Here is a 72,089-nt window from a genome sequence, read left to right as displayed (position 1 = left end):
GAGGATGATGTTAACTGTGGGCTTTTCATAAATGGCTTTTATGATCTTTAAGTATGTTCCTTTTATCCCGACTTTCTCAGGGGTTTTTATTAAGAAAGAGTGCTGGATTTTGTCAAAGGCCTTTTCTGCATCGATTGACAGGATCATATGGTTCTTCTCTTTTTTTTTGTTAATGTGATGTATCACGTTGATTGATTTGCGAATGTTGAACCAGCCCTGCATCCCAGGAATGAATCCCACTTGATCATGGTGAATAATTCTTTTTATATGCTGTTGAATTCGATTTGCTAGTATCTTATTGAGAATTTTTGCATCCATATTCATCAGAGATATTGGCCTGTAGTTCTCTTTTTTTACTGGGTCTCTGTCTGGTTTAGGAATCAAAGTAATACTGGCTTCATAGAATGAGTCTGGAAGTTTTCCTTCCCTTTCTATTTTTTGGAATAGCTTGAGAAGGATAGGTATTACCTCTGCCTCTTCAATCCGAGCTGTCGTCATTTCCATTTTGTTTTGCATTTCGTTTAAAGCGCTTTTCAGCTCCTCGTGACTGTTCCTTAGTCCCTTGATCTCTGTGGCAAGAGATTCTCTGCTGTCCTCTATACTGTTTTCAAGCCCAGCGATTAATTTTATGACTATTATTCTAAATTCACTTTCTGTTATATTATTTAAATCCTTTTTGATCAGTTCATTAGCTGTTGTTATTTCCTGGAGAGTCTTCTGAGGGGAATTCTTCTGTTTGGTCATTTTGGATAGTCCCTGGAGTGGTGAGGACCTGCAGGGCACTTACTCTGTGCTGTGGTGTATAACTGGAGTTGGTGGGCAGGGCTGCAGTCCGACCTGATGTCTGCCCCCAGCCCACCGCTGGGGCCACAGTCAGACTGGTGTGTGCCTTCTCTTCCCCTCTCCTAGGGGCGGGATTCACTGTGGGGTGGCATGGCCCATCTGGGCTACTTGCACACTGCCAGGCTTGTGGTGCTGGGGATCTGGCGTATTAGCTGGGGTGGGTAGGCAAGGTGCACGGGGGCAGGAGGGGCAGGCTTAGCTCGCTTCTCCTTAGGTGACCCACTTCAGGAGGGGCCCTGTGGCAGCGGGAGGGAGTCAGATCCGCTGCCGGAGGTTTGGCTCCGCAGAAGCACAGAGTTGGGTGTTTGCGCGGAGCGAGCAAGTTCCCTGGCATGAACCGGTTCTCTTTGGGATTTTGGCTGGGGGATGGGCGGGGGAGATGGCGCTGGCGAGCGCCTTTGTTCCCCACCAAACTGAGCTCTGTCGTCCGGGGGCTCAGCAGCTCTCCCTCCCTTTGTCCTCCAGCCTTCCCGCTTTCTGAGCAGAGCTGTTAACTTCTGACCTCCCAGACGCTATGTCGCGCTTGCTGTCAGAACACAGTCCGTCAGGCCCCTCCGCTTTTGCCAGCCAGACTCGGGGGTTCTGCATGACCGGCGAGCTGCCCCTCCGCCCCGGCTCCCTCCCGCCAGTCCGTGGAGCGCGCACCGCCTCGCCGCCCTTCCTACCCTCTTCCGTGGGCCTCTCGTCTGCACTTGGCTCCGAAGACTCCATTCTGCTAATCCTCTGGCGGTTTTCTGGGTTCTTTAGGCAGGTGTAGGTGGAATCTAAGTGATCAGCAGGACGCCTGGTGATCCCAGCGTCCTCCTACGCCGCCATCTTCCCTCCAACCATTATACTACATCTTCTTTATCCATTCATCCATCGTTGGACATTTGGGATCTTTCCATACTTTGGCTATTGTTTATAAGGCTTCTATAAACATTGGGGTGCATGTGTCCCTTTGAAACAGTATGCCTATATCCCTTGGATAAATACCTAGTAGTGCAATTGCTGGGTCGTAGGGTAGTTCTATTTTTAATTTTTTTGAGGAACCCCCATACTGCAGCCAGAGTGGCTGCACCAGCTTACATTCCCACCAGCAGCGCAAAAGAGATCCTCTGTCTCCACATCCTCGCCAACATCTGTTGTTGCCTGACCAACACTTGTTATCTCCTCTTCTTCGTGATAGCCATTCTAGTAGGTGTTAGGTGTTTTGATTTGCATTTACCTAATGATTAGTGATGTTGAGCATCCTTTCATGTACATATTGTCCATTTGTATGTCTTCTTTGGACAAATGTTTATTTAGGTTATCTGCCCATTTTAAAATCAGGTTGTTTTGTTTTTCTTTTTGGTTATTGAGTGGTAGGAATTCTTTACACAGTTTGGTTATTAGCCTCTTATCCAGTATATGGTTTGCAAAAATGTTCTCTCATTCTGTAGGTTGCCTTTTCACCTCATTGATGGTTTCTTTGCTGGGCAAAGGCTTTTAGATTTTAATGTAGTCCTACTTGTTGATTTTTGTACTTTCGGTGTCACATCTAAAAAATCATTGCCCAGATTAATGTCAAGGAGCTTCTTCCCTATGTTTACTTCTAGAAGTTTTACAGTAGCAGGTCTTATGTGTAAATCTTTGATCCATTTTGAGTTAATTTTTGTGAGTGGTATAAGATAGGGGTCCAGTCTTGTTTTTCTGCTTATAGGTATCTGGTTTCCCAGCACCATTTGTTGAAGAGGCTATCTTTCCCCCATTTGGTGTTCTTCGTTCTCTTGTCAAATATCAGTTGACAGTATATGCAGAAGGTTAATTTTGGGCTTTCTGTTTTGTTCTATTGGCATACATGTTTATTTTTATGCCAACACCATACTGTTCGATTATTATAACTTTGTAGTAAAGTTGAAATCAGCAAATGTGATGCCTCTGGCTTTGTTATTCTGTTTCAGGATTTTTTGGCTCTTTGGGGTCTTTTGTGGTTCAATACAGATTTTAGGATTCCTTATTCTATTTCTGTGAAAAATGCTTTTATTTAGGTAAATGCCCAACACCAGTGAAATCACTGGATCATATCAGAAAACTATTTTTAATTTTTTGAAGGACCTCCACAGTTTTCCACAGTGGCTGCACCACTTTGCATTCCCATTAATTGTGCATAAGGCTTTCTTCTTCTCTACAACCTCGCCAACACTTGTTTCTTGTGCTGAGTTTAGCCATTCTCACAGGTGTGAGGTGACATCTCATTGTGGTTTTGCTTTGCATGTCCCTGATGATGAGTGATGTTGAACATCCTTTCATGTGTCTGTTGGCTATCTGTATGTTTTCTTTGGGAAAATGTCTGTTAATGTCTTCTGTCCATTTTTTAAAAAAATATTTATTTATTTTTGAGAGAGAAAGAGACAGAGCATGAGCAGGGGAGGGTCAGAGAGAGAGGGAGACACAGAATCCTAGGCAGGCTCCAGGCTTCAAGCTGTCAGCACAGAGCCTGACACAGGGCTTGAACCCACAAACCCCAAGATCATGATCTGAACGGAAGTCAGATGTTTAACCAGCTAAGCTACCCAGGCACCCCTTCTGTCCATTTCAATTAGATTCTTATTTTGTGTGTGTGTGGAGTTGTCTAAGTTCTTTGTATATTTTGGATATTAACACTTTATTGGATATATAGAAATCAGAGTGAAAAGTAGGATATCAATACATATAGACATGGAAAAGATAATAAAGTGAATATTATGAGCCACTTTAATTGCTAACAAATCTGAGAATTTATGTGACTGGGCCAATTTCTCTAAAAACACATTTTTTTCCAAGTCTGGCAGAAGAAGCAGAGGTCTGAATCATTTAATAGGTATTAAATAACTTGAATTCATTATTTAAAAAAAGCTCTTAGAAAGAAAACCCCAATCATATCAGTTTAATAGTGAATTCTTATGAATATATGAAGAAGTAACAACCAATATTACACAATTCTTCCACAGAATAGAAAAGAGAGGATGCATCTTAATTCTTTTTATGAGTCTATTAAATCTTGATAATAAAACCGATGTGAAGTTTTACCTTTAATGTTTACTTATTTTTGAGAGAGACAGAGCACAAATGGGAGAGGAGCAAACAGAAAGGGAGACACAGAATCCAAAGCAGGCTCCAGGCTCTGAGCTGCCAACACAGAGCCTGATGTGGGGTTTGAACTCACAAACCATGAGATCACAACCTGAGCTGAAGTCGGACACTTCACCAACTGAGCCACCCAGGTGCCCCGTGAAATTTTATGTTTAAAAATCAACTAATAGAATTGACATTTCTAACTAATACAATTAGAAAATCTAGATGATAGCTCAATAGATACAGAAACGCCATTTGATAAAACTTGACATAATTTATGCATAAAACACTTAGCAAACTACAAAAAGGAAAGAAAACTTTCTTAATCTGAAAAAGTTGATCTACGGAAAAAACCCCTTAAAATTAAGGAATGAATTTAACAAGTTCACTGATACATAAAAATAAATTATATTTTTCCATACCAATAAAATCACACATAGAATAACATTTAAAAACAATACCGCTTAAATAGAGTTAAAAAACATTAAATGCCCAATAATACATTTCACAAAAGGTACAAAAACCCTCTATAATAAAAGCTATAATATATTTCTGAGAGAAATTATAAAGACCTAATTAAATGGAAAGTTATAACTTGGTTAATTGGGTGACTCAATATTGTGAGGATGCCAGCCCTTTTCAACTTGATCTATAGATTCAGACACAATCAAAATCCTGGACGTTTTTGCTGTTGATAAGCTGATTCTAAAAAATTGTCTGAAAATACAAAGAACCAAGCACATCCTGAAGAATTGTGTTACAAGGAACCCTTCTACTTCCAAACTTTGAAGGCTGTTATAATGATATAATAGTAAACATAGTTTGTTATTGGTACAAAAGCAGACAAACTAATCATGGAACAAAATGGAAGAAGATTCAGAAACAGACCCACACATATATATGATTTATGATAAAAGCAATATTACAGTGCAGTGGGAACATAAATGGTGATGGGTAAATGCATTTCCATTTGGAAAAAATGAATCTTGACCTTTATCACACATTATGCACAGAAAGCAATTCCAGGTGAATTATAATAAAGCACTAAAGCTTAAAAAAAACAGAATATTTTCATAAACTAAGAGTAAGGAAAAAAATTTTAACACAGCACAAAAATAGCAAGTATATTATAAAGGAAAAATGATTACTTGGGGTTTATTACAACTAAGAATTTCTCTTCATCAGAACAACATTAAGAGAATGAAAGTCAATCCACAGGGCAGCAGAGGAAAGGGTGCTTAGCTTTATTAGCCATCAGAGAAATGCAAAGTACAGCCTTAAATGTAATCACAACTCACCCACTAGAATTATGAAATGAAAAACATAAAAATACCATGTGTATTTTATGGAGCAACTGGAATTCTCATAAACTACTATGGGAATATACAATTTTACAACCACGAAGGGAAAGTTCTTGGAAGTATGATGTATACCCTATTATCAAACAAAGCCATCTCTAGGTGTATACTAAAACAAAGCAAAACAAAAGTATCTATGCTCATTAAGGGATGTGTACAAGAATACTGACAGCTATACTATTCATAATAGCCATAAACCAAAACTACACAAATATCTTTCAACAGTAAAATGGGTGAATAAATTATACGTTCACACAGTGGAAAATAATGCAACACTGAGAATAAACAATGAACAAATACATTATACCTGAAGAGTTAGCTCTCTAAGTGCAATATTGAGTAAATTAAATCAGGCACAAAAGAAAAAGAAATAGATGGTATGATTCCACTTCTATGAAGAACAAAAGAAGACAAAAGTAATATATGGTATTGTATTACTTGTGAGGGCGGGATCGTGTTGCAAAGGGGGACTTGATTTGGTTGCCAGCTTTTTGGTCATATTCTCTTTGAGAAAATTTATTGTGTTGTATACTTATATTCTGTATGTCATATTTTGGTAAAAATAGGTCAAAAATGATTCATGTTTATATATTATTGAGACTGCTCCATAATTTGTTCAATTACGATCTCTATGTATAGAAAAAAATTAGAATAAGATATACTGAGTCTGGCTGTTAAATTATATACTAAGGCATCTGTCAGCATTTAACAAGATAGGCATTCAGCCAATTTTACTTAACATCAATTCAACAGATATCTGCATGCATGCAGTTCTAGCCTAACACCTAATCATCTCCATCCAGTTTGCTACCTGTACTATTGCAAAAACTTTCCCAAGGTTCTTCTCAGTGCATTTTTAACCTCCTTGTTTTTCAGGCTGTAGATGAGGGGATTCACTAGGGGAGTGACCACACCATACTGTATGGAGAAGATGAGCTCCAGAGGTGAGCCTGAGGTTGGCATGAGATAACGGAGGAAAGCTGAGCCATAGAAGAAGCTCAATGCAGTGAGGTGAGAGGAGCAGGTGGAGAAGGCCTTGCTTCTGCCTGAGGTGGAGCCGATGCTCAGGATGGTGGAGACTATGCGCACATAGGAGAAGAAAATCAGGAAGAATGTACCACCGCCATGCAGGAGTGTAGAACAGACCAGGACAGTGAGGCTGGTAGAGACATCAGAGCAGGACAAAGGGAAGAGGGAGGGCAACTCACAGCTATAGTGATGGATGATTTTCGCTTCACAGAAATCCAAGTTCATTGTCAGGGGGGTGTTAATGAGTGCATCTAGAAACCCCAGGCTCCATGAGCTCCATACAAGCTGCATATACAGCTGATTATTCATTACCCGGCCATAGAGGAGTGGGTGACAGATAGCAGCATAACGGTCATAGGCCATTGCTGAGAGTAAGCAGACTTCTGTTCCTCCAATGTCAAACACAAAGAAGGCTTGAGCCAGGCAGCCCCCCACTGAGATGGTTTTGCTCTGAGACAAGAGGTTCTCCAGCAGCTTGGGCACTATGGCAGTAGATAAACAAAAGTCCATGAAAGAGAGGTGGCTCAGGAAGAAGTACATAGGTGTGTGGAGATGGGGATCTTCCCTGATGACCAACAGCATTGATAGATTTCCCATTATAGTAAAGAGGTAAATCCCAAGGAAAAGCACAAAGAGCAGAACCTGGACGTGGGAGTCAACAGACAGGCCAAGGAGGATGAACTCTGTGATGGTGCTGTGGTTCCTCAAAGCCATTTAGAGGGAATATTCCCTAGAAGTAAACATAGGCAAAAACTTAAACCTCTGATGACCACATTCAATTACCAGAGGAGGGGGGTTTGAACCCAACTAACTTATATTTAATATTTGCCCTCATTGAATCTTTGGATCCTCTCTTCCCATACAGATATTCTGCTTCATCTGAATGGGTCAATCTCAGTATGATATTATCCTATAGTTGATATTCTATCTCAGAGATTGCTGAAGAAATTCACAAATTTTTAAAAAAATGTTTATTTATTTTGTGTGTGTGAGAGAGAGAGTGGGAGAGGGGCAGAGGGAGGGAGGGAGAGAATCCTACGCAGGCTCAGTGCTCAAACCCACAAACAGTGAGATCATAATCCAAGCTGAAATCAAGAGTCAGTTTCTCAACCAACTGAGCTACACAGGTGCCTCGGAATTCACAAATTTGTCCAGACCAGGACCATGACTAATTTAGTCAATTCCTTTCATTGAAACTTGTTAGCAGTGCCTGTCATTTGTATATTTTAGTGAACTGTCTATAATGGATGTTGCAAAACTTGTCATTTCTCTTCTGTCACTGAGTTTCTTACTCCCATTTAAAACCTTGCTAGGTTGCATAATTGCTCAATGACATTATTTTGTCTTTCTTTAGTTTTTTTACAATCACTTTCATCTTTGCAGCAAGACTGAAATGTAATCATGAATGTAATGCATCATGAATCATGAATGTAATTCATGTAATCATGAATCTTAGTGCATGTGTGCCTGTGTGTGTGTGCATGTGTCTTTCTTTGCCTTTGTATGTTGGAGAACGGAGTAGCATGAATAAGGGCAGAGCTTGCTGGATCCATTTTACAGAAGAGAAAATGGAGTATCAGAGGTTATATTACTTGTCTAAATTGCCAATTTCAACAGTCAGCATTTGGTTGCACAGCATTTGGTTGCGCTCCAAGACAAGAGGTATCTCGTAGATATATCCTACCATGTCTTCCCACCAAAGCTTGGCAGTGAATGTCCTCCATCACCTGGTATCTATGTACCTATAGAATTGTCCATATACTTCCCTCTAGAAAGCCCCAATTCTGAGGGCAAACGAGTGTTGTTTTCCTCCGAGTACTTCATGGACATTCTTTCTTTCCGCCTTTGCTCAGCCTAGGCTCTATCTGGAATGCCCTCTCTTTATATCCAAATCTTATTTGTTTTTTGACATTCACCTTAATTTCAACTTTTTCCCCTGAGATCTTCATTGATCATTATCTTTCTGAATTCACCATAATATGTAATAATAGGAGAACTACTTATTATTGAGTGCCACATAAGTCCTGGGTACTTCTACTAAACTCCAGATGCAAGTTGAAGTAAATCATTATGTAAATATTTTTTAAATAAGGAAACAAAAGTATTTGAGTATCATCTCAAATGATTAATACCATGATTCCAACTCTGAACTCTTTGATCATGAAGCCTGAATCTTTTCTATACTGAGTCTCTACCTCTTTTCTGAAGAGTTTCTTAAGAATTCTTGTTTCTCCATAATATGATCTAGCTCATCAGCTCATAATAAGTAACTCTCTTCCTTGTAGACTACCACATGAATCCCTGTTTTTCTGTCATAGTTAATGTTAGTACACATGTATAGTGTATTAATGTTTTCCATTTCGTGATACTGTAACTTCATGGAGGCAGTGATTGTGTTCTATAATGTTTGGCATCCAGAACCCTTGGCCTAGTGAAGGGATGTGCACAGAATGGAACCCCAATGAATATTTGTGGAATAAAGAAAGAAATGATGAAATGAAGAGTATAGACTGTACAAGTAACATTCTTGGGAAAGATTCCAGGCCCATAAGCTTGATAAAGATTCAACATTAAAGATAAGTGAAAGAGAAAGTAATTCTGTGTGTGTGTGTGTGTGTGTGTGTGTGTGTGTGTGTGTGTATAGGAGGAATCAGTGTCAGAATTGGAGTCAGATTGCTGTAGCTGGAGAGGGTCTGGGAGTAGACTTTACCTGTTCCATTCACAATCCTTTTCTCCATTTGTTTATACTTCTATCATATTTCTATAAGCCCATTTATTCAGACATCAGATATTCACAGGTGGACCCCTATAAGCCAGGCTATGATAGGCACTAAGAAGAAGACAACCTTGTATATACAGCTGTTTAACTATTTTATAGGTACTCAGTTTTTTCTCTTTGTTTCACTCTTGTCTAGCATTCAGGGATTTATTCTCTTAGCTTTTCTTCTTGTGCCCAGTTTGAAACACTGTCTGGGGCTACATACTTAGGTTGTGCCTCTTGAAATCTGCCTGGCTTTGTAATGCCACACAAACTCTAGTCTGTCCCCTTGTGCTCAAAATCTGCTCTGTATTCTTGAGCCTTGTCCTGATACCACAGAGTTTGACCTTGATGTTGCCCAAAGGGATCACAATGAGTTCAATCCTGTAGAGTGGTCATCTTCCCAGTGCTTGTCCTTTCTGATTATTTCCCCACTATTAATATTGAATATTTACATACTTTCTCAAACTATAGGACTTTCTTAAATCCAGTTTACATCTCAGTTCTGACTATTGTCTTATATGCAGAATAGATGGCTGAAATAAACTTAAATTTAGCAGGTAAGGAGAACAAACTATTGAAAAAATAAATTGCAAGGACGCCTCTTATCTCTGCTTTTGTCAAGTCCTGTTAGAAGAAAACATTTTTCTGTTCTCTACACTAGTAAGTAAAACAAAATTAAAAAGTAAATTGAGGACACTCTCCTCAAGAATGTGAACACTTCTTTGTTTGGAATTTTCTGTATGAATTAAGCATATATTAACTTCAATTCTGTCACATTTACTCTGTCTGCCTTGTGTGTACTTACTCGTCTGGAAGGATCACAGTGCTCCAATTCACAGTGAAGTTTGTGAGATATAGCCTAGATTCAGAGTGAGTGGAGAAGAGATGCCCCAGATCTTTAAAGAGAGAAGAGAGGTCAATGCAGAAGACAGTTTAGAAATAAGCTGGGTTTTCTAATTTGCATTGGTGAGTCACATATGAACACTTTGTCAAACATGTCTGCAACCTTCAATTCTGTCTGATCTGCTTTACAGATCAAAATGATGTTGATTTGGGGGGCTTAAAAAAGTCATCCTATTTTATCATTGCATATTTATTCCACTGGAATGACTGTGTTTAAACACTTCAAATCAGTTACACTATTAACCCCTGTAGATGTAATGAATCAGGGTAGTGAGGATGGTGATGATATTGAAAGGATAATGCTTGATTCCAAGCACTTTGTATATATTAACCTACTTCTTTCATGCAAAAGTCCCATGATGTGGGTGTTTTATCTTCTTATCCCTTTTCTTTTTTTTAAACAGATGAGGGCCTGAGGCAGACAGCATTTAAGAACCATGCCCAAGGTCAAATAGACACCAAGTGGAGGAGCTGGAATTTGAGCTCAGGAAGTTCGGTAATGTATCTTTATCACATCCTTTCCAAGTTGTTGGGACAAGTTGTTGGGAAACCTCCCTTGACAAAGAGAACAAACATACGTTTCTTAACACTTTATCAATCTCAAATGTATTTAGTTTAAAAATGTTAATTTCACAAATGTTGGGATAGATGGATTAATAAGAAAGACAAGAGAGAGAGTTTCAGTATTTCCTCTATTTACTGACCCAAAGTGGGAAAATTTATATACTCAGAAGCAGTATAAATTCCATGGGAATCTGGAAGGCCCCTGAGCTGGGAGAAGAGGTGAAAGTAGGAGGGTATGGAAAAAGAACATCAGCAAAAGATTTTTTTTAAATATTCCTTGACTTTTGCCCCTCCTCCTGTGTGCTTCAGCACCTGCATCAGTTTGAACCATTTGGGAGATTGAAGGAGTTACTAATAGAAAAAAAAGTTAACTTTTTGTGGCAAATGTGAGTGGATCCTAGAAAAGGAAAAATATATATACCATCGACTCTGATGATGTACTCTGCCCAATCCTCCTCTGACTGCTATGCTCCCAGTTGCATACTCTGCTTTCATTATATTCTTAGGGCCTAGACTAATGCAGAGTTTGTACCCAGAATGCATGAAGTCCTCATTCTCATTGCTTAATGTTAGTCATGAAGGCCAGAGAGTTTTTCCCAAGTAGCTGCTCAGAGTAGGTGAACACATAGACTTTAATGCATGGAGAAGATGAGTCTGCCTAGATTTGGGGGCTCAGTCTCCAGCAAATAAAAAGTCTATAAGAAGACTCAGGGTAAAAAAAAAAAAAACCCACATCTCAGAGACCCAGAAAGAGAAGGTATATGAAGAGACGAAAACAATTTATCAGGGGAAAAGAGAGAGAGAGAGAGAGAGAGACTTCAGAGCAGTCACAGAGAGGACATTACCGAGCTCTGGGCTTTTTGTGTCTCAGAAGACTTCTTGCCACTCTGATCTTTTCTTCAGGCCATGAGGTCTCTATGTTCATAAAGATCAATTGCAAGAACTTCATATTATTAAATTTTTTCTGGGCCATGAAGATCAATTACCTGGGTGCTAGATACTCTCAAGGTCCGAAGCTTTGAGACATGTATCCTCTGAGCTCTAGTTTGGCCAGGGCCTTTTCTCCTACTGGCTATTGAAGACTCTCCAATCCTCCACAAAAGGTATGGAGAGCTTCTTTCTGATAGTCTTAAGTCTAACCCCTTGAGCATCCCTTTTTTCAGTTTTCTTTCTCACTGTAAGTACTGTTGTACTAGGAGAATCCATGAAGTGAGTGATTCCCAGATATAACCCTTCAGAGGGGCAGATGTAGATTAGGATTAGGCAGTCAGTAATTGGCCAGCTCAGCCTGGCACCCCAGGAGACCAAGAAACCAGTGTCCTTTATTCTCTGGAGTCACAGCTTGAAACCCAAATTTAGACTCACAAAACAAACAGAAATTTTTGAAAACTCAAGGGATTCTATTTTGAAACTTCTGTGTTGAGGCTTTGACTTTGATGAAAAACTCGAGTTGAGTGAGTTTGAAAGGAGGCAAGGTGGTAAAGACTGAGAATAAACTGAAGGTTGCTGGAGGGGAGGTGGGTGGGGAATGGGCTAAATGGGTGATGGGCATTAAGAAGGGCATTTGTTGGGATGAGCACTGACTGTTAAATGTAAGTGATGAGTCTCTGGGTTCTGCTCCAGAAACCAATACCACAATGTATGTAAACTAACTTGAATTTAAATAAATTAAAAGAAAAAAAGGAGGCAAGGTGGGTGGCAATATCCTTTGTGTGCTTAGTCTCAGTATGTCATACTGGGAAAGCAAAGGGAAGCTGTGTTTTGATCTTTAACCTCAGGTTATTTTCCTTTGCCCTTCTGATTTGAATTCATAAATATCTCTCAGATGAATATTTTAGTGATCAGCTAGTTGTGTCAACAATCAGAGAGGTTTTTAGGGAAATAGTTGAATGCAGGTCATGAAAGCCAAAGATGGTGAAGGACTGAGCAATCAACAGTGACAAATGCAGCCGTTTGATTCTGAATGACTAGAAATACAAAATACCCATTGGATTTTAGACGTATGGTCTATTGTCTATAAGGAACAGTGGGATTAATGCTATAACCTGGTGTGTTTTCAAAGTTTTGGAAGAGAATGAGACCAAAGCAAACATAACGATCAATGTTTATTAAATTACTTACCGAATTCCAGGTTTTGTCCCACACACTTTAGGCATAATAAGTATTCCTCCACAACTCTAGGAGCTGGAACCTTTTATTACCCTCATTTACCCCAGATGAGGGAACTGAGGCACAGTTGAATATCTGGTCTAAGTTTATAAAGCTATTAAGTGGTGGAGTCAGGATTAAAATTTCTATCATAAGACTTCAAACACTGCTTTTTGCAACTATGTTAAATAGCCTCAAATGGGGAAATTGAGTTTAAGGTTTGATCTATATATGCTTGTAGACAGAAAAAGAGCTGTTGGTACAAAACAAAAAGAGAGGAGGCTCAGAAAGCCAAGTCTAGTACTCTGCTGGAGGACAGTGCCCTGCTCTGGAGAATGACATCAGGTTGGCAGGCAGGGCACATTCCACATCAAGAACCCATTCCTGAATTCAAATGATAATAAACAGCTAAATAGGTGTTTCTTTTTTCTTTTTTTGGTATATAGATAACCTGGATTTGGACATACCTGGGATTCATATAAGTAGTCACTAAAAACAATGGAATGATTTTCAAAGATATTTAAAAGTAACATTAAAGTTGCAAGCATTGCTTATTTTTGATAACAAAATCAGACAATAACAAAAAATGAAAGGACGTTTATGTAATACCCCAATTTTGAATCCGAGAGACCACCAAGGAGCCGATACCGATGCAAACGCACGAGGATTTATTTGCAAGCTCGAGCTTGGGCCCAAGTATACCCGACACAGCGGAGCAGGGATTTGGACCCCTAGGTTAAGAGGTGTAGCAGTGGCCAATGAGATTGTTACACACACAGAAAGTTGCATAGTCATGTCAGTCCACACGCAGGTGGCCAATTGAATTACAATTTACCCTACAGTAACTGTTTGAATTAGCCTATCACTCTGGTCAGAATTGGCGTGCAAGTTTGGCGGGCAAAAGGCGGGGTTTACATTCTTTGGTGGTTAGGGGTTCCGCATTCCTATGTGAGCCGATTTCCAGTAAGGGTGTGCTCAACGGCTTGACTAGGGTGGGGGAGTGTCTTAAGCAATAAGTAGGTCATGTGGGGGTTATATATGAGATGGTGGGTATAACACAAAATGGAGTTAGTCTTGCTCTGCTTGTCCAGGGGTAGGGGATTTTTGTTAAATTCCTTGGGTCCCACAGTTTATAAACTTATAAGGGAAGTTCACAAGCACAAAATTTAGGGGTGCCTAGGTGGCTCAGTTGGTTGAGCATCTGACTTTGGCTCAGGTAATGATCTCATGGTTCACGGGTTTGAGTCCTGCATCCAGCTCTATGCTGACAGCTCAGAGCCTGGAGGCTGCTTTGGATTCTGTTTCTCCCTCTCTTTCTGCCCTTTCCCTGCTCATGCTCTGTCTCTCTTGCTCCCAAAAATAAATAAACATCAAAAAATTTTTATTGAAAAAAAAAAAAACCCCACAAAATTTAAGGTGATATATTGATATGCCCCGATTCGAGAGACCCCCCCGAAAACAAACCACCAGAGTCCAGAGTCAAAGCCAAGCGGCAAGGGTCGTTTATTGCAGGTTCGAACCTGGTCCTCCGCGCACTCGTTCCCGGTGACGCTAAGAGGCCCCGAGCAAGGATCTTACAGCTTCTTTTATAGACAGGCACAAACAAGTTAGGGATTTTTTTTGTGGTTACAGAGCTGTTATTGGTTGACATTTAAATTTGAACACTCAGCAGAACTTGATTGGTTCCCGCCTTTTTTTCAAACCACTCAGCAGAACTTGATTGGTTCCCGCCTTTAGGTCAGACCACAACTGGGCACGCCCTGGCTGGTTCCGGGAATGGCGGCGGGGGGGGGGGGGGGGGGGGGGGGGGGGGGGGGGAGGGGGGAGGTCTTTTCTTTGCAGTTGTGAGTACACCTGGCAATTTTTCTCGTAGTCTCTCAATATAACTTCTCAAATGATAGTGATGAGATTTTTGGGGTGATAGTGGGACTTGTGGGGTCTGGAGCTGACAGCTGAGAAAGAATTCTTAAAGATGTCTTTGGTGCCAAAAGGTGATTTTATTGGAGCATGGGGACAGGATCCGTGGGCAGGAAGAGCTACCCTGGGACCATGAGGAGAGGCTGGTTATAAACTATGGAGTTGGGGGAGATAAAGTCCAGGGGAAGTTTCCAGTGAGATTTTCATACACTAAAGAAGACTCCCAGGATAGTGGAGGCCTAGCTATATGTCAGTCTAAGGTTGTTTTCCCCCAGCAAAGCATTAACATTAAGACAGCAGGGAGTTCCTGAGCAAACCTTTTACTCTGCCAGCCTCAAGTATTTGTCAATGGGCTGCAGGTTATAAGGAAATTTAGTTCTATCTGCCATTTCCTTCTGTCTTTGTTTCCCACATCACTATGGAGGGGTGTTGGGGACTTAGGTCCTGCACGACTATGATCTCTATCAGTTAACCATTTGTTTTTCTCCTTTCCTTTGTTCTTGGGCAGCCAGGAGTTCCAGAGGAGTAGCACACATATCCCACCTGGGGGTGGGGGGTGGTGGTGTTTGTGGCCTGTCAGCTTGCCTTATGCTCCCTCATCAATCAGAGAAGGGAAGAAATCAAAGGTAAATTTAATTATGAATAATTTTAGTTTTAGGTTAGGAGGTGGGGTCACGCTTCATAATACCTTTATAAACAAATGAACAACCGTTTGATATTTGTTTTTCTCTGCTTGACTTACTTCACTTTGCATAATACATTCTAGCTCCATCCATGTCATTGCAAATGGCAAGATTTCTTTCTTTTTTTTTTTTTTTTGATGGCTGAGTAATATTCAAATATATGATTTCACTCATATGTGGAATTTAAGAAACGAAACGGATGAACATATGGGAAGGGGGAGAGGGGAAGAGAAGAAAGGGAAACAGCACAAGAAACTCTTAATGATAGAAAACTAATTGAGGGTTGATGGAGGGAGGTGGGTGGGAGATGGGCTAGATGGGTGATGGGTACTAAGGAGGGCATTTGTGATGAGCACTGAGTATTGTATGCAGGTGATTAACCCTGAATTCTACTTCTGAAACCAATATTGTACCGTATGTTAAGTAATATGTAAAAAAATAAATAAAAAGAAAAAGAAAAAAGAAAACACACACATACACAAACAAAAAAAAAACAATGAACAACCTAACAAAAAGAGATGAAATAAAGTAGTATATATGATAGTACATTATGAATAGGAATTAGGAATAATTCAATCATATGCTTCTGATTTCCTAAGCCAGAAAAAATTAAAAAGGCAAGAAAGTAAGAAAGGGAGGAGGAAGGAAGGAAAGGAAGGAAGGAAGGAAGGAACGAAGGAAGGAACGAAGGAAGAAAGGAGAAACAGATGGCAAAAGGGAGAGAGGAAGAGGGGACAACTCCTTGGAACAATTTCTAGATAAACGAAATGTTCAGTGGTAGGGGAATTGTTAAACTATGTCCTATTTTGTTCTTTATATAATATTATAGAGACTAAAATATTTTTGGAAATAGAAGATGCTTACTTTATGAGAAGTAAAATTACAGAAATAAAATTGCTTATAAATTATAATCATGGCTATATATAACAATGTACCCTAGAAGTACCTGGGTGACTCAGTTAGTTGAGCATCTGACTCCTGATTTTGGCTCAGGTCATGATCTCATGGTTTGTGAGTTTGAGCCCTGCATTTGGCTCTGTGTGGACAGTGGAGAGCCTGCCTAGGATTCTGTCTTCTGCCTTTCTCTCTGCCGCTCCCCTGCTCTCTCTTTCTCTCAAAATACATAAATATGAAAAAACCTAAAATACAAAAGAATGTACCCTAAATAAAGTTCTCATAGAAAAATTGGGCTGGGATATACCTAAATGTTAATAGTGGTTTTCACCGTATAGTAGAACCATTTCACTGTATTTTAATAATTCCTAATTTAAAAATATTTGAAGAAAAATGTTAGTATTTTACATGAAGTAATAATACTTTATGATTTCAACACAGTAAAAAATAAAGTGAAAAATAATCTAAACTGCACAGCAGTGTTCATGGAATATTTTCAGTCTTGTTGTCTATAACATGAAGAAAAATAAAGAGATATTGACTTGCTTCATAAATCCATGTATTGCAAAAATATGTGCAAATATGAGACAAATATCTAAAAACATGGAGTCCTCATAAATTGTAAATTTAATTAATCAAATACTAAGAATTTAATATTTGATAAATGCAGCTTTTAAAATGCCATTCAATGAGAAAGGCAAGTTGACTGAAAACTTTTGAAATTTCCAAAGTAGAAAACAGATCTAAAATAGGACAAAATGTTGGAAAAGCTGCAACAGGTCTATCTTACATGACATTCTGAAATTAGAGAACAAGAGACATTCAGTAGATGTTTGGTTAGTGGAGGTGATTATTAGGCAAAATTGCTTTAGCCAAATTTCCTTTAGGAAACAAACAAAAAGTAAAGAACAAAATCTTAGGTGGATTTGCTGGATCAGTGGAAGACCCAGGGGAGGCCTGCAGAGGGCACTACTGCGTGGGAAAAGAGGCACTGTAAAGTGCGTATGAGGGGTACAAAAAGTAAGAGGGAGGCTTAAACAGCCTCTTTCTGAAGGCTGCCTAGTATTTTCCAGTTACCAGAGTTTGGAGAAAAACTCACAAGCTTCTTGGAACCCCAAGTTATAATATTTGCCTTGGAGTAGCGTTACAGAAATCACATTTGTTCTTTGCCTACATTTCTATGCATTCACGGGTGGGTGGGGGGGCAGTGAATGCCTGAGATCCATCCTTTAAGCTAAGCAAGAGTTGCTCTGCAGGGCAGGCACAGACCTAGGTACCTGAAGAGTATGAATAAGAATAAAAAGGAGAAGGAGAAAAAGAGGAAGCAGAGGAGTCAGTGGTGGGGGCACCACAGCCACGTTCTGATTCTGGCAGGAGCAGTGCGGCGATTTTCAGCGGTCCTGGCATCACTGTGATCCCTCTTCTCAGTGGTCCTGGCCCTGGTGCCCCACTCCCCCCCCCCCCCAAGAACACAGCAGCTAATGTAGAACTATCAGCTTCAGTGTAAGGTTGGAATGACTTCTTCATTCTTTTTTGCTTCTCTAAGACCCCCTCCATCCTTTCCCTTTTGGCCATCCTGTCAGTCCAACAACTTATAATTAAATCCACTTTCATTTAAGGTATTTTAGAGTAAATTACAGTGTCTGTGTGGCTTAATATTTGGATTTCTAAGATTTCTACGATGCTTTGGCAAATGGTTTTGTGTAGATGTCTAGGATGCTTTGGTTTTATGCAGTTTTTCCGATTAGTCTTCTCCATGACCGTCCTTTTCCCCCACCCCCTCAGGATATTCCTACCCAGGTTTCTCTCTCTGCACTTCTTTTCTAAACCTCATCATTTTCTCCAGAACAAGATCTACCATACTTAAGCCTTCTGAGCCACCCGTAAAACCTAGAAGGGGAAACTCGCAGGGCTGCTATAGGACCCTACAATGAATGAAATTCTCTGGCATTTGCTATAATGCTTCATAGGACTTGTGGAAGGTGTCTGCGGGCCTGGAGTTTAGCCCCGCAAACTGACTTCCTTTCTCAGACATCTTCAGCTGCATCTGCCTTGCCTTTAAGACCCTCTTCAATCAGAGTTTATCCTAAACCCACCTGCCACTCACACTTCCACAATCTCAAGCCTGTATCTTTCTTCCTTTAAAGACTTTGTAGCAAAACTTTACCCCCAGGTTCATACCCACAGGAATCCATGTAAGACTTCAACACAAACAATTTCCCCAGTGCTACGCATTTTGTTAATGTCTTGCAAACAAAAGGAATAATATATATCTATGGCTGTAACCAAATTACTTTAATTGAAATAATTACCTGACGCATGTTTTCTGCCTCTAAGAAAGAAAAATATTAACCAAAGCAAGAAAATACTTGCTGCTATTTTTTTGGTGCAATTCCAAACAGAGGCAGCTTTAAAAGATATTTTGTCATATCTGACTTTATGAGCAAACAAAAATTTTCCTTAATGCTTATTATTCAGGTATCTTGCTATAATTCTGTCCTGCTTCCCAATCATCTGCTGCTTGTCATCTGCTACCTGAGATGTTGTAAACTTTTCTGCAACATGTTTTTCAGAGATGCTTTTACTTCCTTGTTCTTTAGGCTATAAACAAGGGGATTCACTAGGGGAGTGACCACACTGTACTGAATGGAAAAAACCAACTCCCATGGGGAACCTGAGGTTGGCATGAGATAGCGAAGAAAACCTGAGCCGTAAAATAAGCTCACTGCGGTGAGGTGGGAGGAGCAGGTGGAGAAGGCCTTGCTTCTGCCTGAGGTGGAGGTGATGCTCAGGATGGTGGAGACAATACGGGCGTAAGAGAAGAAGACCAAAATGAAGGTCCCAAAGGCATGCAGGAGGGCAGAGCCGAGCAGAACTGCAAAGTTATCAGAGCTATTGGAACAGGATAGAGGGAACAGAGAAGGAATCTCACAAATGAAGTTGGAGATGACTTGCGTCTCACAGAAGTCCAAATTCCAGGCTAGGAGGGTATTGATGAAAGCATCCAAAAAGGCCAGACCCCAAGATCCCCACGCCAGTCCCACACACAGCTCATTGCTCATCATCTGACCATAGAGTAGAGGGTAGCAAATGGCAGCATAGCGGTCATAGGCCATGACTGCAAGGAGGCAGAGCTCTGTTCCCCCAAAGGCAAGCACAAAGAAGGCCTGGCTCAAACAGTCTTCCACTGAGATGGCTTTCTTCTCAGACAGGAGGTTCTCTAGCATCTTGGGCACAGTGACCGAAGAATAACAGAGATCCAGGAAGGAGAGGTGATTCAAGAAGAAGTACATGGGTGTGTGAAGGTGAGAATTGGTCCTGATAACCAGGATTATCAACAGGTTCCCTGACAGAGTCAGGAGGTAAACTACCAGGAAAAGCACAAAGACTAGAGCCTGGGTATGATGATCTTCCGGGACTCCAAGAAGGAGAAACTCAATGATGGTGCTGTGATTTACCAAGGCCATTTAAAGATGATAATACTTTGGAAGAAAACACAAAGAGAAATAATATATCAACCATCTCCTCTGTCAACCCAAAGCTTCTACTTATTCTATGTACATACACTTTTTTTTCTTCATCTGCTCATTATTGCCATACTTGTTTAATATCTCTCATGCAGTCCCTTGAAGCATGCATGGCCTTCCCTTTTCTGATTTCCTGGTGTATCAGCCCTGAATATTCTGTGCTTTTTCCATTTGTTGCTCTTTTCTTACAAATAGCTCTAGAGAAATTCACATAATTTTTCAGATCTGACCCTTGAATAATTTTTATCTCTTTAAACTGGGCCATTGATCTGGTTCTATAATGTTCTGCTCAAGAACTCATTTTCTGTAGAAGATGCTGTAATCCTGTTTTCCTCAGTCAGTCTTTCGCCTTACATTCAAGACTTTGTAATAGTTTGTTACTAATTAATTATGTACATTTGTGTTATCTTTTTTCTCTTTATTATTTTGCATATATTTGGAACATTTGATCTTAGAGATAATTTTGAAAGCTGTGTGTGTGTGTGTGTGTGTGTGTGTTAGGGAGTTGAGATAAGGGAGGAAACTACCAAACATTTTATAAAGTTACAAAATATAGCCAAGAAATAATAAAGGTAAAACAGAACTGAGTTGTTCATCAAAAGAAACCACTAAAAAAAGAGAGAAGTCCTAGCCATATCAATCAGACAACAAATCACTGTAGTAATCAAATTGTCAATTGGTGAGGAAGAAGTAAAACTTTCACTATTTGCAGATGACATGATATTCTATATAGAAAACCCTAAAGACTCCACCAAAAAAACAGCTAGAACTGATAAACAAATTTAATAAACTTGCAGGATACAAAATCAATGTACAGCAACTTGTTGCATTTCTATACACCAATAATGACACAGCAGAAAGAGAAATTAAGAAAACAATTCCAATTTCAATTGCACCTAAAATAATGATACCTTAATAAATCTAGCTAAAGAGGTAAAAGAATTATACTCTGAAAACTATAAAACACTGATGAAAGAAATTGAAGATGACACAAAGAAATAGATAGACATTCCATGCTCATGGATTGGAAGAACAAATATTGTTAAAATATCTAACTGTCGAAAAGAATCCATAGATGTAGTGCAATCCCTATCAAAATACCAACAGCATTTCTCACAGAACTAGAACAAACAATCCTAAAATTTGTTTGAAACCACAAAAGACTCTGACTAGCCAAAGCAATCTGGAAAGAGAAAAGCAAAGCTGGAGGCATTACAATTCTGGACTTCAAGTTACATTACAAAGCTGTAGTAATCAAACCAGTAGGGTACTGGCACAAAAATAGACACCTAGATCAATAGGACAGAATAGAAAACCCAGAAATGAACCCACAACAATATGGTCAGTTAATATGGTCTTCCCTGCTTTCCTCACTCATGCTAGATAGTATTTAGGCATCTCTCTATATTCCAAGCCCTCCTGAAAGATCAGATACAGGTTACCTATCAGTTGTGTCCAGTGGGTAATGTGTGGTTTAGGGTGGCACACCAAGTTGACTCAGACTCGGCAGTGAAAAAGAAAAATCAAATGGAAAAGTCAATTTTAATGTGTCTTTCTCATCTCTGTGCTTGCAAAATTCTCTTGAATAAACATCCTCTCTGACTTCTACATTAGTTAATTAAATATATTCAATTTAATTGAAAAAAATTTAAGTACTTTCAATTTGCTGCCTCACTTTGAGCTGATAGTTGCTTCATTCTACCACATTTACATTCAGCATAGATCAGGGCCACACGGCCTGTCAGCAAGGTAGGTAGAACCCTATATTGTGAGATTCCAGATTTTCTCACCCCTGTCCCCAAGATCCTTTGGTGACAGAGTGAGGCCAAAGCTTATTTTAACTGTATAGTGAAGATAAACACAGATTACAAATTCTGCTCACTTACCTTTGAAGAGCGAACACAGTGGATTCAATTCGCATTGAAGTCTGAATGACTAGTTTTGAATTTCAGCAAAGGGGAAGAAGACTGGTTTCTTTGCTTACAGGGAGGAGAGTGGTAGCTCCAGCTGGAGCCCAGGGCTTTCCTCTGAATATGATACTTGTTTTGCCAGCTTGCCAGGGATAGCTTGAGTACTTCTCAGATGGCCACTTATTGGTATCTTGTCTACATTTTTTCACAATCTATCTTAAAGAGAGGTGTGGCAGGAGGTTACTTGGATTAAATCATTTTAAGAAAAACATTCATTTTATGAAAAAAAACCCAGGTGGTTTATATGGCTGGAATTTCACTATTGGGAATTCACATCTCCCGGTATTTTCCCAATATTTCTTAAAATAATCTGTGTCTACATTTAAAATTCAATCAGCTGTGGGAGACATAGCACATTATTTTATTTATAAATTATTAAAATATTTAGGTCTAATAATTTTATCCTATTATTTCCAAAGATATAGGTAGCTGAGGATTACTCTACATCTAACACTTCATCTGCCCAGTGTAATCACATGGAAAATGTTGAGAATTGGAAAAAATGTCTGGCAAGGTGTAGTAATGAGGATAGGAGGAAAAACAGTTACTGCTGGAAGAGAGAACTTGTCTGCCCCTGGTTGGGAGGTATCTGGAATGGGGAGAAGCAGTGTGCATAGAAGTTACATTTCAGTGACCTTAGTATTTCCCCCTGAAATCTTTTTTTCCTTTTCCTTTTACCGTCTACATTACTGGAGACTAGAACTGATAGGGAGGAAAAAAAATTAACTCTCTTTTCTAGCATATGCGATTAGGCTTTTATAATATATAACATTTATAATATATAACATATTCTATAAATTCTAGCCATCCAGGAACTCCCTGTCTATTCTGTTGTGTTTCCTCTATATGTCTTCAGAATAGGAACCTCTCACCTGCTTGTTTCAGTCTCCCTTAAACCTGAAATTTCTAGATTAGTGAAAAATTTGTAGAAAGAATGAAAGAAATCAACAAAACCCATTTTCAACAATACTCTGGAAGCACAGACAAGCATTATTGAGAAGATAGTAAGAATGACTGATGACAAAACCCTTGGTGGAGGACAAATCTTTAAAGCCTTGTTTGATGTAACTAACTGGCGGTTAGAGTTCTGAGCTAGGCTCCAGCACAGGGAAATAGTGATGTTTGGGTACGGATGAGAAGAGTGGCCTCAAAGAGACAGGAGTAGAAGGTCAGATGAGGAGAGACAAATATAACCTGGAAGTCTCTAGTGGGGGTGGGGATGGGGTGAAGACCATTACAGATACCATGGAGGACATTACCCAGCTCATGACACTTCCTGGCACAGAAGACATCTGTTTGCTCTGGTTTTTCCATAGGGTAAGGAGTCATCCGCAATCAGGTGCTCTTTTTGCAAGAATCAGTACTTCTAGACTCCAATTATTGAACTAGTAGATAATTTTTTTCTTAGTTAGAAGTCTCAGTGATGGCAGGAAAATAGACTGTCTCTGATAAACGTGTTTTAAATAACATGTTTCGGTCTTTCTTACTAACCACGGTAGAAAAATACTGATTCCTATAAGAGGTATCTGAGAAACCTGTCTCATGTGATCCAGATGAAATCACATGGGCATCTGTTCCTTTAGCTGCCTTTGTGATTCTAAATACTGGGCTAAAGTATCAGTGAAGAAGCAATTTCCGGACATAATCCATTAGAAAGGCAATCAGTAAATTGGCCAGCTGAGTTTGGGGACTCAGGAGACAGATGAATTTCTAAATTCCCTGAAGTCACAGCCAAATGCCAGACTTTAATTAACCAGAAGAGTTGAAACTTGTAAGAATCATAGGGCATTCTCTCTCTGTGTGTTCAGACCATTTGGGTCAAAGCAAACGTCTTGATCCTTTGGTGGATGTCTCGTGGGTTTTGAAAGTCGGAAGGCTGGGTAGCAGTTTCCAGTGGACCTGTAAGGAGCTGGATGGTTCATTTAGGAAATCACAGGGATTTATTTTCCTCCATCCATATGAATGGGGAAGTACACAAATTGTGATGATCAAAGGAGTTAATCAACAGAAAATGTATTTTTATATGTCTAATCAATTTTTCCCATCCTAGATTGATAAAGCTTTATGATTCAGCCCACTTATGGTATGGTAGACTCAGGCCAACAAAAATTACAACATTCCCACCATCATTGGCATAGGATTTTCATAATTTCATAGTCTCAACAACACTTTATAGTTTTAATCTTTAAAATTTTTGCCAATATGTGAATACATATAAGGTTTTTAACTATAATTCTCACTTCCCTGATTACTAAAGGTTGAGCATGCTTTTATAGTTTTTAACATTTTATTTTATCATGGTAAGAACACTTAACATGAGATCTTCCCTCTTAACAAATTTCAAGTGTGCAACACATTATTTATAGTGGGTACAATGCTGTTCAACAGATCTCTAGAGCGTATTCATCTTGCTGAACTGAAACTTTATGCCTATTGATTAGTAACTACTTATTTCCACTTCTCCCCATTCCCTAGAAATCACTATTCAACTCTTAGATCCTATGAATTTTGCTATTTTAGATAACTCATGTAAATGGACTCATGCGGTATTTTTCTTTCTGTGACTGGCTTATTTCACTTGGCATAATGCCTTCCAGAGTCTTCCACGTTGTTGCATATTGAAGCATTTCCTTTTTCTTTTTTTAAATAATTTCCTTCTTTTTAAATGCTGAAGAGTATTCCATTATGTATCAATATTGCATTTCTTTATCTGTTTGTCCTCTGATAAACATTTAAGTTACCTCCACATGTTGGCTATTGGAAAGAGTGCTGCAATGAGCATGGGAGAGCTAATATTCTTTGCGATACTGATATCGACACTCTTGGATAAGTACCCAAATGTGTGATTGCTGGACAGTATCATAGCTCTATTTTTATTTTTTTTTGGACTCTCCATACTGTTAGCTATAGTGGTTGCACCATTTTGCTTTCCCATCAACAGAGTGCAGGGGCTCAAATTTCTCTACATTGTCACCAACACATGTCATGTTTTCTTATAGTAGCCACTCTGACAGGTGTGAGGTGATATCACCTTGTGGTTTTGATTTGCATTTCCCAATGTGTAGCTGTAAATACCTACATGGAAGGAAAAGACACATCTCAAATGAAGAAAATAATTTTTCACCTTAAGGAACAAAATACAGAAGAGCAAACCAAACCCAAGAAGAAAGGAAATAAATATTAGAGTGGAGCTAAATGAAATAGAAAATAGAAAAACAGGGGTGCCTGGGTGGCTCAGTCGGTTAAATGTTGGACTTTGGCTCAGGTCATGATCTCACAGTTCTTGTGGGTTTGAGCCCCGCATTGGGCTCTGTGCTGACAGCTCGGAGCCTGGAGCCTGCTTCGGATTCTGTGTCTCCTTCTCTCTCTCTACTCCTCCCCCGCTCATGCTCTGTCTCTCTCTCTCTGTCAAAAATAAATAAACATTAAAAAAAAATTTAAAAAGAAATAGGCATTTGACTTCAATGTATATTGAAGCAGCAGTATGTCCTCTTGCAAGTTAAGAGAGCAGAATTTGAAATCAGTGATTGTCTTTAATTGCAAGGTTTAAATGATGCCTCTCTCTTCCTTGTCTCTAGTCAGAGACATCCCTCTGCCGGGGGCAGGGCTCGCAGATCATGGAAGCTCACATTGTGCAGGGTTAGCATGGGAAAGAGGTTTTCAAATATTGAATCTCTAACTCACAGCTTCTTGAACATTCTTTGGATATGCCGGGGTTTACTGAAGCTGAGTGTTCTGGAACAAAAATGGAATAACATTCAGGTTTATACTGAAAGTTAAATATGGAAAAACTGGGGCAAATATCTAGCCCAAACTAGACAGTATCAGACCTGTAAACACAGAGAACACACTGATGGTTGTCAGAGGGTAGGGGGGTAGGGGAATGGGCAATATGGGTGAAGGGGCATGGGAGATACAGCATTCCAGTTATGGAATGAATGAATCATGGGAATAAAAGGCACAGCATAAGGAATATAGTCAATGATTCTGCAGTAGTGATGTGTTGGGACAGATGGTAGTAACTACACTTATGGTGAACATTGCGTAATGTACAAACTTGTTGGATCACTATCTTGTACACCTAAAATGAATGTAACATTGTCAATGACAGTAGGAAAAAATTAGCTGAAGCTTTATGTTTAACATTAAAAAAACCCCGAGGCTTAGATTGATAAATCTTGTTTGGGTCTCCAATTTGAACAGCTAGAATTTATATCAACTCTACCTGACTCTGTGTCCAGAGCTTATTCTATTATTGTACAGTGCTGTTTCCAAGTTCCTCCTGAACAAAGTAAAACTTCTGTGCTCAACATTTAAGGATTAACCAATCTTTGTAGTAACACCTACACGTGCAGATACCGTGTTTCACTTGGTCTTGTTTGGGTCCATGGTGCTGGGTAGTTTAAAAGTTCCCTGGATGGTTCTAGCATGCCTCCAGGCTGCAGAATTCAGGGAACACATTTGTCTGACCTGACTTCTCCAGATGCCCTCATTACTCTTCTTCTCCCTGCCTTGACTTTAGCTGATACTTGGCTAAAATTTTTAGCCTTCAAATTCTGACCCAAATGCTACTTACTTTTCAACCTTCACCTTAATTTCTACTTCTTCCATTATATCCATCTTGATTATTTCCTTCTATGCCTGCTTGGGTTATGGAAATAAATGATATCATGGTTCTTGCTTTTCCACAGTTTTCCTTTCTTTGGTTTCAGTTCCTATGGTCAACCATGGTGCAGAAGCAGATGCTTCTCCTTCTGACCTATTGTCAGAGGATCCACAGGCGTTCATTTTGTAGTGGTTGTGAAGGGCTGGCAGGAGGCTTCTCCTCTGCCACACTCACTGGCACCTAAATATTCCTCTCTCTTCCCTAGCAGGTGTGAGCCAGTAGCACATTTCTGTCCTCATGTGGAGGGTTGCTTAAATCTATTCATCTACACGCATATTCATCTCAGTTAGATAATTTATCAGTTTGTCCACTTAATTAGTCACATATTCTTTCATTTACTCATTCATTCATCTGTCCTACCTGTGAACTCATTCATCAATTCCCCTATGTCTCCATTTGTTCTGCTGGGTGAATACACTTCTATGTCCTGGTTTTCCAAGCATATTTCCCAACATCCAGAACTAAATTCCCTTGCTAGTTTTTTTTCAAACCCAGCTTGAAACCTGACCATCGCTGAACACTCAGACTCTACTCCTCCATAAGCCTTCCTGCTTGGCAGGAAGCCTTCCTACTTGGCAACTGCTTACAGTAATCATGACCTATCCAGCGAACTCTTAATCTACCCCATCTCCCCCAGAGTTTACCTGATGTCATGGTCTGATGACAGTATTGCCAACAGAATTCACCACAACAGATTCTACTCTTGTAGGGCCCATGTATGTCTTGGCTCCTGCTCTTCCAGGGTTTCCCCTCCTTCCCTTTTAAGTATTTAGACAGGTTTCCATACTCCAAGTTCTTCTCAGAACCTAAATTCAAATGATCTCTTAGTTTTGTCTGGTGTAATCCTCAACCTAGGGTGGTGGCTCCAATTAATTCATATTCTGCAGTGATGGATAAGCAGATGAGGTCTTTTTTTTTTCTTATATGTAAGTTTGTTTGTAAAGTTTCGTTGAAATAAACAGTTTATTGTGTTCTTCAGTAGCAAAGACTTTTCTCTGCATTTGGAATTTACTGTGTTAAAAATTTTTTTTAATTTGAGTATAGCTGATGCACAGTGTTATATTAGTTTCAGGTGTACAACATAATGATTCAACAAGTTTATACATTATGCTATGTTCACCACAAGTATAGCCACCCCTTGTCCTGATACATTTCTATTGCAATATCGTCTACTATATTCCTTATGCTGTGCCTTTTATTCCTGTGACTTGTTTATTTCATGACTTGAATCCTGTATCTCCCTCTCCCCTTCACCAATTTTATCCAACCATCCTCTGGCATAGTTTTAGGAATTTTAATCTCCTTTTTTATCCCTGTTCCTCAACATACATAATCACTTGCACACTTGTGCACAACGCCACCCCCCGGCTACCTACATTGCACATTTCAACTGGTTTATTGAATCAAATAATTAAATATATCAGGGACATGTGATATGCAGAATAAAATAAATATAGTTTTTTGTTTTTTGTTTCTCATTTAAAATTTAAGTATGTGTTTGTTTGTTTATTTATTTATTTATTCCATTTTATTTTTTAAAATTTACATCCAAATTAGTTAGCATATAGTGCAACAATGATTTCAGGAGTAGATTCCTTAGTGCCCCTTACTCATTTAGCCCATCCCCCCTCCCACAACCCCTCCACTAACCCTCAGGTTGTTCTCCATATTTATGAATCTCTTCTGTTTTGTCCCCTTCCCTGTTTTTTTTTTTAATTTTTTTTTCAACGTTTTTAATTTATTTTTGGGACAGAGGGAGACAGAGCATGAACGGGGGAGGGGCAGAGAGAGAGGGAGACACAGAATCGGAAACAGGCTCCAGGCTCCGAGCCATCAGCCCAGAGCCTGACGCGGGGCTCGAACTCACGGACCACGAGATCGTGACCTGGCTGAAGTCGGACGCTTAACCGACTGTGCCACCCAGGCGCCCCTCCCCTTCCCTGTTTTTATATTATTTTTGTTTCCCTTCCCTTATGTTCATCTGTTTTGTCTCTTAAAGTCCTCATATGAGTGAAGTCATATGATTTTTATCTTTCTCTGACTGACTAATTTCACTTAGCATAATACCATCCAGTTCCATCCACATAGTTGCAAATGGCAAGATTTCATTCTTTTTGATTGCCGAGTAATATTCCATTGTATATATATACCACATCTTCTTTATCCATTCATCCATTGATGGACATTTGGGCGCTTTGCATACTTTGGCTATCATTGATAGTGCTGCTATAAACATTGGGATGCATGTGCCCCTTCAAAACAACATACCCCTTGGATAAATACCTAGTAGTGCAATTGCTGGGTTGTAGGGTAGTTCTATTTTTAGTTTTTTGAGGAACCTCCATACTGTTTTCCAGAGTGGCTGCACCAGCTTGCATTCCTATCAACAATGCAAAAGAGATCCTCTTTCTCCACATCCTTGCCAACATCTCTTGTTGCCTGAGTTGTTAATATTAGCCATTCTGACAGGTGTCAGGTGGTATTTCATTGTGGTTTTGATTTGTATTTCCCTGATGATGAGTGATGTTGAGCTTTTTTTCATGTGTTGGTTGGCCATCTAGATGTCTTCTTTGGAGAAGTGTCTATTCATGTCTTTTGCCCATTTCTTCACTGGATTATTTGTTTTTTGGGTGTTGAGTTTGATAAGTTCTTTATAGATTTTGGATACTAACCCTTTATCTGATATGTCATTTGCAAATATCTTCTCCCATTCTGTCGGTTGCCTTTGAGTTTTGCTGATTGTTTCCTTTGCTGTGCGGAAGCTTTTTATTTTGATGAGGTCCCAGTAGTTCATTTTTGCTTTGGTTTCCCTTGCCTCCGGATATGTGTTGAGTAAGAAGTTGCTGAGGCCAAGATCAAAGAGGTTGTTGCCTGCTTTCTCCTCAAGGATTTTGATGGCTTTCTGTCTTACATTTAGGTCTTTCATCCATTTTGAGTTAATTTTTGTGTATGGTGTAAGAAAGTGGTTCAGGTTCATTTTTCTGCATGTCGCTGTCCAGTTTTCCCAGCACCACTTCTGAAGAGACTGTGTTTATTCCATTGGATATTCTTTCTTGCTTTGTCAAAGATTAGTTGGCCATACACTTGTGGGTCTATTTCTGGGTTCTCTATTCTGTTCCATTGATCTGAGCGTCTGTTCTTGTGCCAGTACCATACTGTCTTGATGGTTACAGCTTTGTAGTATAGCTTGAAGTCTGGGATTGTGATGCCTCCTGCTTTGGTCTTCTTTTTGAAGATCGTTTTGGCTATTCGGGGTCTTTTCTGGTTCCGTACAAATTTTAGGATTGTTTGTTCTAGCTCTGTGAAGAATGCTAGTGTTATTTTGATAGGGATTGCATTGAATATGTAGGTTGCTTTGGGTAGAATCGACATTTTAACAATATTTGTTCTTCCTATCCAGGAGCATGGAATCTTTCCCCATTTTTTTGTGTCTTCTTCAATTTCTTTCATAAGCTTTCTACAGTTTTCAGCGTATAGATTTTTCATCAGTTATAACACTTTAAATTTCATTCTATTTTTTACTTCTTTTTATCTCTGCAGAAAGGGATTCTAATCTATTTTCAACTCCAGCTAGTATTCTTATTATCGTGATTCTAAATTCTGGTTCAGATATCTTGCTTGTATCTGTGTTGGTTAAATCCCTGGCTGTCATTTCATTGTGCTCTTTCTGTTGGGGTGAATTCCTTCATTTTGTCATTTTGAAGGGAGAAAAGGAATTAATGAGGTAGAAAAATTAAAATTAAAAAATTAAAATTAAAAAATTAAACACACACACACACACACACACAAATCTAATAAATGATGCTAGATCCTAGGTGTGTTTTGGTCTGGGTGTTGAAAGTGGTCTGACAGATTAGAGGGAAAAAAAGGGCAGGGGAAAAAACGGAAATTGAGAATTTGAAAAAATGAATACATTGAAGTAGACTAAAATGAGACGATGGGAGTAAAATAGAATTTGAAAGAATTTACACAAAAGTAAAGAATATAGTAGAAACAAAGAAAAATATTTTTAATAAAAATTGAAAGTAAAAATGAAGTTTTTCTCTTTCTGCATTAAAGAAAAAGAAAAGAAATGAAAAAGAGAAAAAAGAAAAAAGGAAAGAAAATTGAATGGATGCACCTGCTAACAGATGGAAATAGGACTGAAATTACTTCCTTTTCCCCTAGAAGTCAGACTATGTAGCGCTTTATAGTCCATAAACTAAGTAGGCGGTGAGACTTGTGTTCTTGAAGAGTGAGGTTGGCCCAGTTGGGCGGGGCTCGGTGTAATGGCTCCATTCTCCACTAGATGGCGCTGCTAGCTTATTGGGGTGGATTGTTGTGGTGCTCGTAGGTGCATGTGCGCATGTGTGGGAGCGGTGAAAATGGTGTCACCCAGCTATCCAGTCTCTAGTATCGGAACTCTGTTCTCCCTATCAGCAATCGTTCACCCGTCCTCTGTCTTCAACTTTCATCCACTCCCCGCTTCTTCACTGTCTGTGAAGCCCCAGGCAGTACCTCTCTCCTGAGTTTTGTCTCGGATGCGGCTATTTTCCCCAGCCCCTTACTTCTGAAGGACTGCAGCTTTGACCTGGTCTGCCCCTCTGTGGGAGGGTCTCACCCAGCAATGGCTGAACAATGGCCAAATGTTGGCTGCACCCAGGAACGCTTGCTGGAACCTGCTGCTGCCGGAGCCCCAAGACTGCAGCCAGGTGCCAGCCTGCCCCAGAAAAAGTTCGCAAGAGAGTGTAGCAGCAGCTTTTCAGGGATTATGGAAAATCACAACACACATCTGGCACCAGACTTTAGCCTTAATGACCTTGTTCCAGCACCAGCAAATGTGGCCATTTTCTGGGATCTGCTGGGACCAGGTGGCTTCAACAGTATCTACCAAATGTCCTTCCAGCAATGGAACCTCTTTTCTCCGTGTGGCCTGAGAACCTCCTGGACCTCACTCTGTTCCTGGGGATTCGCCCTTCCCACCAGAGCACCTCCAGGTATTGAGCTGCAGAGTTGCAGACTTTGTGCTTCCCTTGTTTACAGTCTTAATGAAATTTAAACCCTCTCCTTTCTCCTTTCTCCCTTTTTAGTTTAGTCCCTGTGGCTGTTTCCAATTTTCCACTTTCTCTCCAGCTGCTTTTGGGGAGGGGTGCTTTTCCAGTATCCTCCCCCCATCCCCCCACCCCCCATCTCCATCCTCTCTCTGCCTGCAAAAGCGGCTCCCTGTCCACCACCGACTTCTCTCACCCCAACTTCACCTCTCCGTGCCATGTACCTGCTGAATTCTGTGGTTCAGGTTATGAAGATTGTTGTGTTAATCCTCCAGTCAGTTTTCTAGGTGTGTAGGATGGTTTAGTGTTGGTCTGGCTGTATGTCATGGATGCAAGACACACAAAAAACTTCCATGCTGTTCCACCATCTTGGCTCTTTTGAGAAAGAACCAATTTCTCACATGATCCAGGCTTCAAAACAAATGGCAATTAAAGGAGTAAGAAAATTTATATGGGCTAGTAAGAAAAATTATATGAATTTCTCCAGAGCCATTGGGTCAGAAGAGTCACATATGGAAAGAACATAGATGTGGTGATTCAGGGTTCAGAAGTTGTTCATGAGGCACTGGATGATGGAAAGGTTCTAGGGAGGGGAGGGTGAGTAGATAAGAAATCTCTGAAAAAGACAAGCAGGCTGAGGGGAGAGAGAGAGACATATACAGAAGATGAGATACAAACTCTGAAGAAGAGATGGCACAAAGGGTAGGTGAATATGTCATGCTTCTGTGTTTATTCTGTGGGAGTATCTTCTATCACGGCTGTAGGAAACCACACCCCGCCACTGAGCCCATCCTCTTGGGACTGTCTGCTGAACCCCATATCCAGGTGCTGCTGTTTGTGAATTTCTTGGTGATTTACCTTCTGACTTACATGGGGACCCTGGTGATGCTCCTGGTGATCCTCCCCTCCCTGCCCCCAGGAAAGAAAGTACTTCTTTTTCAGTCACCTCTCTTCCCTAGATCTTTGTATCTCCTTTGTCACCATGCCCAAAATGCTGGAGAATCTCCTGTTTCAGAGGAAACCAATCTCAGTAGAGCTGACTCAGGGTGTGTGTGTGTGTGTGTGTGTGTGTGTGTGTGTGTGTGTTTTGCACTCAGGGATCAAAGCCTTTCTGCTCTTTGTGATGACCTATGACCACTATGCTGCCTGCCATCTGCCACCCACTGTTCTCTGGTCAGCTGATAAGTAAAAATTGTGTGGGGGTCTGGTATGGGTCTTATGGAGACTGAGATTTGGGATGCTCATGTTATGCCTTACTTGAGCTGCGAGCTGCCTTCTTTATTCCCTCTGTCTTGCTCTCATATCTCTGCCAACTTTGCAGTCCTGGTATGTTCTGCCATCATTCATACCCTTTTGACCATCCTCCTGATCCTCTTCTCTTACTCCTGCATTATTGACACCATCCAGAGCATCAGCTCGACCTCAGGCAGAAGCAAGGCCTTCTCCACCTGCTCCTCCCACCTTACCTCAACGATCTTCTCTTATGGTTTAGGTTTTGCTTACTGTCTTGTGCTAACCTCTGGTTGCCCACTGGAGGTGGTTTTCTCTATGCAGTACAGTGTGGTCACTCCCCTAGTGAATTCCTTTCTTTACAGCCTAAAGAACAAGGAAGCAAAAGCAGCTCTGAAAAGAATGTTTCAAAAAGGTTTGTAACAGCTCACAGAACAGAGAAGAGTCAGAAGATGACTGGGAAATAGGGCAGAATTGCATCTAGATGGCTGGATAACAAGCATTAAGAAAATTTTTCTTTCCTAATGTCAGCCATAACAAAATATCTTGAACAAGCCTCTTTGCTTTAGGAGGCTTAAGAAAAGGCCAAGAGCTATTTGCTTACTTTAGCTCATATTTAATTTGTTCATGGACAGCACAATGGATCAGATAATTATTTCAATCAAGAAAATTGGTACATACTTGTTCTTTCTTCATCTGTGGAACATTCTCAGTAGATTTACTACTGATAAAAATGTCTATGACCTGAATTCTTATTTAAATCCACAGTGGTTTGAGATGTAGGGGCAAGCTTTGCTAGAAATAAAAGACCCAGTACTTCTGGTAGTGACATAAAATTGAAACTCAGGAGTTGGGAGTCTGTTTGGGGATGAGCATGGACTGGAGAGGCTCCTAGAATGACTGGGAGAGGGAGCATCCAATTAGGATGAAGTCAGATGCAGACATTTTCCATACTCTGTACATCTCCCAACACCTTTACCTGGTGGCAACGGGGAGAGAATCCACTCTCTCTGGGGTGGCCATCAGCCCTGCTGTGTCACTGGGGCACCATTGTTGGGATGCTGAGGAGGTGCTGAGGCCAGGTGGCAGGTCATCACCAAAATGCTGGGATACTGCCTTGCCTCCCCCAGAATCAGATTAGCTGCTTCTTTTAGTTTACATTTATACTTCCGGTTGGCTGAGCCTAATCAGAAGCCACCAGCCTGGAAATCTGGGAAATGGCTCTGCAAGCATCTAGTCAAAGTAATACAAAACCAAGTACATAGGACAAAAATGGGGTTGAGCGTCATCTGAAAATAAATTGGTGAAATAGATAAACTTGTAAACGTGACCCTCCTCAAGCAAGAAACAGAAACTAGTATGGATACAATCAGGAGTGAGAAGAGAGGATGGAAGGGAAAATGGGAATAAGAAGGAGAATTTAAGGAAGGCTTCAATATGGGTCAGAAGAAAGAGGGAAGGGGGAACTACCCTTGGGAAAACAGTAAATAGAAAACTCAGGTCTATAGATGTACTGGCGCCCTCAGGTGGCCTGAGAGATTTACTACACCAGTGAACACAGGAGTTTAAGGGGAGGTAGGATCCTCTTACTCTGTGCTGATACAAGATATGATGTGGGGGCCGTGGCTTCTTCCCCAATATCTGGAATCCTCAGAAATTTCGAAGGAACTTCAAGGAACAGTCTTCATTTGGTGGACTTTTCTTCCCTTTTTATACCCATCCCATCTCATGGTGTCTCTGTTCCCACTTGTGCACTGCCCTCTACAGACCTCTTCCAGAACTAGGATATGCTCCAAATTCATCTAGATTCTTTTTTCTAAAGGAGGTTGACTTAAAATAATTTTATATAATAATCAAGTGAGACATTAATTGAAAATAGACACTCATCTAATTTTAGAATTACATAGAAGACTTGTTTCAGGTCTTTCCACAGTTTGCCTTATTGCTTATCCGTTTTCCTATTTTATCTACTTTGGGAATCTCATGCATTTTTAGCCAATATCCTTTTTCCCTTCAGTGGCGTTATTGTCTTCAAAAGAGCAACAGTTAATTTCTCCAACTGCAAAAATGGAAGCCAAAGGGCGGTGGAACAATATCTTCAATGTGCTCTAAGAAAATGATTATCATCCTAAAATTTTACACTCAATAAAATAGCTGTGCTATGCAAGGCAGATTTAAAGGCATTTCAAACAAAAAATAAGAACATCTGCCACCAGAACTTCATCAAAGGAAATCTTTAAAAGTGTTCTACAGGCAGTAAGGTTAAAATCGAAGATGTAATTTTCCAAATGCAGAAAGGAATGAAGATAAAAGACATTGTACACATGTGGGTAAATCTAAAAGAATATTGACACTAAAACAACAATAATATCTTATAGGGCCTTATATGTTTGTACAGGAATGTAATTAAAATTAGTAGAAAAAATAACATTTACATTGGGAGGTATTGAATTAAAAGTGGTCTAAGATAGTTTAATTGACAAAATGAAAGTAAAATTATCAATTAATATTAGGTTTTGATAATCCAATGAACTGTAATTTCTAGGGTGGCCACCAAAATTAGAGAAAAAGACTGTAAAACTTCTAAACAAATGATTGGAAAAGAATGGAATGATAACAAATCATCCACAGAAAGGAAGAAATAAAATGTTAAATAACTTAATTGACAGAATAGAAAAAAATAGTAATGATATAGAAAATTGAAACATGATTAGCAAATTTGCCTAATGAACATATTACCCTACTGCACTGTGCTACACAGAAGCAAAATACTATATGTTTTCTTAAATTTTATTTTAATTTTAGTGTAGTTAATATGCAGTGTTATATTAGGTTCATGTGTACAACATAGTGATTCAACAGTTCCATATATTACTCAGTGGTCATCATGATAAGTGTACTCTTAACCCCTTTCACCTGTTTCACCCATCCCTCCACCCACCTCCCCTCTGGTACATCTGTTTGTTCTCTATAGTTAGGAGTCTGGTTTTTGGTTTGTCTCTTTTTCCTTTGTTCATTTGTTTTGTTTCTTAAATTCCACATATGAGTGAATTATATGGTATTTGTCTTTCTTTGACTTATTTCACTGAGCATTATATTCTCTAGCTCCACACATGTTGTTGCAAATGGCAAGATTTAATTCTTTTTATGGCTGAATAATATTCCATTGTATATATATACCACATCTAGGCACTTGGGTTGCTTCCATAATTTGGTCATTGTAAATAATGCTGCAGTAAACATAGGGTACATATATCCTTTTGAATTAGTGTTTTCATATTCTTGGGTAAATACCCAGTAGTGTGATTATTGGAGTTGAATCATTCTTGATATCAGTGTTTCTCAGTGGTCAATCAATTACTTTCTTCAGGATTACCTTAACATGCAGAATATAGGACATACCCTCTATTCAACTGGAACGTTTGCCTTCAGCTTTATTATGCACAAAATCATGACACAAAACACAGAAATACGGTCCTGCACATGGTCCATGGTATTTTCTGTCATTTATGAAGATCCCGGATGAGTTCTGGGACACCCTGTAGTTCAGTATGGGACTGCTTTCCTCTTCTTCCTTTTATTCTGCACATCTCCTAACTCTTGGTGGCTCTGTGCCTACCCAGCACCTTCAAACTACCTTCTGCAAAACTCTCTTGACTTTTCTTCTACAGGATATTTGGCTAAAAGCCGTAATTATTATGATTATTTTAAAAATCAACCTTAATCATGGTTGATTATTTTTGCCAGTATCAATTCTTCTTTTAAAATATTTTCTTAAGATGGGGCGCCTGGGTGGCGCAGTCGGTTGAGCGTCCGACTTCAGCTCAGGTCATGATCTCACAGTTTGTGAGTTCGAGCCCCATGTCAGGCTCTGTGCTGACAGCTCGGAGCCTGGAGCCTACTTCGGATTCTGTGTCTCCCTCTCTCTCTACCCCTCCCCTGCTCATTCTCTGTCTCTCTCTCTCTGAAAAATGAATAAACTTAAAAAAAAAATTAAAAAAAAAAAATAAAATATTTTCTTAAGATCTTTAATTGTAGAGGGGAGGGAAGATGGCGGTGTAGGAGGACGCTGGGCTCACCAGGCGTCCTGCTGATCACTTAGATTCCACCTACACCTGCCTAAAGAACCCAGAAAACCGCCAGAGGATTAGCAGAACGGAGTCTCCAGAGCCAAGCGCAGACGAGAGGCCCACGGAAGAGGGTAGGAAGGGCGGCGAGGTGGTGCGCGCTCCACGGACTGGCGGGAGGGAGCCGGGGCGGAGGGGCGGCTCGCTGGCCAAGCGAGCCCCCGAGTCTGGCTGGCAAAAGCGGAGGGGCCGGACGGACTGTGTTCCGACAGCAAGCGCGACTTAGCGTCTGGGAGGTCATAAGTTAACAGCTCTGCTCAGAAAGCGGGAAGGCTGGAGGACAAAGGGAGGGAGAGCTGCTGAGCCCCCGGACGACAGAGCTCAGTTTGGTGGGGAACAAAGGCGCTCGCCAGCGCCATCTCCCCCGCCCATCCCCCAGCCAAAATCCCAAAGAGAACCGGTTCCTGCCAGGGAACTTGCTCGCTCCGCGCAAACACCCAACTCTGTGCTTCTGCGGAGCCAAACCTCCGGCAGCGGATCTGACTCCCTCCCCCTGCTACAGGGCCCCTCCTGAAGTGGATCACCTAAGGAGAAGCGAGCTAAGCCTGCCCCTCCTGCCCCCGTGCACCTTGCCTACCCACCCCAGCTAATACGCCAGATCCTCAGCACCACAAGCCTGGCAGTGTGCAAGTAGCCCAGACGGGCCACGCCAACCCACAGTGAATCCCGCCCCTAAGAGAGGGGAAGAGAAGGCACACACCAGTCTGACTGTGGCCCCAGCGGTGGGCTGGGAGCAGACATCAGGTCGGACTGCGGCCCTGCCCACCAACTCCAGTTATACACCACAGCACAGGGGAAGTGCCCTGCAGGTCCTCACCACTCCAGGGACTATCCAAAATGACCAAACGGAAGAATTCCCCTCAGAAGAATCTCCAGGAAATAACAACAGCTAATGAACTGATCAAAAAGGATTTAAATAATATAACAGAAAGTGAATTTAGGATAATAGTCATAAAATTAATCGCTGGGCTTGAAAACAGTATAGAGGACAGCAGAGAATCTCTTGCCACAGAGATCAAGGGACTAAGGAACAGTCACGAGGAGCTGAAAAGCGCTTTAAACGAAATGCAAAACAAAATGGAAACGACGACGGCTCGGATTGAAGAGGCAGAGGAGAGAATAGGTGAACTAGAAGATAAAGTTATGGAAAAAGAGGAAGCTGAGAGAAAGAGAGATAAAAAAATCCAGGAGTATGAGGGGAAAATTAGAGAACTAAGTGATACACTAAAAAGAAATAATATATGCATAATTGGTATCCCAGAGGAGGAAGAGAGAGGGAAAGGTGCTGAAGGGGTACTTGAAGAAATTATAGCTGGGAACTTCCCTGAACTGGGGAAGGAAAAAGACATTGAAATCCAAGAGGCACAGAGAACTCCCTTCAGACGTAACTTGAATCGATCTTCTGCACGACATATCATAGTGAAACTGGCAAAATACAAGGATAAAGAGAAAATTCTGAAAGCAGCAAGGGATAAACGTGCCCTCACATATAAAGGGAGACCTATAAGACTCGTGACTGATCTCTCCTTTGAAACTTGGCAGGCCAGAAAGGCTTGGCACGATGTCTTCAATGTGCTAAACAGAAAACATATGCAGCCGAGAATCCTTTATCCAGCAAGTCTGTCATTTAGAATAGAAGGAGAGATAAAGGTCTTCCCAAACAAACAAAAACTGAAGGAATTTGTCACCACTAAACCAGCCCTACAAGAGATCCTAAGGGGGATCCTGTGAGACAAAGTACCAGAGACATCACTACAAGCATAAAACATACAGACATCACAATGACTCTAAACCCATATCTTTCTATAATAACACTGAATGCAAATGGATTAAATGCACCAACCAAAAGACATAGGGTATCAGAATGGATAAAAAAACAAGACCCATCTGTTTGCTGTCTACAAGAGACTCATTTTAGATCTGAGGACACCTTTAGATTGAGAGTGAGGGGATGGAGAACTATTTATCATGCTACTGGAAGCCAAAAGAAAGCTGGAGTAGCCATACTTATATCAGACAAACTAGACTTTAAATTAAAGGCTGTAACAAGAGATGAAGAAGGGCATTATATAATAATTACAAGGTCTATCCATCAGGAAGAGCTAACAATTATAAATGTCTATGCGCCGAATACCGGAGCCCCCAGATATATAAAACAATTACTCATAAACATAAGCAACCTTATTGATAAGAATGTGGTCATTGCAGGGGACTTTAACACCCCACTTACAGAAATGGATAGATCATCTAGACACACAGTCAATAAAGAAACAAGGGCCCTGAATGATACATTGGATCAGATGGACTTGACAGATATATTTAGAACTCTGCATCCCAAAGCAACAGAATATACTTTCTTCTCGAGTGCACATGGAACATTCTCCAAGATAGATCACATACTGGGTCACAAAACAGCCCTTCATAAGTATACAAGAATTGAGATCATACCATGCATACTTTCAGACCACAATGCTATGAAGCTTGAAATCAACCACAGGAAAAAGTCTGGAAAACCTCCAAAAGCATGGAGGTTAAAGAACACCCTACTAACGAATGAGTGGGTCAACCAGGCAATTAGAGAAGAAATTAAAAAATATATGGAAACAAACGAAAATGAAAATACAACAATCCAAACGCTTTGGGACACAGCGAAGGCAGTCCTGAGAGGAAAATACATTGCAATCCAGGCCTATCTCAAGAAACAAGAAAAATCCCAAATACAAAACCTAACAGCACACCTAAAGGAAATAGAAGAAGAACAGCAAAGGCAGCCTAAACCCAGCAGAAGAAGAGAAATAGTAAAGATAAGAGCAGAAATAAACAATATAGAATCTAAAAAAACTGTAGAGCAGATCAACGAAACCAAGAGTTGGTTTTTGGAAAAAATAAACAAAATTGACAAACCTCTAGCCAGGCTTCTCAAAAAGAAAAGGGAGATGACCCAAATAGATAAAATCATGAATGAAAATGGAATTATTACAACCAATCCCTCAGAGATACAAACAATTATCAGGGAATACTATGAAAAATTATATGCCAACAAATTGGACAACCTGGAAGAAATGGACAAATTCCTAAACACCCACACTCTTCCAAAACTCAATCAGGAGGAAATAGAAAGCTTGAACAGACCCATAACCAGCGAAGAAATGGAATCGGTTATCAAAAATCTCCCAACAAATAAGAGTCCAGGACCAGATGGCTTCCCAGGGGAGTTCTACCAGACGTTTAAAGCAGAGATAATACCTATCCTTCTCAAGCTATTCCAAGAAATAGAAAGGGAAGGAAAACTTCCAGACTCATTCTATGAAGCCAGTATTACTTTGATTCCTAAACCAGACAGAGACCCAGTAAAAAAAGAGAACTACAGGCCAATATCCCTGATGAATAGGGATGCAAAAATTCTCAATAAGATACTAGCAAATCGAATTCAACAGCATATAAAAAGAATTATTCACCATGATCAAGTGGGATTCATTCCTGGGATGCAGGGCTGGTTCAACTTTCGCAAATCGATCAACGTGATACATCACATTAACAAAAAAAAAGAGAAGAACCATATGATCTTGTCAATCGATGCAGAAAAGGCCTTTGACAAAATCCAGCACCCTTTCTTAATAAAAACCCTCGAGAAAGTCGGGATAGAAGGAACATACTTAAAGATCATAAAAGCCATTTATGAAAAGCCCACAGCTAACATCATCCTCAATGGGGAAAAACTGAGAGCTTTTTCCCTGAGATCAGGAACACGACAGGGATGCCCACTCTCACCGCTGTCGTTTAACATAGTGCTGGAAGTTCTAGCTTCAGCAATCAGACAACAAAAGGAAATCAAAGGCATCCAAATTGGCAAAGATGAAGTCAAGCTTTCGCTTTTTGCAGATGACATGATATTATACATGGGAAATCCGATAGACTCCACCAAAAGTCTGCTAGAACTGATACATGAATTCAGCAAAGTTGCAGGATACAAAATCAATGTACAGAAATAAGTTGCATTCTTATACACTAACAATGAAGCAACAGAAAGACAAATAAAGAAACTGATCCCATTCACAATTGCACCAAGAAGCATAAAATACCCAGGAATAAATCTAACCAAAGATGTAAAAGATCTGTATGCTGAAAACTATAGAAAGCTTATGCAGGTAATTGAAGAAGATATAAAGAAATGGAAAGACATTCCCTGCTCATGGATTGGAAGAATAAATATTGTCAAAATGTCAATACTACCCAAAGCTATCTACACATTCAATGCAATCCCAATCAAAATTGCACTAGCATTCTTCTCGAAACTAGAACAAGCAATCCTAAAATTCATATGGAACCACAAAAGGCCCCGAATAGCCAAAGTAATTTTGAAGAAGAAGACCAAAGCAGGAGGCATCACAATCCCAGACTTTAGCCTCTACTACAAAGCTGTCATCATCAAGACAGCATGGTATTGGCATAAAAACAGACACATAGACCAATGGAATAGAATAGAAACCCCAGAACTAGACCTACAAATGTATGGCCAACTCATCTTTGACAAAGAAGGAAAGAACATCCAATGGAAAAAAGACAGTCTCTTTAACAAATGGTGCTGGGAGAACTGGACAGCAACATGCAGAAGGTTGAAACTAGACCACTTTCTCACACCATTCACAAAAATAAATTCAAAATGGGTAAAGGACCTGAATGTGAGACAGGAAACCATCAAAACCTTAGAGGAGAAAGCAGGAAAAGACCTCTCTGACCTCAGCCGTAGCAATCTCTTACTCGGCACATCCCCAAAGGCAAGGGAATTAAAAGCAAAAGTGAATTACTGGGACCTTATGAAGATAAAAAGCTTCTGCACAGCAAAGGAAACAACCAACAAAACTAAAAGGCAACCAACGGAATGGGAAAAGATATTTGCAAATGACATATCGGACAAAGGGCTAGTATCCAAAATCTATAAAGAGCTCACCAAACTCCACACCCGAAAAACAAATAACCCAGTGAAAAATGGGCAGAAAACATGAATAGACACTTCTCTAAAGAAGACATCTGGATGGCCAATAGGCACATGAAAAGATGTTCAACGTCGCTCCTTATCAGGGAAATACAAATCAAAACCACACTCAGATATCACCTCACGCCAGTCAGAGTGGCCAAAATGAACAAATCAGGAGACTATAGATGCTGGAGAGGATGTGGAGAAACGGGAACCCTCTTGCACTGTTGGTGGGAATGCAAATTGGTGCAGCCTCTCTGGAAAGCAGTGTGGAGGTTTCTCAGAAAATTAAAAATAGACCTACCCTATGACCCAGCAATAGCTCTGCTAGGAATTTATCCAAGGGATACAGGAGTACTGATGCATAGGGGCACTTGTACCCCAATGTTTATAGCAGCACTCTCAACAATAGCCAAATTAGGGAAAGAGCCTAAATGTCCATCAACTGATGAATGGATAAAGAAATTGTGGTTTATATACACAATGGAGTACTACGTGGCAATGAGAAAAAATGAAATATGGCCTTTTGTAGCAACGTGGATGGAACTGGAGAGTGTGATGCTAAGTGAAGTAAGCCATACAGAGAAAGACAGATACCATATGGTTTCACTCTTATGTGGATCCTGAGAAACGTAACAGAAACCCATGGGGGAGGGGAAGGAAAAAAAAAAAAAGAGGTTAGAGTGGGAGAGAGCCAAAGCATAAGAGACTGTTAAAAACTGAGAACAAACTGAGGGTTGATGGGGGGTGGGAGGGAGGGCAGGGTGGGTGATGGGTATTGAGGAGGGCACCTTTTGGGATGAGCACTGGGTGTTGTATGGAAACCAATTTGACAGTAAATTTCATATATTAAAAAATAAAAAAATAAAAAAAAAATAAAAAAAAACTAAAAAAAAAATAAAAATGAAAAAAATAAAAATAAAAAAAAATAGTAACACAAGTATATTATACATAGGTAGTATCAGAGTCTTAAAAAGAAAGCTTGTTTTCCAGGAGTTTGATATTAAAAATCTGTGATGGGCAAGAATCTAAGAACTCCAATAAAATATTTTAAACATAAAAAAAAAAAAAGATCTTTAATTGTAAAACTCAAGAATTTCATATAAGATAAACATGTTTAGGCCTCTTGCAACATTTTATTTCATTTTCAATCTATTTTCCAGTTATGATTCTTTAGGGGGATTTTGGCCAATTTATCTCTTCCTTTTATTGGCACGTTTTAACAAGTTTTATAAACTATGCAACACTCATTTGTGATTCATTTCCTTTTTGAGGATTCTTGTCTTCCTTTTGCTATTTTCATCCATACTTTATATGGTTTTATGAAACAAAATGGTGCCTACTCAAATCTTGTTTCCATATGTTAGTAACATTTTTCCCATTAATTTAAATTAAGAATAAAAATGTGTGATGGAGATGCCAGAGCATTTAAAATTTTTGTTGCACTTCATTATTATAAATTTTTTTTTATAATCAAAGATTGTTAAATATTATATAAATAACACTAAGTTTTAAATTTGTAAAATGTATTTAAATAATACATTATTTAAAAAGAACAACCATTCGGGGCGCCTGGGTGGCTCAGTCGGTTAAGCGTCCGACTTCAGCTCAGGTCACGATCTCACGGTCCATGAGTTCGAGCCCCGCGTCGGGCTCTGGGCTGATGGCTCAGAGCCTGGAACCTGCTTCCGATTCTGTGTCTCCCTCTCTCTCTGCCCCTCCCCCGTTCATGCTCTGTCTCTCTCTGTCTCAAAAATAAATAAACTAAAAAAAAAAAATTAAAAAAAAAAAAAAAAAAGAACAACCATTGGGGTGCCTTGGTGGCTCAGTTGGTTAAGCATCCAACTTTGGCTCAGGTCGTGATCTCACAGTTGGTGGGTTCGAGTCCCGCGTCGCATTGGGCTCTGTGCTGACAGCTCAGAGCCTGGAGCCTGCTTCAAATTCTGTGTCTTCTACTCTCTGTCCCTCCCATGTTCATGCTCTGTCTCAGTCTGTCTTTCAATAATAAATAAACGTTAAAAATTAAAAAAAAAGACAACCATCTAAATAAAGCTAGCAACACAGAAATAGTTAAAATTATTTCCCTCTAAATTTGTCCACAGAAAATCTTTTTATAATGGATTCTTAGATGCATTTATTAACATACCATAATTATACCTAAAATTATATCATGAACATTTTCTCATGACTTCTTATTTTTATTTTTTTAAAGTTCACTTTTGAGAGAGGGAGGGGGAGAGAGAGAGGGAATCAGTGCCGGCCCAATGGGGTAGAACTAGGAACCATGAGATCAGGACCTGAGCCGAAACCAAGAGTCAGATGCTTATCTGACTGAGCCACCCAGGTACTCCATGACTTCTAATAAAAAAAACTCCATATTTAATTATCATCCAGTTCCATTAAGCACACAATCAAATTTGATATAATAATCCTACTGTCATTAACATGTCTTCAGCCTTTTACTATGATACCAATTTCTTTATTTATGCTAATAATTATTCCAAATTATATCTAGGATAGGTTCATTGAAATGTTCAATACTACATTAAACAATCTTAGCATGAAGTTTTCCCTATTAGTGGTTATTTCAAGAACCTGAGCCCTGCCCAAAGTTTATGAACACCATTAAGATTTTTGATACTATTCAATTTAAATGAGTCATATTAAATCACTCCAATAGTAAATCAAATAGATTTGTTGGTTTTTGTTTTTTCCCCTGTTTTATTGAGGTATAAGAAACAAGTAAAATTGGGTATATTTAAAGTATATAATGTGATGATTTGATATATGTATACGTTGTGAAATGACTATCAAAATTAACTTAATCAACATATTCATCACCTCATGCAGTTATCACTTTGTGTGTGTGTGTGTGTGTGTGTGTGTGTGTGTGTGTGTATGTACAGAATGCTTAAGATCAGCTTTAAGTGTTTTCATGCATACAATTCCATATTACTAACTATAGTCACCATGCTGTACATTAGGTCCTCAGAACTTATTTGTCCTACAACTTAAAGTTTTCACACGCTTTGATCTACAACTCCCATTTCCCTTCTGGCAACCAACCACCATTCTAATTCTCCATTTCTATGAAAAAGGTTTTTGCTTTTGTTGATTATAGTCCACAAACAAATGATACCATACCATATTTTTCTTTTCCTCTCTGACATTGTTCATCTTGCACAACGCCCTCCAGCTCCATCCATGTTGTTGCAAATAGAAGGATTTCCTTCTTTCTCATGGTTGAATGATATTCCATTTTTCATATATATCATATCTTCTTTATCCATTAATTGGTAGATGAATACTTAGTTTATTTCCATATCTAGGCCATTGTGAATAATGCTGCAATGAGCATGGAAGTGCAGATTATCTCTTGATATCCTGAGTTCATTTACTTTGGATACATAACCAGAAGTGGGGTTCCAGCATTGTATGGTAGTCATTTTTTAAAATGTTTATTATTTATTTTGAGAGAGAATATGTGTGTGCATGTGCGTGAGCAGGGGAGGAGCAGAGAGAGAGAGAGAGAGAGAGAGAATCCCAAGCAGGCTCTGTGCTGTCAGCACACAGCTGGTCAGGGGGACTTGATCTCATGACTGTGAGATCATGACCTGAGCCAAAATCGAGTCAGATGCTTAACTGACTGAGCTACCCAGGTACCCCATGCTAGTTCATTTTTTTTCCTTTTTTAAAAATTTTATTTTTTAAAATTTACATCCAAATTAGTTAGCATATAGTACAACAATGATTTCAGGAGTAGATTCCTTAATGCCCCTTACCCATTTAGCCCATCCCCCCTCCCACAACCCCTCCACTAACCCTCTGTTCTCCATATTTATGAGCCTCTTATGCATTGTCCCCCTCCCTGTTTTTATATTATTTTTGTTTCCCTTCCCTTATGTTCATCTGTTTTGTCTCTTAAAGTCCTCATATGAGTGAAGTCATATGATATTTGTCTTTCTCTGACTAATTTAACTTAGCATAATACCCTCCAGTTCCATCCACGTAGTTGTAAATGGCAAGATTTCATTCTTTTTGATTGCCAAGTAAAACTCCATTGTGTGTGTGTGTGTGTGTGTGTGTGTGTGTGTGTGTGTGTGTGTGTGTATATATATATATATATATATACACACCACATTTTCTTTATCTTTCATACATCAATGGACATTTGGGCTCTTTCCATAAGAGCCTATAACAAAAGCCATTTGGCTATTGTTGATAGTGCTGCTATAAACATGGGGGTGCATGTGTCCCTTCAAAACAGCACACCTATATCCCGTGTATAAATGCCTAGTAGTGCAATTGCTGGGTCGTAGGGTAGTTCTATTTTTAGTTTTTTGAGGAACCTCCATACTGTTTTTCCAGAGTGGCTGCACCAGCTTGCATTCCCACATGCTAGTTCATTTTTAATATTTTGAAGAACCTGCATATTGTTTTCATAATGGCTAAACCCATTTACATTCTCACTAACAGTGTACAAGCGTTCCCTTTTCTCCACATCCTCACCAACACTGGTTATTTTTTGTCTTTTTTTTTTTTAACGTTTATTTATTTTTGAGACAGAGAGAGACAGAGCATGAACAGGGGAGGGGCAGAGAGAGAGAGAGACACAGAATCTGAAACAGGCTCCAGGCTCTGAGCTGTCAGCACGGAGCCCAACGCGGGGCTCGAACTCATGGACCATGAGATCATGAGATCATGATCATGAGATCATGACCTGAGCCAAAGTCGGACGCTTAACCGACCAAGCCACCCAGGCACCCCTATTTTTTGTCTTTTTGATAGCAGCCATATTAACAGGCGTGAGGTGATATGTATATGGTGACAGACTTGTGAGTGACATCTTCCAGGGAATCACCAGACAGGTAAAGTGTAATGACTGTTCTCTGGGAATGGGTGTGTGTGTGTGGGTTCTTGAAGGGGCTCCATTCCTGCCCCTCCCCTGCTCCTCTAGTCTGTTGATTTTTACCATGATTGAGGGATGTTGTTTTTCACATTTATTGCAGAGCTGGGGAGGGTGGGATGGGAGTTGGGCAAACAAATCAAAGCACCACACAGGTCTCTGCTGTTACCAAGATTCAGCCACTTTTCTTCATTAAATGTTTCAAGAATTGTTGCAAACCTTTCGTTAATTTCCAGAGTTTAGAAAAAGTTGATTCTGGCCATTTTTGCCTGTCCTCTTTACCTTTAGGGAGGAAAGAATTTTAGGAGGAACTTACTCCACCATTTTTTCAGACTTCCCTCCTCAAATGCATTTTGCATATTACCTTTGAATTCCTGGACCTTGGTAAATTGCTAAGTAGTTCTGTTTGTAGGTTTCTTTGGATTTTCTACATACTCAATAATGTCACTTGCAGGTTAAAAACAAGTGACTTTTTTTTTTCATTTTTATGCTCTTTGATTTTTTTCCTGCCCTATTGAACTAAATATAAATGACAGTGCAATGTTGAATGGAACTAGCAATAGTATAATTCTAGTCTTGTTCTTAGGGGAAAAGATTTCAATGTTTCACAGTAAAGTATTATATTTGTGGTAGGTTTGTTACAAATAATTCTATGGCTTGTTTCCTGAGAGTTTTGTTTTGTTTTCTAAATCAGGAATCAATGTTGAATTTTATCAAGGGGTTTTCAGCATCTATAACATAATTATCTTATTTAGTTTGTTAAGTGGTAAAGTACTGATTCATTTTTCCAACCTTTTTGGGAATAATTTTAAATTAAGAAAAGGTTAAAATGATAGAACAGAGTGTTTTTGTATGCCCTTCTTTCCCAGCTTCTACCCAGCTTTCTCTAATGTTGACATCTTATATAACCATGGTACATTTCTCAGAAAATTAATATGAAAACAATACTGTGACCTAAATTATCAATTTTGTTTCGATTTCACCAGTTTTCTCCACAAATGTTCTTTTACTGTTCCAGAATACAATCCAAGAAACCATGTGCACTTAGCCATCATTTCTTTAGTCTTCCTCAATTATGAGAGTTTCTCAGTCTTTCCTTGTTTACCATGGCTTTGATAATTTTCAAGAGTACTGTTCAAGTATTTTATAGAACGTCCCTCAATTTTGATTTGTCCATAGTTTTCTTGTGATTAGACTGAGGTAATGGCTTTGGGAAGAAACTCACAAAGGTGAAATACCCTTTACATCACATCATATCAGGGAGTGTATGATTTATCACTGATGATGTTATGCTTGTTTACTTGATTAAAATGGTATCTGTGACTCTTGTCCATTGTAAAGTTATTATTTTTCCCTTTCTGTACTTTGTTATTTGGAAGTGAGTCACTAAGTCCAGACCACACTAAAGAGAAGGAGAATTACATCATCACCTCCTGGAAGTAACACGATTTCCATATATTATTTGGAATTCTGTAAATATTTGTCCCTTATCTCTAAGTTATTTATTTACTCAATCATTTATTTACAGAGGAATAGATTCATGGATATGTATTTTATTCTTTGGGGTATAGTCCGAGAGTATTGCTGTTTATTTTTTGCTTAAATAGTTTCACATGTGGGTATTGGGAGTTCTTTCAGATTGGCTCTTGTGTCATTTTGACAGGTTGTGATCATTTAAAAAGATTTTTTTAAATGTTTATTTGTTATTTTTGAGAGACAGAGAGAGACAGAGCACAAGCGGGAGAGGGGCAGAGAGAGAGGGGGACACAGAATCCAAAGCAGTCCATTTTTTTTTTAAAACATGACTTTACTTCTGGAACTACAAAATGTGCTAGGTTCATCTTGTGTTTTCTTGTCCCAGCTCTAGAATCAAGGAGCCTTGGTTTCTTTTGTTAGAAAATGGTATTTAAACACCAAGATCTGATTCAACACTTACATATAGTACTTGGTGCTCTAAATTCTACATCTGAAACTAATATTACAATGTATGTTAACTGACTGGAATTTAAATAAAAACTAGGAAAGAAAAAAAATCCCACCAAGATCTGTGTGCTGAGTGTTCTCATTGCTATTGAGGGGTCACTGCTTCTAGGCCCTTCCATGGATATAGCTAGGAAATGAATATATGCATTCTAACTCAGGCATGCACATGTATCTATGTATCTTTTCTGGATCCATCTATACATATATTAACATAAATATGATCTCATACTGATGATCTCAGACTCAAATCAGCACCACCCACAGGGTTATGTATACCCTTTTCTCCTTGATTATTTGTACTTTCTCTGATAGTGAGAAAGTTGGGCTTGTGCTATCTACAATTTATTTACTTATTTTTTTCAACTCTATTCCTACGCATTATCTATCTACTTGTCATATTCATTACTGGTCTTCAACTATAATTTATCATTTTAGATCTATCAATTTTTGCCATATGTATAGATTATGGATATATACATATATACATTCTTCTAAAGCTATGTACATATAATTATATATGTTAGATATGTTACATATAACTTTAGAAAAGTGTTTAATAGGGGCATCTGGGTGGCTCAGTCCGTTAAGCGTCCAACTTCGGCTCAGGTCACGATCTCACGGTCCGTGAGTTCGAGCCCCGCGTCGGGCTCTGGGCTGATGGCTCAGAGCCTGGAGCCTGCTTCCGATTCTGTGTCTCCCTCTCTCTCTGCCCCTCCCCTGTTCATGCTCTCTCTCTGTCTCAAAAATAAATAAACGTTAAAAAAAAAATTAAAAAAAAAAAAAGAAAAGTGTTTAATAATTTATTGGATTGTATGTAAATTTTAGGTGGTTATTAAAATTATAAGGACTATCATAGTGTGTTTATGTTACATTGAAAAGTGAAAATAATGGAATACAGGATTATGGACACTGTGGGCAAATGGAATTTAAATTGTCAAAAATGAAAACAGTGGTTTAGAATAATGTGTATGAAGACTATTATTACTTAAATTTATTCTGAAATTGCTACATCCTTTCCTAAAAGAAATATTTGAAATAAAGTGCTTGTTCCAAATAAATGTTCTGAATAAGAATTGAGGATTGTTCATTACAATCTTATGTCTCAGGATATCTATAACAGCTGTGAGAATAAAGATACTAATATTTTTATTTGAGATAAAATCCACGTACCATAAAATTAACCATTTTAAAGCACACAATTCTGACTAAGTCTCAATAGTTAATTTTTGCTTTTCTTTCCCTTGCTTCAGGAGACATATCTAGTAAGAAGTTGCTATGGTCCATGTCAAAGAGGTTACTGCCTATGTTATCCTTTAGGATTTTAATGGTTTTCTGTCTCATATGTAGGTCTTTAATCCATTTTGAATTTATTTTTGTGTATGGTGTAAGAAAGTGGTCCGGTTTCATTCTTCTGGATGTTGCTGTCCAGTTTTCCCAACATCATTTGTTGAGTAGACTGTCTTTTTCCCAGGGGATATTCTTTCCTTCTTTGTCAAACCTTAAATGACCATATAGCTGTGGGTTCATTTCTGGGTTTTATGTTCTATTCCGTTGATCTCTGTGTCTATTTTTATGCCAGCCCCATACTGTTTTGATCACTACAGCTTTGTAGTATAGCTTGAAGTCCTGAGCTTTGATGCATGTAGCTATGCTTCCCTTTTTCAATGTTACTTTGGCTATTTGGGGTCTTTTGTAGTTCCATACAAATTTTAGGATTCTAACTCTGTGAAAAATGCTGTTGGTATTTTGATAGGGATTGCATTAAATGTGTAGATTGCTTTGGATATTTTAACAATATTTGTTCTTCTGATCCATAAGCATGGAATATCTTTCCATTTCTTTGTGTCATCTTCAATTTCTGTCATCACTGTTTTACAGTTTTCAGAGTATAGGTCTTTCACCACTTTGTTTAGGTTTATTCCTAGGTATCGTATTGTTGTTGGTGCAATTGTAAATGGGATAGATTTCTTAATTTCTCTTTCTGCTGCTTCATTCTTGGTGTATAGAAATGCAACACATTTCTGTACATTGATTTTGTATCTGCGACTTTACTGTATTTGTGTATCAGTTCTAGCATTTTTTTGGTGGAGTCTTTCAGGTTTTCTATATAGAGTATCATGTCATCTGCAAATAGTGAAATTTTCCTTTCTTCTTTGCCAATTTGGATGTATTTATTTCTTTTTGTTGTCTGATTGCTGTGGTTAGGACTTCCAGTGTTATGTTAAGTAACAGTGGTGAGAGTAGACATCCCTATCTTGTTCCTGACTATAGAGGAAAAGCTCTTGGTTTTTCCCTGTTGAGGATGGTATTAGCTGTGAGTTTTTCATATATGGCTTTTATTATGTTGAGGTATGTTCCCTCTAACCCTATTTTGTTGAGGGTTTTTAAAATCATGAATGTATATTGTACTTTGTCAAATGCTTTTTCTGTATCTATTGAAAAAATCATATGGTTCTTTTCTTTTATTAATGTGGTGTATCACTGATTGGTTTGGAGATAAAAAGCTATTGCGCAGTGAAGGAAGCAATCAGTGAAACTAAAAGGCAACCTTTGGAATGGGAGAAGATAATTGCAAACAGCATACCTGATAAAGGATGAGTGTCCAAAATCTATAAAGAATTTATCAAACTCAACACCTCAAAAATGAATAATCCAATTAAAAATGGGCAGAATACACAAATAGACATTTTTCAAAGACATATAGATGGCCAACAGGCACATGAAAAGATACGCACCATCACTGATCATCAGGGAAATACGAATCATCAGGGAAATATGAGTCAAAATCACAATATTACCTCATACCTGTCAGAATGGCCAAAATCAGCAACACAAGAAGTATCAGGTGTTAGCGAGGATGTGGAGAAAGGGGGACCCTCCTATGCTGTTGGTTGGAATGCAAACTGGTGTAGCCACTCTGGAAACAGTATGGAGTTTCCTCAAAACTTTAAAAATAGAAATACTCTATGACCCAGCAATTAAACTACTAGGTATTTGCCCAAAGAATATAAAACTACTGAGGTGCCTGAGTGTCTCAGTATGTTGAGTATCCAGCTTGGCTTAGGTCATGATCTCGTGGTTCGTGAGTTTGAGTCCCACATCGGGCTGCTGCTGTCAGTGTGGAGCCCACGTTGGATCCTCTGTCCTTTTCTCTCTCCGCTCCTCTCCTGCTCATGCTCTTTCTCAAAAGTAAATAAATATTTTTATTTTATTTATTAATTTTTTTAATGTTTATTTATTTTTGAAAGAGAGAGAAGAGAGAGAGAGAGAGAGAGAGAGAGAAACAGAGAAACAGAGCATGAGCAGGGGAGGGGCAGAGAGAGAGAGGGAGACACAGAATCTGAAGCAGGCTCCGGGCTCTGAGCTGTCAGCACAGAGCCTGACGTGGGGCTTGAACCCACGAACTATGATATCATGACCTGAGCCGAAGTCGGAAGCTCAACGGACTGAGCCACCTAGATGCAATAGATATTTTTTTAAAAAAAGATAATAAAAATACTAATTCAAAGGGGTACATACTCCCCAGATGTTTACAGCAGCATTATCTACAATAGCCAAATTATGGAAAGAGCCCAAATGTCCATCACATGATGAATGGATAAAGAAGATGTGATAAACATATACAATGGATATTACCCATAAGAAAGAATGAAATCTTGCCATTTGCAATGATATGGATGGAGCTAGAGAGTATAATGTTAAGAGAAATAAGTCAGCCAGAGGAAGACACATACCATATGATTTTACTCATATATGGAATTTAAGAGATAAATGAGCAAAGAGACAAAAGAAAGAGAGAGAGGCAAACCAAGAAACAGATCTTAACTATAGAGAACAAACTGATGGTTACCAGAAGGGAGGTGGAGGGGGGGCACGGGTGGAGGGTGATGTATGGAAGTGTTGAATCACTATTTGTACACCTGAAACTAGTATTACACTATATGTTAACTCCCTGGAATTTAAATAACAACTTAAAAAATACATAAAGTACACAATTCAGTGCCATTTAGTACATTCACAATGCTGTGTACCCACCACCGCTATCTAGAGCCAAAACACTTTCATCAGCTCAAAAGAAAACCCCGTACACATTAAGAAGTAACTCTCCATTCTTCCCTCCTTTACATTCTCAGGCACCTACCAATCTGCTTTCTGTCTCTAGAGTTGCTGATTCTGCTGCAATATCAGAATAAAATAGGGAGTGAATTTTTCTAGTTTATTGAAATTTATTGCTGAATTACCTATGTCATCATTTCAGTTCTACATTCCAGTGTATGCCTTGTCAGAAGGTGCATTTGGTCTCTAAACCCGTAACCTGAGAAAAGTATTAGTTAGGGACCAAATCTGGAAACTCCCATCTTAGGCCAAAGGGTATAGAATCCCTTACTGAGGTAAGCAGCAGCATATGTTAGCAATTTTAGACACATCACAGCAGAGTCCCCAAACCAGGGCTCTGGTGATAACTTCCTATGGATGAAAAGAAGCAAGTCACAACAATACATATATCCTAATTCTATTTATATAAAGTTCAGAAACAGGCAAAAGTAAATTATATAAAGAAAACCAAAGGAAATGATTAAAAAATTCAGAGGAGTAGTCAGTTTTGGGGAGTGAAGGAGAGGTAGTAAAATGAATAATTTCTTTAAAAAAATTGTAGTTTTTGAGAGAGAGAGCGCGCGCACACACACACACACACAAGTGCTGGGGAGGGATGGAGGAAGAGAGAGGGAATCTTAAGCAGTCTCCACTTCCAGCATGGAGCCTGATGGGGGCTCCATCTAACAACCATGAGATCTCGACCTGAGCCTAAATCAAGAGTTGGACGCTCAATCGACTGAGCCACCCAGGAGCCCCTAGAATGAGTAATTTCTTAAGCTGAGTAGTGGGTATGTGTGTATTCATTTCATAATCATTCTTTAACTGGTACATATGTTTTATACATTTTTTAGTAAGTGTGATATTTTTTATAAAGTGATAAAAGTAATAGAATAGATTGCAAAGGTGTTAAGTCAAAGCAAAGAACATGATGAAATCAGGGTAAAATTGACAAACTTCTCATGAACTGTCACACTGCAAGGCTCCCTCTCTGGCATATTTGCTGCCTTTTTTGTCACCTGTCTTAGAGGAAGAAACTTCAGGCATGCTTAGGAAATGGTGTTCCTGGGAAATTAATATTGAAAATTTTCCCATAAATTCAACCTTTTAACACTAAGCACTCAGGTGTATAATAGGATCATTACTAGTTATTTATGCCTCTTGGGAAGGCCAAAACGCAGGCAGAATCTCCCGAATTTCTGCAGGCCGGAAATACAAAAACCCTTGAGGGAATGGTAAGAAGAGCTTCTCTGAGGCCTAGAGAGGATCCTGTCACTGATCAGGCAGTATAGTAAGCAATGGTGTAGCACTCTGGGCATCAAAGTTCAAGGTCATTGCCCCTCCAAAGGAGCAACTGCTGAGCCTTTAGATTTGAAGGGATGTCTTCACGCAGTTATGATTTCATGTCTTTTATTTATTCTAAAGGGAATTTGACTGAGTCTCTTGGTATCTTTCTGTGACAATTACTATCATTCTGTGACGTTTGCGCACTGCCTATAACCAGCCTTCTTCTCAGGTGCAGTGCCGTAAACTTCTCTTCACCATAGAAAGCTTGACCTTGCAGGGTTCACTGATGCTTCACCTTAGGTCAGAGAATCCAAAGAAGGCCTTGAATATTCTGTTGTTTGTGGAGCGAGATAATGTATTTGGAGTTTTCTGGAGTATCAGATGAGAAGAGGCCCTTACTGTGAGTTATCAATGGCTAGATGAGGATGAAAAGCCTGTATAACTGACAACTGGGACAAAGTGAGTTTATGAAAGTAGCTTGAGAAAAATGTAAGCTAATATTAAGTGAATTCAATAGTTTGTACTTACTTTTCCCCTTCTTTCTCAACTACAATGAATTAGAGAATAGTAAAATATAGATTAAACAAATCAGAAGCAGGGGTGCCGGGGTAGCTCAGTCGGTTCAGAGTCAGACTCTTGACTTTAGCTCAGGTCATGATTTCGCGGTTTGTGAGCTTGAGCCCCGTGTTGGACTCTGTGCTGACAGCTCAGAGCCTGGAGTCTGCTTCAGATTCTGTGTCTCCCTCTCCCTGTGTCTCCTTCCCCCACTCGCACTCTGTCTCTCTCTCTCTCAAAAATAAGTAAACACTAAAAAATTTTTAAACAAATCAGAAGCAATGTGAGAATGGGTTTGTTTATTTATTTAGAGACCGCACACACACGTGTATGTGCAAGTTAGGGAGGGGCAGAGAGAGAGAGCGGGAGAGAGATATTCTTAGGCAGGCTCCACGTCCAACAAGAGAGCCTGACGTGGGGCTCAATCTCACAATTGTGACATCATGACCTGAGCTGAAATCAAGAGTTGGACGCTTAACTGACTGAGCCACACAGGCGCCCCTGGGTTTATATTTTATAGATAAAAATGAATTCGTTGGAGATGATGCAGTACCTTAAATCCGGCAAACCACTGGTCCCCAAACAGTAACCAGTTGTTTCACAGCTGAAAGATGAGAGGCAAGGACAGTTTCAGAATTCACTTGTGATGAGATCAAAACCAGATTATTTGTCTAAAGCTCATAGCCTGTACTCTACAAGGAAAAGAACACAGATAAGGTCAGCTTATTATAGAAAATACAAGTCTGAGTGAAGGCCATGGGAGAAGTGAGGTTCCTAGAGACATAGAGCCTCCTTGCAGCCTCTCTCACTGGAGATCTGGCCATCACTCCACACATACATAAAAGTTCTTGGAAATTTTCAGAGTCTGAGCTCTGCCTCAATATGATTATTGTTTCTCTGCAGAACTTTCAGCTTTTCAAGTGTGTCTCCTGTGGTCACCCAGTTGGAAGTCTTTATCTTTCTCACCGTTTACCCTTATCTATGACTTTTCTCTTTTACAGATCCAGGGCCCTACATTCTTCTCAGATGTGTATGCCCAAAACTCAATAAAAAATAATGACAGATCAATGAAACTCATGACTTTTCCAAATGAAAGCCTAAGGTGAAATGTTTTAGAATGAGAAAAGTGAACCAATATGTTCATCACAAAGCTTTCTTATTATTTAATAATTGGTTTGCCTTGAAAAGGAATTGAACCATCCTTCCTATAATTACTTTGTGTCATTGTCACATGCACTTCTAATTTAGGTTGCGGCATCTGACATTGTAAGTAGTTAGGAGTACAGCTTACTATTGTAAACTCACTTAATATCCTTTTGTATGCAGATATGTTCCAGTTCTCCACCATGCTCTGTTTTCATTTCAGCACCTGATATGTTGCAAATACTTTTCCAAAGTTCTTGCCAGAGCTGCCTTCACCTCCTTGTTCTTCAGGCTATAGATGAGAGGATTCAGCATGGGAGTGACTACAGTATACTGCACAGAAAAGATCAGCTCAAGGGGCGCACCTGAATTCGGCATTAGATGGCGGAGCAAACCTGAGCCATAGTAAAGGGTCACTGCGATGAGGTGGGAGGAGCAGGTGGAAAAGGCCTTACTTCTGCCTAAGGTGGAGCTGATGCTCAGGATGGTGGCGATTATACGGGTGTAGGATAAGAAGACCAAAAGGAAGGTTCCGAGTCCATGTAGAAGAGTGGAGCAGAGCAAGGCAATGAGGTTGCTGGAGATATCGGAACAGGACAGTGAGAGGAGAGAGGGCATTTCACAGCTGTAGTGGGGGATGATTTGGGCCTTGCAGAAGACCATCTTCACAGCTAGGGAGATGTTGATGAGTGCATCCAGAAAGCCCAGTCCCCATGAGCCCCACACAAGCTGCATATACAGCTGTTTACTCATGATCTGTCCATATAGCAGAGGGTGGCAGATGGCAGCATAGCGGTCATAGGCCATTGCAGAAAGCAGACAGGCTTCAGTTCCTGCAGCAACAAACACAAAGAAGACTTGAGCAAGGCAGCCCTCTACTGATATTGTTTTCTTTTGAGACAGAAGGTTCTCCAGCATCTTGGGCACAGTGACCGAAGAGAAGCAGATATCGACAAAAGAGAGGTGACTCAGGAAGAAGTACATGGGTGTGTGCAGGTGAAAATCAATCCTGATCACCAGCAGCAGCATCAGGTTCCCCATGATGGTCAGCAGGTAAATCCCCAGGAAGAGCACAAAGAGTGCAGCCTGGACGTGGGGATTGGCAGAGAGCCCGAGGAGGATAAACTCCGTGATGGTGCTGTAGTTCCCCAAGTCCATTTACAAAGGCCTTTCCCTAGAAATAATACAAAACACCGCAGGAGCCAAAAGTCTATTATCCCCCAAGGAATTTTCTAATTGCATTGGTTCTCTTTGTGTATCACTATTGCCCAGTAAACAGTTTTGTTTTCTATTATAACCTGGGTTTTGTGCAGCCACTTAGAACAAAAAGATGATTAAGGTATGGCCCTTGTTCTTAGTATTCTCCATGGAAGAACATGGACATGAAAACAATGAATGCTACAATTAATGAAATGGGAGCTCAAACTGATTTAGTGAGGGTCAATAATGATAGTTCTCTGAGTGAATTTGACAAAACTTTTAAGAAAGTGTATGATGAGTGTGTTTCTCACATATATTTAGTTTGCCTAAAAAATACAGTCAAAGGCTCAAGACTGAAAAATCAGCTGAGTTCGTGGGTAGTTAAAACATGGGTAGTGCTGAAAAGTTGATGCCTAGGGAATAAGTGAGCATCACAGAGCAGTGGCTAAACATGTGGGCTCCTGCATTAAACTAAGATCGAATCCCAGGTCCACCACTAATTAGCTATGATTTTATGTACAAGATACATAACGCTCTTACTTCAATATCCTTGCATATTAAGAGAAGATAATAACAGTACCACAGAGGGTTTTTAGGATATGAAATTATATGAAAATAATAATTTAATTCCATTAAATATGAAATTATATACAAAGCTCTTCAAAAGCATCTATTCTGTGCTGCTGCTGCTGCTGCTGCTTCTCCTCCTCCTCCTCCTCCTCCTTCTTCTTCCCATTATTTGGGATTCTAAGTCTAGGCAAAAGTCACCTATATTCTTACATCAGTAAAGCACTATCAAAGACCAAAGTTGTTGCTGCTGATGCTACAGTCATCGTTACTACTTTACATGCCTTTATCAAGAGAAGTGCAAGACATCACATTGAAACCATTACCAGCAGCTTCCCTCCTCTGCTCATCACCTCCACCGGAAGGCAAGTTAGAAGTTTAGAATTATTTTGGTGTTGAGCCTGTCTCCACTTGGCAATTTCTGCAGTGCCTTCACTCAGAAAGGAGGGCATGTAATTGCCAATAGGCATAGCTGCAGGACTGCACAGATGATGACAAGGGGGAGATAAAGTGTTTGGGATTCTGTGTAGACCTCAGGGCCCACCTTACGAGCATTACTAGGATGGGTGTGTATCCCAAAACAGGCTGGATCTCGAGAAAATTAAGAGAGGAAAGCTTGAAAGGGTTTCATGTCAGGGAATACTTGAATGGGTATCCTGGCCAGAGAGGCAGCTGGGAGAGAGGACTCTGCCCAGTGCTATGCATTCTGGACCTCTCTCCCAGGAAGTACAGGAAAAAAAATGGGGGATGCATTCTGTAGGACTAGCTTCTGTTGGAAACACCCACTGTTGCCACTCTCTGCCTGCAGAAGGAAGGCTCCACCCACTAACTTTTCTCGGTTCATACTCAGGGGCCTGTTTAAAACAGGAGTAGAACATCAAATCCTTTATATTCGTCTGTTGTGACTTTCATCCTGAGACATTGTCCTCACTCTTCATACTCCGAATTTCTCCTTCATGGCCAGATGTGCTCATGTCCCTTGCTGTGTTTCTCAAAGGCTTTATGTCTGAATTACAACAATTCTCTATTTGCATAAATATCAGTATTTACCAATGACTTCTGGCTTTGACCTTCTACCCTGAAGTCTGAACTTGGGTTACCCATAGGATTTATTAGGGGGTGGCCCAGCCAGTTCCTTGTCCTGACCATTCCCAATAAGTCCAGAGCTCAACCAAGAGAAAGTTGTGATTCCTTACTTGTTAACTCCTTAGCCAAAAACCCAGCCTCAAAATCCTTCCCATACCCCAAACACACATTACCTGTATATCCTGTTCGATAAGGTAATTTGCTCTCCAACTTGGCTGCAGGACTTTTATTTAGATTCATTTAGTGAGAAGGAAGATGGCCTGGAGAAAGTGGCTTCTGTCTGGTGTCATGATAAAATTTATAAAATCCTATTGATGATGAAATGCTTTACTGAATTCTAACAATAAATTTATATAGCCAAGGAAGTTCCTTCTTTCAAAGAATCTCACATACTCTTAGTTTTTCTTGTTTCTAACATCATGTCTCAGTTACACAAAGCATTGTTTGGGTTTAATGAGTTCACAGAGCAGCCATGTTTAGACAACTGGTTGGTTTTGATTCCTCACCAGGGCAACAGCATTTATAATTCTATGGTCATAACCTGAAGTCACATTTAGTAGTAAAAGGCTTTTGTCAACACTGATTTTATAAGGATGAGTGGGGATCTCTTAGGTGTGGCCTTTGGAACATCTAGGTGATGCAATGACCTTTAATCATTAATTCTAAATTCTTCTGAGTCTAGTGGGAGTCGAAAGTAGAAAGAGTGGCCAGAGGGGTATTTGCCTGACTCCCCAAGCAGGAAAAGACTAGTTTTCAAATGACACTCTCAGGTCTTCTTCTCTTTGGGACTTCTTAGGCAAAATCAAGTCCAGTCAAATTTGGTGTGGTAAAGTGATTTGTTGATCAAAAAGGTAAAAAGACTAAAAAAGTTCACATGCACAGTTGTGTGCCTAAACTCCATCCAAATCCATTTGCTTTAGAATGCATTTAGAATCCTATACAGGGCCCTGCTACAGTTTGAATACTCCCATTTGGGAGTATTTAGGGAAGCATTTGTGTAAAAGTTAATTATAGTCTTTAGTATGAATAGTCTGTTACACAAATCAAAATTTCCATTTATTTATTTACAATAAACTATTAGGTTTTCAGTCAAACTAGACTGTTCTAGCATAATATTCCCCCCTCCCCCCACTGTTACTTATCAAATAAATGAGCAAAGGAAACACAATTCAAGGATATATGGAATAATCAAGAACACCTTTTTTAAAAGAATGTTTCCTTTTTTTGTTAATCTATATTTGTTTTTAAGTATTTTGTTTTCAATTATTGTTATGATCAGAACATTCATTCACACATGTATCTAAGAAATTATACATATAAGAATATGCATATTTAAGGCTTCTATGGAAAGATTATAGCAAGAAACAACAGGGATTTTGAGGGTTTATTTGAGTCTGTCCTCTGTCCCAGTATATGAACTCACTTTCTTCAGCATCTTTAGTTCCTCTCCAAGGGCCACTCAGTTGAACTTCATTATTCTCCTGCCACATAGTTGAAGTTTACTTCTGGTTTTACTCAACCATCCAGAACCTTCACTTAAGAGTAAAGTATGCCTTTCATTGACTTTTCTTAAACCCAATTACTAATTATGATTAAAGACACACATATTTTACTAATAAGAAGATCAAAGTAAATATTTGAGGAGTACTGAGAAGAATGAATCAACACTTTCATGACCTCATTTTCTGAATTGAGATAGTTATTTAATCCATTGTTTCCTTCTATTTAGACTAAAGTTAATACCTTTCTAATATTTTTGTTTTCATTTCTTATGCACTGCTTACTTATCTCATGACGTCTGACATAGTATAGACCTAGAAAGTTTTTATTAAAGTCAACTCACACAATGTATGGCTGGTATATTATTCTGATTTTTTTATTATCTACTAGCTTTTCTTTTTCACCTGGAACATGGCAAATACGTTCCCAGTGTCCTTCTCACAGCTGCCTTCACCTCCTTGTTCTTCAGGCTATAGATGAGAGGATTCAGCATGGGGGTGATCATACCATACTGCACAGAGAAGATCAACTCAAGGGGGGATCCTGAGGTTGGCACGAGATAGCGGAGAAAACCTGATCCATAAAAGAAGATCACTGCTATGAGGTGGGAGGAGCAGGTGGAGAAGGACTTGCTTCTGCCTGAGGTGGAGCTGATGTGCAGGATGGTGGAGACAATGCAGCCATAGGATGAGATGATTGGGAAGAAGGTCCCAAGTCCATGAAGCAGGGTGGAGCAGAGCAGCACTAGGAGGTTGGTAGAAACATCAGAGCAGGACAGCGGAAAGAGAGAGGGTACCTCACAGCTGTAGTGGTTGATGGTATGGCTCTCACAGAAGTCCAAGTTGGCAGCAAGGAGGATGTTAATAAGTGCATTCAAAAAACTCAAGCCCCATGAGCCCAATACAAGTTGCACACACAGCTGTTTTCTCATCATCTGTCCATAGAGCAGAGGGTGGCAGATGGCAGCATAGCGGTCATAGGCCATCACTGAGAGCAGAAAAGCTTCAGTCCCTGCGGTGATAAACACAAAGAAGCCTTGAGCCAGGCAGCCCCTTACTGAGATAGTTTTTATCTCCGATAGGAGGTCTTTCAACATCCTGGGCACAGTAGCTGAAGATAAACAAAAGTCCAGGAAAGAGAGATGACTGAGGAAAAAGTACATGGGTGTGTGGAGGTGAGAGTCACCCCTGATCACCAGCAGCAGCAGCAGGTTCCCCATGATGGTCAGAAGGTAAATATTCAGGAACAGCACAAAAAACAGAGCCTGGATGTGGGGGTTGACAGACAGCCCGAGGAGGAAGAATTCAGTGATGGTGCTGCGGTTCCCCAAGGCCATTTACAAAGGCCGTTCCCTAAAAATTATATGAAAAATCATGGCAGTGAAGTTTCTTCTATCCTTCAATCAGATTTTGCATTGCATTGATTCTCTCTTATTATCACTATTAATTGGCAAATAAATGTTCAGCTTCTACACTAGGCCACTAGTTTTATGTCGGTCACTTTCAATGTAATGGGGAGCAAGGCATAGTTTCTCTCATTTTAAAGATCGTGCTTCAGGGAGATACATTTGCAAAGACAGGCAATTAGAAACCATGGTGATGGTGCGATGGCAGCTGTAGAAATGAGTTTTGGAAGATTCAGTAATGAGTTAATATTGAGGTATTTGAGCCAAGATTTTAAGGAAATGTAAGCTTCCTCTAAAGAGACATGTAAATTGAGAGAAAAGTGTGCCCAAAGGCAAAGAATTAGCAAAGTGAATAGTTCTTAAGAGCTGTCCCCTGGAGTGTGAATGAGCAGCATCTTTAGTCACTCACAGGTAAGCATCAGCCTGGGTTCATCCCAGCTCCACCGCTAACTGTGAGGCCTTGTACACGTGACTTCACTGTTCTGTACCTCAGTTTTCTTGTCTGTAAAATGAGGCAATAACAGTTCCAACCTTATAAGGCTTTTGCAATGATAAATGTATATGAAGTATTTAGAAAAACGTCTACACAAAAAGCCCAGGTATTATTCTATCACTATTATTGCCATGGTTTACAACTGTAGGCAGAAGTCAGATAGTAAATCACTCTTAAAGGTGATACTTACCAGGAATTAAGTTTTTGCTGCAACATTCACCGCACTTGTTGTTTCTTAAAGGAGGCATAGAAAATAGTGTAGAGTGTGGAGGTTCCTCAGAAAATTAAAAATAGACCTACCCTATGACCCAGCAATAGCACTGCTAGGAATTTATCCAAGGGATACAGGAGTACTGATGCATAGGGGCACTTGTACCCCAATGTTTATAGCAGCACTCTCAACAATAGCCAAATTATGGAAAGAGCCTAAATGTCCATCAACTGATGAATGGATAAAGAAATTGTGGTTTATATACACAATGGAATACTACGTGGCAATGAGAAAAAATGAAATATGGCCTTTTGTAGCAACGTGGATGGAACTGGAGAGTGTGATGCTAAGTGAAATAAGCCATACAGAGAAAGACAGATACCATATGGTTTCACTCTTATGTGGATCCTGAGAAACGTAACAGAAACCTATGGGGGAGGGGAAGGAAAAGAAAAAAAAAAAAAAAGAGGTTAGAGTGGGAGAGAGCCAATGCATAAGAGACTTAAAAACTGAGAACAAACTGAGGGTTGATGGGGGGTGGGAGGGAGGGCAGGGTGGGTGATGGGTATTGAGGAGGGCACCTTTTGGGATGAGCACTGGGTGTTGTATGGAAACCAATTTGACAGTAAATTTCATATATTAAAAAATAAATAAAATAAATAAATAAATAAATAAATAAGAAAATAGTGTAGAGATCACTAAGGTGGCTTAACAATGACATTTTGAAATCACTTTGGAATGATTCCCTTCCAACATTAAACCATTTTACAATCGTGAGGGCAATTTCACTCAGAAAGGGAGGGTATGTGACTGTTTTCAAAAGGAGTAAGTAGCTCAAGAAGAAACAGGCAACACCAGGCCAACCTCTGCTTTAAGAAGCAAGATGCAAAGTTTCAGCAGAACTCAGCACCCTAAGAGGAAGAGAAACTCAGGCCAGAAGAAAGACCACATGTGGTAACACCTGACTGAGAGTCCTTAACAGTTGTTGGTGGAACAATAAAAAACAAACAAACAAAATAATGAAAGACTTCAACCTTAATACTAGACTCCTAATGTAAGCCATTTTGGTTTGTTAAAATTACATTTGCTTTTGTTAAGTAGATACAGAGACAGATGCTGTTAGGTAGGTATATAGAGAGATAGATGCATAGGTAGATAGTAAAGAATTCCATAAGAATTGTAAAGCATATGTATGTTAAGACATTTTCATACAGCTCCAAATTTCTTTAATTTAACTTCTTTAGTCTGAAGTTAGTAAAACTTTCTGACTCTTGTAGTTAGGAGACCTGTGTTTGGAAAAGGTAAATAAAAATGTTTGTGTTCATTAAAAAAAAAAAAAGGAGTAGCAACCAGCATTCTTCACAGAGCTAGAAAAAACAATTCTAAAATTTTTATGGAACAAGAAAAACCCCAAATAGCTAAAGTGATGCTGAAAAAGAAAATCAAAGCTGGAGGCATCACAATTCTGATCTGCAAGCTGTATTACGAAGCTGTAATCATCAAGACAGTATGGTACTGGCGCAAAAACAGACATATAGATCAATGGAATAGAATGGAGAACCAAGAAATGGGCCCACAAACCTATAGCCATCTAATCTTTGACAAAGCAGGAAAGAATATCCAATGGAATAAACACAGTCTCTTTAACAAGTGGTGCTGGGAGAACTGGACAGCAACATGCAGAAGATTGAAACTAGACCACTTTCTTATACTATACATAAAAATAAACTCAAAATGGATGAAAAACCTAAATGTAAGACAGGGAACCATCAAAATTCTACAGAAGAAAACAGACAACAACCTCTTTGATCTTGGACACAGCAACTTCTTACTTGACATGTCTCCAGAGGCAAGGAAAACAAAAGCAAAAATGAACTATTAGGATCTCATCAAGATAAAAAGCCTCTGCACAGCAAAGGAAACAATCAACAAAACTAAAAGGCAACCGAGGGAATGGGAGAAGATATTTGCAAACGACATATCAGATAAAGGGTTAGTACCCAAAATCTATAACGAATTTAGTCAAACTCAACACCCAGAAAATAAATAATCTGGTGAAGAAATGGGCAGAAGGCATGAATAGAACACTTTTCCAAAGAAGACATCCAGATGGCTAATAGACCACATGAAAAGATGCTCAATATCACTTATCACCAGGGAAATACAAATCAAAACCACAATGAGATACCACCTTACACCTGTCAGAATGGTGAAAATTAACAACTCAGGCAACAACAGATGTTGGTGAGGATGCAGAGAAAGGGAAACCCTTATGCACTGCTGGTGGGAATGCAAACTGGTGCAGCCACTCTGGAAAACACTATGGAGGTTCCTCAAAAAATTAAAAATAGAACTACCCTATGACCCAGAAATTGCACTACTAGGTATTTATCTAAAGGATACAAAAATGCTGATTCCAAGGGGTACATGCACACCAATGCTTATAGCAGCACTATTGACAATTATTCAAAAATTATGGAAAGAGTCCAATGTCCATCGACTGACTAATGGATAAAGAAGATGTGGTACACACACACACACACACGCACACACACACACACAAATGGAATATTACTCAGTGATCAAAAAGAATGATATCTTGCCATTTGCAACATGTGGATGGAACTAGTGTGTATTATGCTAACCAAAATAAATTAATCAGAGAAAGACAAATATCATATGATTCACTAATTTGTGGAATTTAAGAAACAAAACAGATGAACATAGGGGAAGGGAAGCAAAAATAAGATAAAAACAGAGAGGGAGACAAACCATAAGAGACTCTTAAATGCAGAGAACAAACTGAGGGTTGCTGTCAGGGTGTTGGGTGGGGGAATGGACTAAATAGGTGGTGGGCATTAAGGAGGGCACTTGTTGGGATGAGCACTGGGTAGTATATGTACGTGATGAATCACTAAATTCTATTCCTGAAATCATTATTACACTATATGTTAACTAACTTGGATTTAAATTAAAATAAAAAAATTTAAGAAAAAGGAAGAGCAGCTATAAATGAGACAGGAAGTATGAAGGACTCTGGGTGCAACTTTGGTACTTGCCCTTACATTATTTTCTGGGATAGATGCAGAGAACTCTGGAAAAAGAAGGAAACAAATTATGTGAATAGAAATCATGTTGGTGCCCAAAGGAACAGCTAGGAAAGAAGACCCTCTCCAGAACAATACACTCTGAACAATTCCCCTAGACAGGGTAAGACAGGAAGAGTGTAAGAGAAGAAGTTTGGGAATGTATCCACTTAGTCCTATGACAGCTTGTGCCAGGCAGAGTCCCTGTGTTCAGATGAAATCATCATAGCTACTGAGCCCTGCCCCAAAGGAGGTAGATCTCACCTTTCTTTGTCCAGTCTGGAAAGGCTGCTTATAAACATTCAGTACTGTATATACTACAGTTGGGTACCTCTCTGGTCTTGATTCTGAAACACTTTTTCAGTGTCTAAGTTTCAACTCCCTTTCTCATGCCCAGGTGATGCTCCTCTCCTTAGATTCCACTTTTTTCTAAGACTCTATATCTAGTTTATAGCATCAGGGAGTGCAGTTAAACAATGTTATGCATAGTTTCCAACTCTGACCTGATAGCCTACAGCCTGTCCTTTAGGTAACTTTCAGGATTCACTGTGGTGTCCCAGCCTGATTCCTGGTTTATGATAATCCTGAGTTGCTTGATAGCTGATAATGCAAGGTCTAGCTCAGACTTAATTACCCAGCAAGGGTGACTCCCGAGCCCTTACTTATCAATTCCTCATCCCTGATCCCACCTACAAAACCCTTTCCAGAACCCAAATCCTGATTACCTATGAATTCTGCCCAACAAGACAATCTGATGCCCAAGAAGGCTGCAGAAGTGTGATCTAAACACAGCTTCTAAGAAGTTGAATGAACTATAGCTTTTGCATCCTCAAACATGGTGAAGTTCATAAAATCCTATTGCTAACTAGATTCTGAACTAAAAATATTACTAGATTGTAAACTAAAAATATGAAATAGTCGCAGCACAGTTGCTTCTTTCAATGATCTCAAATGCCTTCATCCAAGCGTCTCTTCATTCGGATTTCCAGATGTTTCTTTATAACATGTCTCAGCCACTCATTGGGTTATCTGGTCTAACTAATCCTCAGAACACCTGTTTAGACAGTTTGAGCATTAACCCTCTGGCTGAGAAGCTCGGGGGAATGGCAACTCTGTTATTCCCACTAGTCACAATTTGAAGTCAATCTTGTAGTCAAGAACCTTAGCAACTGTACTCAAGAATTCATGGAGCTTGCTTAGATGTGGAATTAAGGAACTACTGGTTTGATGTATGTATTATGTATGAACCTTTGTTAATCTAGAGGGAGCTGGTTGGAGACAGATTGGGCCAAGAGTATTTATTTGATTGGTCCCCGTGAAGCAATGGGAACTTACTTGATAGTCGCTGACTCACTAAATTGATTACCAAATAAGTAAAGAGAAAAAAAATCAGTGAACTCATTTTTGTGAACAATTTGACTCCCGTTGTATGATGCATCTGTGTAGATTCAGCCTACATAATAGCTCTGTTAAGGTTCGAGTGCTCACAGGTTAAGATGTGCAGAACTGTTTGCTTAAGTTATCAGAGTCCTGATATAAAACAAATGTCCATTTGTTTATTAAAATGAGTTTTAAGACCATCAGTAAAATTAGCTCTAGGATAAAAATAATCCTTAACATTTATTATGTTACAGGAGGGTGGGAGAGACACTTGTCTTTGTCTCGTGTGTCAAAAAAAGGAATCTCACCAACATCGGAGAGTGAGCAAAGTGATAGAATTTATTGAGGGGAAGTATAAAGCTCTCAAGAGGGAGAGGGGTCTCACTGGGTAACCACTGAGGATTTTTGTCCCTGACTTTTTATTGGGACCTTATCAGAAAGTGTGAGACTCCACTCATGGCACGTCACCCAGGCAGGTCTGGAATAGGTTTATCCTTTTTTTCCCCTCAAACCTGTCTGCCACTTCAGCTTCCCACCTGAAGCTGGAGCCTGCCTTATCTATCCCTTATCTATCCCTGCCTAATGTTAACCCTTTCCCTACTCAAACAGAAAAGCCAGCAAATAAAGTTCTAAAAAGATCAGAAGACTTGTCTAGATTGGTGTTGTGTGATGAGAAGTTTCTGTGGTGATGGAAATGTTCTATATATGCACTCTCCAAAAAAGTAGTCACTAGGCACGGGTGGTTATTGAGCTCTTGAAACGTGGCCAGTGAGACTGAGGAACTGGAGTTTTAGTTTTACTTAATTTTAATTAACAAAAAATTAAATTTAAATAGTCTTGTGTGATTAGTGGCTATCACATTGGACAGCTCAGGTCTGGACAATTGTTTCTCTCCAGGAAATCAATGCCAAGTAATTTTTATTTATTTCTCTGATTATAAAAGTTATATACATACATGTATAATGTTATTATATATTATATAATGTAAGAATGTTGTATATGACTCATACATGCATGTTTGTATATTTTCACATGTGCATGGTGTCTGTGTGCTTGCATATAAGGAATATATACAAAGTATTAATAGTAGTTATCTCTGGATGGGCAGTATTATACATTATTTATTCTTTTTAGGGGGATTCTCTGTATTTCTATATTAAGTATCTGTTAAAATAAGAAATAGAGTGCCAGAACAAGAGTAACACAAGTTCAAGTAAAAGAAAACCATAATTAAGAAAATATAAAGCCCTTTTTATTTGACACATTTAGAGATGAATACTCTGGTATTAAGTCATTTTTCCTTTAATTCTGTTTGTCTGCTTATCTATCTCTATCTATCATCTATCTATCATCTATCTATCTATCTATCTATCTATCTATCTATCTATCTATCTATATCATCTATCTATTTACGTATTTATCATGTATCTACTTTCCCTTCAAAATTGATTACACTCTTGCTACTCAACTCAATAATGAGCCAGCTTAGTAGCATCACGTGGGAACTTGTTAGAACTACAGGCTCTTAGAACCTGTGCTTGCCTTATTGAATTAGGATCTACATTCAACCAGATTTCCATGTCTACATAAAAATTTGGTAAATAGTGAATTAAATCCAAGTATAGTTTAGTAACACTTTTATGTAACATTTTAATGTGTAGATTTTCTTTACATTAAATACTTTTCTAAATGTGGTTTTAAAATACGGATTACAGTATTCCATAGCATGGGTTTACTTAACTTTTTTTTTTTTAACACTTATTTATTTTTGAGAGACAGAGAGAGACAGAATGCAAGCAGGGGAGGTGCAGAGAGAGAGGGAGACACAGAATCGGAAGCAGACTCCAGGCCCTGAGCTGTCAGCATAGAGCCTGATGCAGGGCTTGAACTCATTAATTGTGAAATCACGACCTGAGCCAAAGTCGGAAGTTCAACCAACTGAGCTATATAGGTGCCCCAGCATGGGTTTACTTTAATCACATAATGCATTCTCTAATATAACAGTTAAATAATTTATAGTTTTCATAGTTATCATGAAAACTGATAATTCTATGATAAGCAGTCTTGTGGCTAAAATTTGATGCAATAACCGATTAATTATTTGAACCCAGACAAGCTAGGGAAAGGGATATGATCTTTGTGAAAACTCTTGATACATATTACTACATGATATCCAGAGACATTAAACCAGTTTATACTTTGGCTTAAAGCATGTGATTATGCTTCTTTTGTTAGAGTTTCACCAACATTAAACATTGCTAGTATACTTAATTTTAAACATTTATTGGCCCGAAATTATATTTTATTTTATATTCACTAGAGTGAATAAATTTTGAATACTTACTGGATTCTATTTCTCCTATTGTGAGGTGCATATTTTGTATTTTGCAAACATTTGATTGGTATGTCTGTGTTTCTGAATGGTTTTAAAATTTTCTGTGAAGATTTCAATCCAAAGCTAGAAAGGGCAAAACACAAAAAGGAACCTGAGCTGGAGGAGAGTTAAATATCAACTAAGAGTATGACAAAAAAAATAGAAATAGAAATGGAAATAGAAATAGAAATAGAAATAGAAATAAAGTTTGAATAAATAAAGTTAAATAAAAAAATTTACTGGAATAGGCCACATTTTAGAAGTTTGAAAAAGTAAACTATCTTTTCTCACATAGTGAAATTGAATTAGAAATCAATATCAGAAGGATAAATAGAAAAGTCCCCAAATACATTTTTGTAAAAGATACTCTATTTTTAAAAATATATTTATTTATTTTGAGAGAGAGAGAGAGAGACCACAAGATGGGGAGAGGCAGAGGAGAGACACAATCCTAAATAGGCTCCGTGCCATCAGCACAGAGCCTGAGGTGGGACTCAAACCCACAAACTGTGAGATCATGACCTGAGCTGAGTCAGATGTTCAACAGACTGCACGACCCAGGTGCCCCCCACCCCCCATACATTTTTAAATGTACGTAGGCTAAAAGAGACATTGCAAAGGAAATTAGAAAATATTTTGAATTGAAAGAAAATGAAAGTAATATATCAAAATTTGTAAGACACAGCTACAACAGTACTAAGAGAGACAAGAAATCTTTTAATACATCTATTAGAAAAAGAAAGAGAGTGGAATTCAATTTTCTAAGCTTGCACCTCAAGAAGCTTGGAAAAAAACCAGCAAATTATATACAGAGCAAGCGGAAAGAGGAAAATAATCAAGAGCAGTAAACAAAATAGGAAGTAGATGTACAACAAAGAAAACAAGGAAGGCCAAATTTGATTTGTTGAAAAGATCAGTGTAAATGGTAAATTTGCAGTATTGACCCAAAATAAATAAATAATTAAAAAATTAGTGATATCTGAAATGAAAAGGAAGAATTACCACAAATCTTATAAAAAAGTTATTAGAAGGATGTTATGCACAAATATATCAAATACTCGTGAAAATATAAGTATCAAATATTTATATTAATAGCACAATTTCCTTGAGAAACACAACCTAACAATTCTAACACAAGAGAAAATATAAGGTTTGAACACTTCAATATCTGTTAAATAAATTAAACATGAAATTACAATATTTTCCATAAAGAAAACTCCAATCTACATGACTTCACTGGTGAACAAATAGTACCAGTTTTACATACAAATTCATCTATAGAATGGCGATTGTAGGAAGAATTCTCAACTTGTTTTATGAGGTCAATAATAACCCTGATACTAAAATATACTAAAATACTGATACTAAATACTGATATAAATACTAAAATACTGATACTAAAATACTAAAATCTGACAAGAACGTGAAAAGAAAATAGTCCAATAATTATCACGAACATAGATGGAAAAATTGCAAGCAAAACATAGCATATAGAGTCAAATAATTTATTAAAAAGATAATATATCATAATGAAGAGGGGTTCATTTTGCGAATGCAAAATTAACAGTCAGAAATCAATCATTGAGAGAGGCAAATCTAAAAAGAGAGAGGGAAACAAACTGTAAGAGACTTTTTTTTTTTTTTGCTGAGCAACTTTAAAGGTAACTTATTTACATTGTGATGTATCAAATTATATATGAAAATTAGTAATTTTATAACTGTGATAATAGCAGGGTAATCAATTTTTTTAAAAATTATTCAAAGCTTATTTTTTCCAGCAAAAGTAAAATGATTGTAAATTGAAATTAGTTTCTTAAATTTTTTTTGACTTTTTTTTAATTCTCAAGTTAGTTAACATACGGTGTAGTCTTAGCTTCAGGAGTAGAACGCAGTGATTCATCTCTTACATATGACACCCAGTGCTCATCCTGTCATCCATTTAAACCACTTCCCAACCCCCCCCCCACCTCCATTAACCTTCTTATGGTTATGAGACTCTTTTTTTTTTTTATGTTTGTTTATATTTGAGAGAGACAGAGACAATATGCAAGTGGGTTAGGGGCAGAGAGAGAGGGAGACACAGAATCTGAAGCAGGCTCCAGGCTCCGAGCTGTCAGCACAGAGCCCAACACGGGGCTCGAACTCACGAGCTGAGCCAAAGTTGGATGCCCAACCAACTGAGCCACCCAGGTGCCCTGAAGTCAAATTCATTTAAGGATGAGTTTGTAAAAGAGGCTTGAGAAAGGTATAAACTGACATTAAATTCTTCTGGAAATTCTCATTCCCTTAGCACCCTTTTCACATAATGACAGTAAGTCAGATAATTTTAAATATAAATGAAACATGCAAAACCATGTTAAAATGCATTTGTAATTTTTAGAACTATATGAGTTCTTGTAGCAGACTTGAACAATGGCTTTAGAATCATCAAACACAGCAGCCACTAAATATTTACCAGTTGCCTGCTTGACAAAGAAAGGACTACAAAGATGGCCTCAGGACCACTAAAGAAAAGAACAAAACCAGATGATTAGTCTTGATTACTGTTTGTAGCCTGTGTTCTACGAAGGAATGCACCCTCATGCCTTTAGAAGAAAGAGAAAATAGAAAGGAACTGGGGAACTTTTCCTGATCAGTGAAGATTCTATGAGAAATAGAAGTTTCTATATTGTAGAGTTTCTTACAGACTCTCACACTTGAAATTTGGTCACCAGAGCAAATGAAGAGTTTGCTCTAAGTGTGTGTGTGTGTGTGTGTGTGTGTGTGTGTGTGTAGAGAAAGCTAGAGCAAGTCATTATTTACATTAATAAGTGGGATCAATTCAAATTTATTTCAATTTTTCTGTTACATAATAGTTAAGAACATGGACTCTAGATTCTGAGCTGCCTAGTTTGAATTCCAACTTAAACCTTTAATATGCATCATTGGGTTATTTTTATTAACATCCTTTACTCTAAGTTTTCTTTTTCATATATGTGACTGGCCAAATTTACCTTATGTCAATAATAATGGGATAGTGAATGTAAATTATTTAAGTTCTGAGACAAATTAAGAGTTGCAAACATGTTTGATATTTGCCTCATATTAACAAAAGGATTTTTTAAGCTTTAGGAAA

General features: G+C 39.0%; 4 protein-coding genes and 1 pseudogene across 4 annotated transcripts; 1 reads left to right on the top strand and 4 right to left on the bottom strand.

Moving 5' to 3' along the window:
- Positions 1–6,092: 6,092 nt before the first annotated feature.
- LOC102971534 (olfactory receptor 8S1-like) lies at positions 6,093–7,019 on the bottom strand. The gene has a single exon (XM_007072952.1). The coding sequence runs from the start codon at positions 7,017–7,019 to the stop codon at positions 6,093–6,095; it is 927 nt and encodes a 308-aa protein (XP_007073014.1).
- Positions 7,020–18,706: 11,687 nt separating this feature from the next.
- Positions 18,707–19,642, bottom strand: LOC102971241 (olfactory receptor 8S1-like). Its single transcript, XM_007072951.1, has one exon. It carries the CDS (start codon positions 19,640–19,642, stop codon positions 18,707–18,709), a length of 936 nt encoding a protein of 311 aa, XP_007073013.1.
- A 12,416-nt stretch (positions 19,643–32,058) lies between these two features.
- LOC122240527 lies at positions 32,059–33,021 on the top strand (annotated as a pseudogene).
- Positions 33,022–55,891: 22,870 nt separating this feature from the next.
- On the bottom strand, positions 55,892–56,830 carry LOC102959979 (olfactory receptor 8S1-like). The gene has a single exon (XM_007073073.2). The coding sequence runs from the start codon at positions 56,828–56,830 to the stop codon at positions 55,892–55,894; it is 939 nt and encodes a 312-aa protein (XP_007073135.2).
- Positions 56,831–60,425: 3,595 nt separating this feature from the next.
- LOC102959713 (olfactory receptor 8S1-like) lies at positions 60,426–61,361 on the bottom strand. Its single transcript, XM_007073072.2, has one exon. It carries the CDS (start codon positions 61,359–61,361, stop codon positions 60,426–60,428), a length of 936 nt encoding a protein of 311 aa, XP_007073134.2.
- Between the last annotated feature and the right edge of the window lie 10,728 nt (positions 61,362–72,089).

Source organism: Panthera tigris, chromosome B4 (genome assembly GCF_018350195.1).
Source record: "Panthera tigris isolate Pti1 chromosome B4, P.tigris_Pti1_mat1.1, whole genome shotgun sequence".
Lineage (NCBI taxonomy): Eukaryota > Metazoa > Chordata > Mammalia > Carnivora > Felidae > Panthera > Panthera tigris.
This window is presented reverse-complemented; position numbering and strand designations above follow the sequence as displayed.

Excerpts from the sequence above, each read along its gene's own strand:
- LOC102971534 (XM_007072952.1), bottom strand. The coding sequence starts at position 7,019 with ATGGCTTTGAGGAACCACAGCACCATCACAGAGTTCATCCTCCTTGGC.
- LOC102971241 (XM_007072951.1), bottom strand. The coding sequence starts at position 19,642 with ATGGCCTTGGTAAATCACAGCACCATCATTGAGTTTCTCCTTCTTGGA.
- LOC102959979 (XM_007073073.2), bottom strand. The coding sequence starts at position 56,830 with ATGGACTTGGGGAACTACAGCACCATCACGGAGTTTATCCTCCTCGGG.
- LOC102959713 (XM_007073072.2), bottom strand. The coding sequence starts at position 61,361 with ATGGCCTTGGGGAACCGCAGCACCATCACTGAATTCTTCCTCCTCGGG.